Source organism: Mirounga leonina, unplaced genomic scaffold, assembly GCF_011800145.1.
Source record: "Mirounga leonina isolate KUSES-001 unplaced genomic scaffold, KU_Mleo_1.0 Mir_94, whole genome shotgun sequence".
Lineage (NCBI taxonomy): Eukaryota > Metazoa > Chordata > Mammalia > Carnivora > Phocidae > Mirounga > Mirounga leonina.
Genome location: NW_023270855.1, coordinates 1637166 through 1707045, shown reverse-complemented (window position 1 = coordinate 1707045; position 69880 = coordinate 1637166). Strand labels below are relative to the sequence as shown.

Here is a 69880-nt window from a genome sequence, read left to right as displayed (position 1 = left end):
GGGTCCGTGGACCCGCCCCCTGCCCCATGTTTGCTGCTCACAGCTCTCCTCCCGCCACCAACTCTGAGAGAGGCAGGTTCCCGCAGGCAGCGGACAAGCCAGTAAGTCAGCAGGAGTCCCAGCTGCCAGCCAGACCCACGACCACAGCGTGCTCTCCCCGCCCTGTAGCTTCTCTCCCAAGTACCTTCATGTGATCCAAGAAGAAAGAAGCTGCGCGCTTGGCTGGGTTCACATGGGAATACCACCTGGGCCAAGATCTTTCAAGACACCCTCCATCACCTCGAAGCCACCCGGGAGCTAAGATCTGGACCCCCATTTTCGTGAGGATTGGATGCAGCTGACTTGCTAAGCCTTGGCATAAATGGCCCAGCCAGACACAAGCCCCAAACAGCAGACTCTGCCCACAGGGGTCTCCCTGCCCCAAGCCTACCCAAGGGATGTTTGGCTCCCACTGGCAAACCTGAAAACTGGGAGTGTAGGGAAAGGAGCTTTCTCCATCAGCTTTAATTATGGAAAATTTCAAATCTACAGAAAAGTCACTGTGGTAGTACAATGCCCTCCCCTATACTCTTTCCTGAGATGCACCAATTGGAAATATTCTGCCATGCTTGTTCAATCCGTGCTTAAATATGAAAATATCAATATGGATATCTATTTTATCTCTTTCAAACTTTATTGTGGTAATATACACAGAACATAAAATTTAGCGTCTTAACCATTTTTAAATGTATAGTTCAGGGTCGTGAAGTACATTCACAGGGTTGTTCAGCCATATGCACCATCCGTCTCCAGAACTTTCTCATCTTCCCAAATGGAAACTCTGTCCTGAGTAAATAGTAACTCTCTGCTCCCCATCCTCTCCAGCCCCTGCCAGCCACCATCCTACTTTATGTCACTATGAATTGGACTATTCTAGGGCCCTCATATGAGTGTGATCATATAGTATGTGTCCTTTTGTGACTGGCTCGTTTCACTTGGCACCATGTCCTCAAGGCTCATCCATGTCGTAGCATGTGTCAGAACTGCCTTTGTAAGGGCCGTTGAGCTGAGCATGTCCGATGGACACCTACATTGCTTCCACCTCTTGGCTACTGTGAATAATGATGCTGTGAACATGGGTATGCAAATATCTCTTCGAGACCCTGCTTTTGATACTTTTGGGTTTATGCCCCAAAGGGATTTGCATTTCTCTAATGACTAATGATGCTGAGCATCTTTTCATGGGTTTATCAGCTATTTGTGTATCTTCCCTGGAGAAGTGTTTATTCAAGCCCTTTTTCTTTTTTTAATTAGGCTTTTTGTGTTTTGTTGTTGTTGAGTTATTGGAGCTCTTTATATATTCTAGATACTAACCCTTTATCAGTATATGGTTTGCAAGTATTTTCTCCCATTCTGTGGCTTGCCTTTCTACTATGTTAGTAGTGTTCTTTGATGCACAGAAGGTTTTCATTTTGATGTAGTCCAGCTTACCTCCCTTTTTCTTATGTTGCCTATGCTTCTGATATCATGTTCAAGAAATCATTGCCCAATCCAATGTCATGAAGTGGATACACTGTTTTGGCTGAACCTTTTGAAAATAAAGTTGCAGACACCAGGATCTTAAACTCCTGAATACTTCAGCGTGTATTGCCCAAGAGGAAGGACCCCGGAGGAGGATATGTACATGTAACCCCATGCCATTATCACACTTTGGACAAGTGACAATAATTCCCTACCCCATTCTCTATCTAGACCATATTCTGATTTCCTTAGTTGCCACCAATTTTTGATTTTAAGACTTGCGATCATGTGATCTTGCTGTTTTGTGACCAGCAGTTAGGGAGGTGGTCCTGTAAGATCCCTGTAATGCCTTCCTGTTCCCCTTACTGTTTATTCAGTTCCCAGGCCTCTGAAGAGGTGGCTGTGGTGTGACCAGGTGGAGAATATGGTGGCTGCTTTTCCCCTTCTCTTGGTGACCACTCAGGAGCTGTGTGTGAGTTCAAGGTCACAATTCAGGGAATGCCACTCCAAAGGAGCAAGCAGGGTCCGCATCACTCGTGGTTGTGAAGACCCTCAGCCCTCCAGAAAGAAGCCCCAGAAACTTGTGGTGGGTTTGTGCAAACCACCTGCGCCCACGTGCCCAGGGTCATGACCTGCCAGCCCAGCTCAGGGCTCCAAAAGGCAGAGACCAGAATGTCCAGGAGTTTAAGCTTTAATAGAAAAAGTAATTCTTGGGAAAGAATGTTCAGTAATTCACATGCTCTTGGTTAAGTGGTAACTCATACACGTAGGCTGATCCCGATTAATCCTTTTTATATCCAGAAGGGAACTGCAGTGTCCTTATTTCTGACGGTTCTTGTCTAGCTCAAGAATTTCAAGCACCAAGGTTGGGCACCTACTCCGGTAGTCATAGCCTTGGGCCTCCTGCTGAACAGGGCTTTTGCCTTCAGTCGACCAACTTGGGGAGACTTTGGGCCAAGTTAGGCAAGACCCTCATTTCCCCTCTGCCATCCTGCAGGCGGCACGTCAGGTCAGCAAACTTTCGTGGAACCCCTGCTTCGGGCCAGGCCCTGAGCCAGAGGCTGGGAATAGCTGATGAGCCACCCTGTCTTCCAGGGTCATAGGGACAGAAAGAGACACCAGTGGTTCTGGTAGACGACAAAGAGGTAGGCTGCATGCTCGGTGGGGGGAGCACAAGCTTTGCAGCAACGAGGCCTAAGTCCAGACCCAGCTCCCCGACTCTGTCTCTTTCTTTGTGCCCCAGCATGACCTTGGAAACCACACTCAGTGTCACTGGTCCTCAGGTGCCTTGGGGTCCAGGCTGCAGCCTGGTGCAGTGTAGACGCCACAGAGATGGGGGCTGTCATTACCACATCTGTCCTTACAGATACTGGAGCCTTAGGGACAGAAGTGCCAGCTTCCCCAGTGGTGTCTGGGCATGGGTCAATGGGAGAAAACACTTGAACTGGCCCCCAGGAGGGAGCAGGGCTCCCCAGCAGACAGGAGGAAGGACACGGAAAGGGGGATTCTGGAAACTGGAAATGTCAGGGGCAGCCCCAGTCTGTAGGTACAGAAGATGGGCACAGGAAGGAAGGACAGGAGCAGCGATGGCTCACGGTGCCCCAGGGGAGGGAGGCTTTCCGGAGGAAGGGGCAGTTGAGCTGAGCGTGGAAAGAGAAGAGAAACTCTACAGGCAGCCAGGCTGAGGAGACAGGTGGACGAGGCCCAGAAGTACTTGGGGAGCGGTGGGGGGGGGTGTTGCAGGAGGCCATGGAGCAGTGGCTGGAGCCCATTGCTTGTGGCCTCCCAGGCCACGGCAGGAGTTTGGACTTGGCCCTAAAGCTGGCAGGAAGTGGTGTTCTCTGGGGCAGGGTTCTCTGGGCGCTGCAAGCCAGCTGGGGTGCGGGGGGAGGGTGGAATTGCTGAGGCCCAACAGGAGAGGACACATGGACAGGCAAGCTTGTGCTGGCGGCCCCAGGTAAGGCTGTCTTCCACGTTCAGTATGTTCCGTATTCAGGCCAATTTCAATGGTAAATTCTTATTTGCGTTTAGAATATTTCCGTAAGCCTGGCAGTCATGAGAACACAGCCCCACGAACCACAGGGAAAGCAACCGCAAGCAGCTCCAGAGAGCTGACCTTTTGTGGACGGGTGGGTTCCTCTGTCATGCCCAGCCGTTCTTCCTGAGATGAAGTAAAGAGGGACCTTTTCCTCTAGGCCTCCTGGTGTCATTCCAGCTGTGATCAGCCCCTCCGCCAGCTGTGGGCCAGCGAGCCCCCTATGGAGGTTCCCAGCTGCCACCCAGGGCCCAGAGGGCGGCTTCTCGGGCGGGTGGAGGAAGGTCGGCTTGCTCATCCGTTCATCTGCCCAGTGTCTGCCCTGGGCGGGCGGGGGTGGGCAGGTGGGGTGGGATGTTGGGTGAGGCTTGAGTGCAAGGCGTGCAAACACCTGACCGCCGTCGGGGGGCACATGCGGGACTGGTAGGGGGCCAGGAGCCTGAGAGCCTGGGGAGGAAGGCCTCCCTGAAGGGGTGAAGTCGGCCCGGAGGCCTGAAAGCAGAGTAGACATCAGTGAGGCGAGGAGCGTCAGGCCGGAGAAGCACTGGAGACAGGCGAGGGAAGCCAGTGCATGGAGGATGGGATTTTCCCCACTACAGATTGCCCGCCTCTCCCACCATTCAACACAAAGATGGAGCATGAATGGATTGCCTCTGCAAAGACCTGCCAGTCCATTTTAGGCTCTCCCAGGGTTTCCCAAAGATCATTTGGATAGAGTTGCCATGCCCTCTCTCTCTCCTTCAGGCCAGAGAAAGTGATCTGATTTTTCCTGTGAAGAAAACAGATGGATTAACAGAGACCTAAACAATGGAGGAAGGAGGTGGGGATCCCAGGATGGATGGGCTCTAAAGCACAGGAGGAAGTGTGAGGCTTCCAGAGGAACAGGGAGAGATTCGAGGGAAGAAGGGTCAAAAAGCCCCAGCCGTAGACACATCTGTGGGTACCTCAGGGGAAATCACAGGAGATTAGGCCTGCGGGGCTACCTTTCTCTGTGAAGTGGGAGACCGTGTCCTGTGGGTCTGGGCCCTGAGGGTGCCCTCCATCCCCTTCAGCAGTCTGTGAAGGAAAGCAACCTCTGGGACCCACCAGGTCACTTCATTATCTGTCAGGCCCAGATGTTTCTGGTCCTCACCAGGGACCCACCTCTTTCTTTCCTGGCGAGGGCCACCTCCACAGCTCCTGGCCATCTGAGTGCACAAGACCCACCTTTACTTTCTCTTCTTTGGACAGGGAGCATAGCCTGGTGAGTGGTTAAGAAGGCTAACATGGAGCCCAACGGCCTGTGTTCTTATCCTGGCTCTGCCCCTTACTTGCTGTGTGACTTTGAGTGAGTCGCGTTGCCCCTCTGAGCTTTGGGCTCCTCACGTATAGAACAGTGGTAACAATACTAGTCCCTGCATAGGGTTCCGGAGAAGTTTCAATGAGCAAATACAAGTAAAGCACTTAATATAGCACCTGGGACAGAGTTAAGGGCTCAGTATGTGAGTTATTTTTAATATAATTTGAATCAAAAATTAATTTTGCTTTTCATCACAGACTGATTTTCTAAAAATAGGTCAAGAGAGTTGACTGTAGGGGTGGGGCCTATATTTTGCTCAACCAAAAGTTTAAGAAAACTCCCTGCTGTGGGTTGCAGCTATATTTACTGTGCTTTAGGGCAAAGTTTTCTTCCCAGAGAGAGACCATGGGCAGAAGTCAGAAGTCCCAGTTGGCACATCCCTCGCTGTCAAGTTCAACTTTGCTGACAGCCCTCAGAGCCTCAGAAAACAGCGAGGTACTAGAGGATCGCTAAACACACACAGGAGGCCAGGAAAACACTCACAGCTTATGAGATTATAGCCCAAGGAGAATCTTTGAGGTCCCTTCCACGGGGAAACTGAGGCCCAGGAAGGAGAAGGGCCTTACCCGAGGCCATGTGGGTTGGGGTCTCTGAAGCAGACTCCGCTCTACTTCTAGCAAAGAGTGGCTCTCCTCCCCTTGCTTCCCAGTGTCAGACTCAGATGCAACGCCCACATCATTACCACCACTGTAGACCAGACCCTGGGCTTGGCACTGGGGCTTTATCATTTCACTGAATCTCCCGAGGCACTTCCACTATTACCCCATTTCACAGATTGGCAAATTGAATCTAGAAGAGAAGAGCCTTGCCCAGATCACACAGCTAGGAGGTGTCAGGGCTGGTGGTCCTCACTCCTCTGGTCTTCCTTATATTGTTCAGTCGACTACCCCAAGAAAAAGGACTTCAAGTCTCAGCCAGTGGAGGTGCCCCAGAAGTCATTCATCTGGAGCAAGAATTCAGTTGCTTGGACTCAGATCAGCCTCTGGCTGGTATGTCCCCAGCAGACACTGTTCTCAGCTGGAGGGACCAGCTGTGGTCCAAAAAATGGAGGGAACTGGGTGCGAGAGATAGTACCAAAGACTGGCTCTTTGGTATGTGTTTTTAATGAGACTTTTTATTTGGAGATAATTATGATTCATATGTACTTGTAAAAAAAAATAATACAGAGGGATCCCAGATGGTGACATCTTGAAATCCCTAGGACAGTATCACAACCAGGATACTGACATTGATACAGTCAAGCCCCAGAACATCCCCGACCACAGTATCCCTCATGTTGCCCTTTATGGCCACATCCACTTCCCTCCCATCTCACCCCTCCTGAGCCCTGACGACCACTAACCTGTTCTCTTATTTTGTCATTTCGAGAATGTCATGGAAATGGGATCATACAGTAAGCCATCTGTTGGGACTGATTCTTTGGTCTCTGGTTTTGAATGGGCTAGTTCTGCTGACCAGTGATCGGGGCTTGGACCTGGCTAGGAGGGAGAGCCCTGTCCATCTCCTTCCTGGGGGTGACAGGACACATCCCCTACCCTAAAAGGAGGACTTTGGGCAGATTTAGATCTTAAGCTCTCAAAAAACAAAGTCTGCCACGATTGGGCCAGAATGGTTACTTGGGGGGAGGGAGGGAGGTTTGGGCCCTCTGAGCCTCAGTTTTCCCACATGGTACAGCCCTCCCGTCCCTGCTGGTCCCAGTTTCCCTCTGCCCCTTGCCTTCCACCCAGGTTCACACCAGGGCCTGCCCTTTCCCCAACACATCTGCTGGTTCCTTCCCCGGGCCCATAATAGACCATTGTGTAAACAGGGCCTACGTGATCAAGACATGGAAAAAGGAAGCAGGAAGACATGGCAGGAAGCCACTTGGACTGTCAGAGCAATTAAACCCAGGAGCAGACTCCTGGAGGGCCCTCGCATGCCCGGGAAGGTCTGGGTCAGCAGGGCAAAGTGTTGGGCGGCTTCAGGCAGGACTTAATGGGCTCTGGCCCTGTGCGCTCATTAGCACACATTCCTGGCAAGCAGCGCTCTGCAGCTTCACATGGAGCGCTGTTAGCCCGGGCTCACCAGCCTGCTGGGACCAGACCACACAATGGGGGTTTAACAGGAGAGAGGCTTATTCCTCTGCACAGTGACCTCTCATGGCCAGTGGCACCCATCTTTTTTTTTTTTTTTTTTTTAAGATTTTATGTATTTATTTGACAGAGAGAGACACAGCGAGAGAGGGGGCACAAGCAGAAGGAGTGGGAGAGGGAGAAGCAGGCTTCCCACGAGCAGGGAGCCCGATGTGGGGCTTGATCCCGGGACCCTGGGATCATGACCTGAGCCGAAGGCAGATGCTTAACGACTGAGCCACCCAGGCACCCCGGCACCCATCTTTTTGCTCACTGTTTCCAGGGTGCAGCCCTCGTCTGTGTGGCCTCACCTCTCTCCCTGCTCCACCCGTGTTCCGCCCTCGCCGGTGGGACGAGGGAAAGGGGCAACAGGAGGACAAGCCTTGACCAGAGCGCCTGGCACTGCTGCTCACTTCCTATTGGCTGGGATTTGGTCACATGATGACACCACTGCAAGGGAGGCTGGGAAATGTAGTCCTTTCTTCTGAGTGGTAGTATTGCCAACTAAACACCCAGGGTTCTATAGGGGAGAACAAGACTTGGGAAACTAATGACAGGTTCTTCCTCTGCAAAACAGGGATCACGAGAGCCATTCCTCCTCATACAGCGTGCTTATGAAGGTTGTGAAGGTGAAACGGGTTGAGCACTTAGTGCCAAACTTGTAGGAGAGCTCAGAATAAATGTTAGCTATCCTTATTTCTTTTTACCAAATGAGATCCTGCATGTGACACCCTGGCCCCATGCTGAGCACAGAGTATGTGTCGGGTCATGGGTGCTGCAGTTGCCATTGTTCCTATTAGCGTCAGTTTACGACAGACTTCCAGTCCAGGGCTCTCTCGTGGACGCTATAGCCCTCTCCCCAAGCAGGTTTCCTCACAGACCCCGAATGATCTCCTGCTGCGGCCATGCGCTGCCCCCACACTGCCCTCTCCAGTCCCATCCTCTCAGCCCTCAGACAGATGGCCCGGCCCTGCAGGAGTCACACCAGCTCAGCTGCAGGGAGTGGCTAATCCCTCTCGTGTGGCTTTTCTCGAATGGTCTGGTTTGCCATGCTCAGTCCCCCAGCATGGGAGGAATCTGGGGATGGCACGGGCGACCCAGGACAGCCTGTCTCCTCAGGGCACGGATCTAGGATTCTGGCTCAGGCCCTGTAGGGGTTAGTGAAGAAGGGGAGATGGAGCTCCCGCGTTCGAAGAATCAGAGTCAGAACACAGTGGATACTCTGGCGGCCTCACGAGACAGCTGTTCCCATACGCCTTGTCCCCATGGCTTCTCTGCTCCCTCACCTGGTCCTGACACCACAGGGCACTTCTCCAACTAGCTAAGAAAGAACCCATTGGCAAGGAGGAGGAAAGTGGGTGAAGGGGCGTTGTGGTCTCACACCTGCCCACATGGGCCTCAGAGAGTTCTAGAAACTTGTTACCCAGATTCTGACAGATGCCCCATCTCAGGCCATAGTAAGCAGGCAGCTCACTGTCCCCTCAAAGGCAGGAGGAGTCAAGGCAGAAACTAATCTGGGCTAGAGAGAGCAGGACAGGGTGCCAGAGCAGCCTGGGTAGGCTTATGAGCCGTGAACAGGGACAGTGTCAGGGTCAGGTCCAGTGGGCTGATGGTTAGGAGGGAGGATGCGCCTCCAGGCACATCCCACGAGGGGGCAGACATGACTGAGGGTGGCAACAAGCTCCTTGTCAGGGTGGCAGGCAACCTCTGCAGCCCAGACCTGCCGTGAGCTTTGCTGCTCCTAAAGTTCATGGGGCAGGGCCCTGCTGTGTGCCTTCAGGACCCCTCCTGCCAGCCCCGGGCCTTCCAGCAGTTCGTGTGGGCTCCTTACCCACTCCAAACAGGCAGACACTAAGTCGAGGAAGAAAACAAAATCCACACAAACTAACACCAAAACATCTTTAGAGCTATTCCTGAGGGAAATCATCAAAGCAAACAATATGATGCTGCTCACATCTTTTAAATGACAAATGCCTGCTTTGGAACTGTCTGTGGGCACATGTATGAATGTGGAACGCAGTAGAGCCTGGAAGAAGAGGCACCGGAAGTAGTGCAGGTCCGGGTTCTGGAAGGGCCGGCCATGCTGCCCATTCTCGGCACCCACACCCCAGACCGAGCTCACTCGAATGGAATCAGCCGCTCAGGCTGGAGTGGAAGGAAGACTACCAGGGAATAGGTCTGTGCCTCTGGACAGGGAGCCCCCCCGCCCCCTAGCCACAAATTGATGGAACGCTCTCTCTCTTCTACCTGCAGGTGGACCTTTATAACTCGGACCCGCTCAACTGCCGGGCAGGTCTGAAGGTGTGCTTCGTCATCCAGCTGCTCAACGCCGTCGCGCGGGTGGAGCGGGCCCTCCCCAAGCTGACCTTGCCCTTCCTGCTGCTCCAGGGCTCTGCTGATGGCCTTTGTGACAGCAAAGGGGCCTACCTGCTCATGGAGTCCGCCAAGAGCCAGGACAAGACACTCAAGGTGAGCAGCCGCCCCCCCACTTCCCCAAGGCAGGGGGGAAGGTGGCACCCCATGGGGCCCCCCCGGGGAATAAGCACCAGGAATCCCAGGCATCTGTTAATTCTAAGGGAGTGCATGAGCCACTAGCTGACCGTTCTCATGACCGAGCTTGAAAGGAAGGAGGAGGGAACACTGAGAAGTTGTCAGGTCAGGAAGAGCACCCACAGCCGGGCATTGAGTAAAAGAGGCCTCCCGAGGGCACGTCTTCAGCTCTGTCATGACCAAGGGTCAAGGGCGTGTGTTCTGCCTGGCCTCCCTACTCGCTGGCCTTCTGCACCAGCAGCAACAGCTCCAGCCCAGCTGCCACCACCAGGGGCTCTGAGCACAAAGGGGCGGGGGCCCTGGTGGGATCTGGTCTGCGAGGGACTCAAGAGCATGTCCCGCAGAGGGGACAGCACCTGTGGCCGTGTCAGACGCAACAAACTGCAAGGGACCACCTCGGCGCACCTTTTGCGATGGCAGATGTAGTCATGGGGTTAAGATGTGCCCATTTTGTTTGCCTGGTGGAACTGGGAAGAGCCCCCGCTGGAGGAGCACCTGCTGTGTACCCGTCAAGCGACACAGCTGAAGGTGGCTCTGTGTGGCTGGCTGGGCAGACACAGCCCCGGGGTGCCCTCCCGAGCAGACATGTCTTTGACCGTGCTGCCACAGCCTGAGCAACCACACGTGGGGGCCCTGCGTCCAGGGCATTTCCTGCTCGGTTATAAGGAGAGCAGGCAAGTCGCACAGAGCCCACACCTACTCAGTGGTGGAGTCGGGATTCGAACTCAGGTCCTCTGCTCGAGCCCCCGGCCCTCTCCACCCTGCACCTCGCTGACCAGAGACGCTCGCATCCCTGCCAACCATCAAGTGCTCCCCTTGTACCATTAGGAAGTGCAGACCCCGGCCCGCACCAACCAGCAGATGCAGATTCGTGGATGAAGAGAAAGGAGAAAAGGGAAAGGAAAGCAGGCTGGTGGTAGTGGCGGAGGGCGTGAAAAGGCAGGCGGACCTGCAGCCGGAGTGGGATCCTCCCGCTGCCCACCTTGGCCTTGGCACCAGAAAGACCACTCAGTTCATCATTAATTCAGCTACTCATGGGCACCTACTCTGTGCCAGGCCAGGGGAACCGACAGGCCAAGTCCGACTCTCCCATGCGACCTGCGTCCCAGCAGGATGAGCAATAAACAGAAACCTGACCAGGATGATGATGCAGGGGGTCGGTGCCACGGGTGGGCTGGGTGATCAGAGGGAATGGTGAAGCTCTTACTTCAGATGGGGTGCACAGGGAGAATGGCAGACGGGCATTCCTGACCAAGGGAGAACGAGCCCAAAGACCCCAGGTTGGTGAGATCGCGGTGTGTTTAAGCAGCCAACAGGGGGCGCTGTGAGCCAATCAAGGGAGTGGTGGCCTGTGTCCCTGGAGAGTCAGGACATTTTCTCTCCGTTCCGTGGGGACCGCAGGAGCGTCTGGAGCTGGAGAGCGGCCTGTACTGACTTCAGTTCTCCAGGCGTCCTCACAGCTGCCATATGGAGACAGGTGTAGAGGGTGGAGGCCAGCTGGGAGGGACGGTGATAGAGGGACCAGGGTGAGCCCCGGGCGGTGGGCTTCGCAGCATGTGTTCTGAAATGGGGAACACTGGGAGAGAGAGCTAGGGAATATTGAGAATTCCATTTTGAGCTACCTATTAGAGAGTTCTATTAGAAATTTGAAAAAAGACCAGGGTGTCTGGGTGGCTCAGTCACTTAAGCATCTGACTCTTGATTTCAGCTCAGGTCATGATCTCAGGGTTGTAAGATCGAGCCCTGCATCAGGCTCCGCGCTGAGCGTGGAGTCTGCTTGAGATTCTCTCACTCTCCCTCTGCCCCTCCCCCGCCCCCCACGCTTTCTCTCTCTCCGGATGGAAGGACGGAACGAAGGAAGGAAGGAGGAGGGAGGAAGGAGAGAGAGAGAGAGAAGAAAGAAAGAAAGAAACAAACAAAGAAACGAACAAAGAAACAAAGAAACAAAGAAAAGAGATAAAATAAAAGAAAGAGAAAAGAAAGAAAAAAAAGAAAAGAAAGAGAAATTCAGAAAAAGAAAGGAAAGCAGGGTCTCTAAAAGATACTCACACACCCATGTTCATAGAGGCATTATTCACAGCAGCCAAGAGGTGGAAGCAGCCCAGGTGTCCATCGATGGTTGAGTGGATAAATCAAAAGGGGTCTAGACCAACAATGGAATAGTGTTCAGCCTTAAAAATGAATGAAATTCTGACTCACGTCATGACACGGATGAACCTTGGAGACATTATGCTCAGTACAATAAGCCAATTGCAAAAGAAAAAGTGCTGTATGATTCCATTTGTGTGAAATATCTAAAGTAGTCAAAAAACCATAGAAGTAGAAAGTAGAATGATGATTGCCCAGGGCAGTGGGGAGTGAGGAGAGGGAATTTAACGGGGCCAGAGTTTCAGTTTTGCAAGATGAAGAAGTTCTAGAGATTTATTGCACAACCACGTGAATATACTTAACACTACTGAACTGTACACTTAAAAATGATTAAGATGGCAAATTTTATGCTGCGTTTCTTACCACAGTATTAAAAAAAGGAAATTTGGAGGTGCCTATTAGCAGTCCCACTGGAAATGGCAAACAGTCAGTCAGATATACACATCTAGAGTTCAGAGAGAGGTCTGGCTGGAGAGAGAAATTCCTGAGTCACCAGCACATGGATGGTTTTCAAACCACGAGAACGGACGAGGTTACTCCAGGGAGGGAGAAGGAGGGCCACGGCCACGCCTGTGGGCCACGCCAGCCTACAGAGGTCAGCAAGGCCATGGGTAAGCCTAGACTGAGACGGGGCTGCTAGCGAGGCAGGTAGACAACCAGGAGGGTAGAAAGCCGCAGTGCAAACCACAGGGGAAGAGTGTTTCTAGAAGGTTAACTCTGGTCAACTTTTGAATGAAGCTGAGAAGTTAAATCATATGAAAGCAAACAGTGTTCCCTGACCCCTGCGACGTGAAGGTCACTGGAGCCCATGCCAAGAACGCTCGCTGAGGGCTGGTGGGAGTGAAAGGCAGGTTGGAATAAGCTGAGCACCAGATGGAAGGCGGGGCTGTGTAGACAGAGAGTAGAAATCACCCTTTAGAGATGGAGGCACAGACGGGTCTGTAGCTAGAGAGAGAAAGAGGGTCAAGGGAGGGTGTGAGTTGATTTAAGAAAGGGAGCGCCAGAACATGATGGGACATTTAAATGTGTTTGAACCATCATCTGATCAGAAGGCAATGACAGCGCACCTGGAGCACTGGCGTGCTGCCCCCGGCCCCCTGCCTGCACTGTCCCCTCCTGGGGCCCTGACTTCCTGTCTTTCCCGATTGCAGATTTACGAAGGTGCCTACCACGTTCTCCACAAAGAGCTTCCTGAAGTAACCAACTCCGTCTTCCATGAAATAAACCTGTGGGTCTCCCAAAGGACAGGGGCGGCGGGAACAGGGTCCCCCCCCTGAGCGCACCGGCTGCGTGGCCGGCCCACGGTCGGGGAAGTGGGCAGAGGACGGGCGGAGGCTGGCTTCTCACATGTGGCTTGCCAGGGGGAGGGGGGAGGAAATCACAAATTGGAGGAATCCCTAGCACAATTTTGTCCTATACCAGGCTGTCCGCTTCTGGGTCTACTCTGAGGGGTAGACACTTTGTGTAAAAACAGAGAAGGGCCACAGGTAGTTTCCCAGGGACAGAATGTGCTCCAGTGTCCTTAAAACCAAGCGACGAAGCCTCTGCCCTGCCCTCCCCCCCCCCCCCCCCCCAGGGTTCCCAGGAATTCCTGGTGTTCCTCGGACACCTGACTGCAATAATTGGAGGAGTCTCCTCTCCTGCCCTCCCCGCCAGCCCCCACCCCAGGACCCTCCCCAACTGGCCCCGCTCCATGGCTTTTCTCTGGCCGTGGGACGAGGTGGCAGGTATCAGCTCCCCCGGGGCAGACGCACGTGCCCTCCGAGGCCCAGAAAATGCCCGGGACTTCCTTGGCGTGAGGAGCCTCCCGTGACCCATGTCAGCTCCCGGTCAGCCTGGAGCTGGGCTTTGGGACAGGAGGAGGCTTGGCCCAGAAAGAGAACTGGGCAGGAACCCCCTCCTTGCTGCCAGGGAGCCTGAGGCTGCCCACCGAGTGCTTTACGTATATTCAGAGGCTGCCTTTCCTTGCGTGACTAACGGTACCTGACACTATGAGAGGGTAACGGTGTTGAAGATGAAGTGTCCAGTATGTAATGTATCTTCTAAAGCAGAGACTATTTAGGTGGGTGGGTGGGACCAAGGGGGGCCTTGAAGGCGTTGGAGCCTGATGCCCCTGCACAGGACGGGGACAGGCTGGCCGCAGGGCCCAAGGTCGAGGCGCTGGGCTGCAGCCCCGGGGAGTGGGGCCCCGAGCCTCTCCCTGCCTGGGCCCGTAGCCGCCCTGGGAGCCTCGGGGCCGGCAGCACAGCTACCTCTGGTGGCAGAAGAAGAGAGTCCCGCCGCGGGGGCCCTGCCCAGGGCCGCAGGCCCCGGAGGCCACGGCCGCATGGGCCCGCCTTTCCCAGCAGAGGGCCCCGCCGCGCCTGGCCTGCCTTTCTCAGGGGCCAACACCACCCTGCCCGCCCCGGGCCCTCACTTAGCGCCAGCAATAAATGGGGATCACTGCCCACTGCCGGAGGACTTTCACTTTCAAAAGGGACTGTTGTTACCTCAGGAGGCTCCTTAGTGCACATATGACCCTGGGAGGGGGTGGAACCACGAGGGGGCCCCTGCTCGGCCGCGGGGTGCAGTCCAGGGGCCTCGAGGCCCTGGACGAGGCGGCCGCTCCCCTGCCAGGCCCTCTGACTTTGGAGGCTGGGAGTTGGGGCTCCCACCCGTGTTCCTTCAGCGGTGCGAACTGCTGCCTTTCACCCACGCCCTGTTCTTCTGGGGCTTGCTCCGGGTCCTCAGAGAGGGGGTCCCCCCTGCTCTCCTTCCAGGGGCCCTGACCACACCATGGTGTAGCCAAGCGCTAGTCACCCTCCAGCTGGCACACCCCGGCCCCCAATGGAAAGTCCTGCCGGCCTGGGGGCTGAGATTTGTGCTCCCCTGCCCCTCTGGTGGGGGCGGGCAGGGCCCACGGCCACAGACAGAGACTTTCACTGCCCCATCTCACTTCTCTGGCTTCTCTTTGGATGAGAAAAATGTAAAAAATGCGCTGAGGGAGAAGGCCAGCCCCCGCCTATTCCAACTGCGCCACTGTGTGAATGTTTCTGCTCCTCAGCTGAGGAAAAGCAGAAATGCCACCCACAAACCCACAAAGCCCCCAAACCTCGAGACGTCCCTGAACCCAGAATTCTCCCTCAGAGCTGTGATAGCGTGGGTCACACAAAGTCGCCGCGCTTCCCGCCCCCGCCGCCTCTCCCAGAGCATGTGCCGGCTCGGTCATTTCTCAAATTAAATATCAGGCACATGGTTTGACCGGGAATCATTTGGATTCATGGATTTATTTATATGAAAGCTCTGACAGAGACAAATTCAGTCACCTTTACATATCTGGTTAAAGGTTAAAAAATTGCCTATACTGAAAAGAAAAAAGAATTATTTGGAAGCAGGACTGTCTCCTAATATATGAGGGGACAGGGACGTGGCCACACCAGCCGCTGAATGGGAGCAGGTGTGGGAGGCAGACACCAGCTGTGTGTGAAGTCCCACCTGGGGCCACACCAGGGCCATGGGCCCGCCTGTCCTGGGGGAGCTGTGCGAGTCTCGAGTTCATTCTTAGTGGGGACGGCTCCATGCTGACACTGGGAGCTTCAGAGTCAGGCCTTCACCCCGATGAGGAGCTGAGTTTGGAAGGGAAGCAAGGTCATACCTGGCCCGGCCTCGAGAAGGTGAGAGGAAGGACCCAGGAGACGCGCACCTATCGGGACCCTAGGCCCCAGCACTGACGTGGGTGCATCACCTTCCTCTGGAGTCATGCTGGTCCATACAGAAACCATGGGGTTCATGCCTGACAGTCTCTCTAGGAAAAGATGCCCCCTGCAGCGGGAATGGGGGGGGTTGCTCCTTTGCAGGGATGGGGGTGGTCACGGGGCCCCTGTCCAGCTTCTGGGGGGCACCAGGGCACGCCTTGAGAGCACCGAAGGATGCCAGGAAAACCTGCCTGCTCTGCTCTGCACCCGTGTCAAGGTCCCACGCTACCTTTTCTCTCTCTCACCAATCACTAACATACACCCGTTCGGGTCACCGTGATCTTCTAAGCAGTTTGCCAGTTACTGTCTCTGCAGCTCAGTCGCATCCCTCCGTGTGTATGGTTACTGGGGACTCACGATCAGTTCAGAACTATCAAAGGAACCATGTATGCCACAGCTAATCCTAATAAACCGGGTGTTTTCTGCACGGTGGTGTCGTCCGTCTGTCCGATCCGAGACCACAGCGCTCCCTGGACAGAGAACAGCAGGCCCTCTTGCAGGCCACTATTGCTGTCTGGGCTGAGCCAGTCATCTGACCCAAGCCAGGGGGTAGGGACTGGATTTTCCCTCTGCCGTTCTTGGGGACTTGTGCCCGGAGAAGACTGCACGCGTGCTTTCTCCTCCCGACTTGGCCGGGGCCGCCCCCAGCTCTAGACTCCATGGTTGCTGCCCCCCCTTGTGGCCCCACCCGGGCGGCTCCACTCGGCCACGCGCCCGTCTCAGCTCTCCTGCTGTGGGGCCCGGGGCTCTGCACGTCCTCCTCCACTTCTGTGTCCGCGGTCGGTCGGCTCTGCCTCCACCTCCGCCTCCAGGGTAGGGCTACAGGCCACTTCCCTCCGGCCCTACTGCTGCCGCCTTCCCCTCCCACCAGAGGGCGACAGCGCCCTCCTCAGGGGCTGTCCTTGCTGCCTTCCCCACACGGCCACAGGAGGGCGTGTTGAGTCCGAGGTGGCCCTTCTCGCTCACAACCCGCCCGTGGCCCCCCTGCCTTCACCCTCTTCCTCCCGTGTCCACCAGCCCACACACACCAGCCTCCCTGCTGGCCACCCTGGAGGCCTTTCCTAACCACCTAGTCTAAAGCCAGCACACCCACCCTGGCTCCTTCCCCACCTGCTGTATCTGACAGGGTCTGTGCTCTGCTTGACCACACAGTAGCTCTGTCCCTCCATCAGAACTGAGCTGCAGGAGGGTGTGTGTGGGCTTGCATTAGGCCTCCGGTCTCCAAACTTGTCCAATGAGGGAGGGAGAGGCTGAGGGAGGGAAGGCCTGCTGCACCAGGCACGATGCAGGCCCTGGGGCTGCCCCCCAAAATGAGGAGAGAGGGACACAAACCTGCCACTCCAGTGCCCAACAGTTGGGGCAGGAAGAAGGGCGATGGGAGCACAGGGGACCAGCCCAGAGGCGGCCCTGCGGGAGAGCAGAAAGATGAACGCAGTGGGGTGCACAGGTCCTGCGGCAAGAGGGCTCAGGACAGGACTCGAGGGTGGAGGGAGCTCAGGTTGGCACCCACAGCAGCACCCAAGGACAGTGCAGTGAAGGTGTCCACTGAGGCTGGTGCGGCGTCAGGACCAGCCACAGGGAGCCCACAGCCCTGACTGGAGGGGCTGTCGGTGGAACATAGTGCTGCCCCTGTGAAAGGGGGGCCACCTGTCAGGCTGTGGCCTCAGGTAGAGGGCACAGCCATGAACAAAATGGAGGCTTGCGGGGAGGGGCAGCCTGGCCTTTCTCCTCCCACCTTCCCCTCTGGCTGCAGGGAAGTCTTAAGCACATGGTCCAAGATGGCTACTCCAGCTCCTGCCACTGCGCCCTCGTTCCAGCCCATAGGAGGGGAAGAAAGGAAAGCGGCAGGCATGTACCTTTCATGGAATAAGCCAGAGACCGCACTTAGTATCTCAGCTCACATCTAGAACCCAGTGGCACAGCCACAGCGAAACGCATGGGAGGCCGGGAGGTGGTGGGCCAGGTGCCCACAGAACAGGACAGGCTCCGGTGTCAGGGGACACAGCAGGCTGTGCCTGAGAACAAGTGCCTGCACTGAGGCTTTCAGGGACAGGAGGCCCAGGGTCAGTATCTGCCTGGAAGATGCCAACAGGGAGCGAGAATGAGCTGGAGGTGAGGCCCGGTCCTGGGGCCAGGACAGGGGACAAAGAAGGGAATCGGTGGCTACTGAAGAGGTAAAATCAACAAGGTTTGGTGACCCTTGAGGGCCAAGGGATCTGGAGGAAACATAAGGAACACATGCAGATCTCCAACATGCTACAAAGAAGAAAAGCTTACAAAGTATGCCCCAAATTGTCACTGTTCTATCTTCCAGGAAAGAATGGAAATTCACAGTGAAATTCACATTGGTTGAGCTGCCACTCCTGGTGGGAACTTCCTCCGAGGCGCCCCATGGAATTTCTACATGAGCTTTGGGTGGCTGGTAGTGTTGCTCTCATTCAGACCGGTCAGCAAACTGCGGCTCTGAGGGATTCGGTGATTGGCTCAAAGCCAGTGCAGATTCGGGGCCCCAGCCCGGTGTCCTAGACCCTGGTGCAGGATCCCCCTCCCTCCCCAGAGGAGGAAGGCGGGCGACGAAGCCCCGGTTGCAGTGCACGCAGATGCAATGCTCAGATCTTAAACCACCAGGAGGACCTGGTACAGCCTGAGGGTGGCTTCCTGGCTCAGAAGTAGAAACTCCCAGAAGCCTGAGGGCCCCAGCCCTCCGTCTGAGGCCTGCCGGGTGAGACTTTTCCCAAGTGAGAAATTTTTATGCCTTCAAAATGTCTGCTCAGGGACGAAGGCTGCTCTTAGTGCTAGCAAGAGCACCCCTAACCATGTGACGCCAGGGCCCAGATGGCAGCCTCCCCGCCGCAAGCAGTGGCTCTTGGGTCCTGGCAGTGAGACAGGGCATGGAAGGCTGTGTGGTTTTCCAGGTGGACGAAAGAACATATGCAGAGCCATCACTCTTTTTTTAAATTTTTATTTCTTTGCAAGTGGGGAAGATCTTAATCGATGGTTGAAAAAATGTGTTATATATTCATCACAGACCTGCCTCATGTAATGACTGCTTGGGTCAGGACCAGGACCAGGGTGAGGCCAAGTAAGACACTTGCCTGGGACACAATGTAAAAGGGGCACCAAGAATCTTTATAAGCAAGATAAGTAATACTTTCATGTGATTTAAATTAAAAGTAACATAAAAAATGCATGATGAACCCAATAGCAGCATTTTAAATAAAGACAGGGCCAGGACTCCTGATGTTTCTCCGAGCTCCAGCACGACTCAGCACACAGCACCTGAGAACAAAGTGCCTCGCCTGCCCCGCACAGCCCGCCATGGCTCCTTTTCTCTCCCTGGGGGTGCGACAAGCTGCCCCCACATTACGTCTTACGTACAAGCTGTGCTTGTTGCGTCTTTGGTCAGCACTCAGCTGATCTATTCTTCCTTCTGTGAAAAATGTGCGAGTATCTCGAGCTGGGATAGAATGCTTAGCTTTCCCAATAAATCTCACAGACATATGTTTCCACTCGGCAGGAATGAATTAAAGTTGCTACCTGAAGGACAGACGTGCTTTTTAATTCTAAAGGCAACACAGCCACACCATGAAAACAACACAGAAATCAGATGAAACCCTCAACTCTCGCTCTGGCAGCCGGCCCTGTGTTTCTGAGCCTGGGCTTGCAGGGAGCCCCGCCAGGCAGGCGGACGGCCCCCGCACCCCCGTGTGTACACAGGCCGCACCGAGCATCCTCAGGACCACCGGAAGCTTGGCCACACCGCCTTACTACCATTTCCTTCCCCGCCGGGCTCACGGAGGCTGTTCTCATTGTTTCCTGTTTGCAACACCGCACTGAACACCTTCCCCACCGTAGGCCACAAGTAGCCCAGAAAAGGAGGAAGGTGTGATGAGGTAGCTGGTGGATGCCCCTGCGGCCCAGGGGCTGAGGGGACCGGCTGCGGTCCCCGGCACACGGACTCCCCTGGCCCCCCCACCTCCCTGGCCAGCACAGCTCCCCAGACCCGCTCTCTCGGTGACCTGCAAAGTACCACATCCAGAACATTTCCCCTGAAACCTCCTCACTTAGGTTTTTACTTACAATCTGTTATAAAACAAATACGCTTTCAAATAATAGCTGTAAAAAAGATGTGTTCACTATACCAGTTCTTTTGTCCCTAGTATCTATTTTTAAAAAAATGCATTGTAATCGGGGTACCTGGGTGGCGCAGTCGGTTAAGCATCAGAGTCTTGGTTTTGGCTCAGGTCATGATCTTGGGGTCGTGGGATCGAGCCCCACATCGGGCTCTGCCCTCAGCACGGAATCTGCTTGAGATTCTCTCTCTCCCTCTCCTTCTGCCCCTCCCCCCACTCGTGCTCGCTTTCCAATAAATAAAATCTTTTTTAAAAAAAGGCATCGTAATTAAAAAAAATTTTTTTTCATGTTGAAACTTCTTACTACATACCTTGGCACACATGGAGTTAGTGTGCGGTCTAAGGTGGGACCTGTGGCTCTTAGGCCACCAGCCTGGGCTCCACCCTTCCTGCCTGGGTACCCAGAGCAAGCGGAATGACCTTGCAAAACTGAAGTCAGCCCCTGCTGCACCCTCCTTGTCCCTCCCTCCACACCTTGGGTGGAGCCCAGCATTTCACAAATACACAACAAGCTCACCCCCTGCGCCGGTGTGGTCCCCTCCACAAGTAGCAGGAACTCACTTTTGATGCCCCCAGCGAGGGAGGCAGCTGGGCAAACTGAGGCATGGAGCTGTGACCAGGCAGTAAGAAGTAGAGCCAGGGTGAGAACTCTGGCCATGCTGACCTCCTCCAGTCTCATCTTGGGCCTCTTCAGGCTCCCAGGCCCATGTCCAAGCCCTGCCTTCCACCGAGCAGGCTCCGCTGTCCACTTGGCAACTTCCCCTCCCCCATGGTGATCACCCTCTTGCCTACTGGGTACCTTGTTCAACTGACCCCTCCGATCTTACAGCTGACCCCATGTGAGCAACATGCCAGACCAATATGGATGAAAAGCACGGAGGGGCTTAAGGAAAAGATCCCAGAAGTTCTGGAACTGACAAAACAAGAGTAAAAAGGCACAAAGGACAGAACAATAACTGCAGGGAGGGCCAGGACACCCACTGCTGTTCCCAGGGCAGAAGGGGGCAGGCCTCAGGGTGCTTGCTGCCTGGGCCTCAGGACCCAAGGGACTGTGGTGGGGGGCAGCCTACAGGGTATCCTGAGAAAGCCGCCTCTGACATCCCTGATAATGTCATGGCCCCTGTCGCAGGGGCCAGGAGGCCGCCCCAAGAAGGAGGCTGGCCCTGGGCTGGGGGCAGATAGAGGTTAGTCCCCACAGCCAGCGGCCAGTGGGCTGGGGAGTGGAGGGAGCCAGGCTGGGGCTAGCTGGGGTCCCTGGGCCTCCTCCTACCCCTTCCAGCTCCACCCCTCCTCCCTGGCCCTCCTCCTGGGACTGCAGGGCTCGGAAGCCGGAAGCGGGTCCTTGCCTGAGGGGGAAGCGGCCTCCGTGGTCGCTCAGTCAGCCCTCCCACTAAACCTCCCCCAGGACCACTGAGGGCAGGGGTGGGGGGGTCGGACTTCACCAAGAGGAGCCCAAGGCAAAAGCTGGGCCTGAGGGGAGTCCCACCACTGGAAAGGCTGGGCCCAGCTGGGGAATCTCAGGGCCCCTGCGGAGACGGCCTGCCTCCTCAGACCCACAGACACACCCCGCCAGTCCCCAAGAAGCCCCTGTTGGGCACCGAGGCCTCCCCGGCTTGGATGAGGGCCTCCAAATCCAGAGCTTCCTCCCTGGCCCTCCCCAACTCCTGCTCCTGTGCCCGCCCCAGACACGGGCTCAGGCTCCCACAGCAAATGAAGCTTTATTGCCACACACAGACTTTCCTGCTCCCTGTGGGCCAACTCTGCTCCTCAGAGAAGCCTGCTCGCCGGCTTGGCTTGGAAGCAGACAAGCCAGGGCCAGGAGAGCGGGGGTGTGGAGGGGCCCGGGGGAGGGAGGCCCAAAGAGACCCCCCACCCCAGGTTTCCCTGAGCGGTGCCCAGCCCCAGGGCCTTGGGGGCTGGCTTGTGTTGGGGGAGGGGGCTCATCCTGACCCCCCCTCGGGGCCCCCAGGCACGGAGGGGGAGGCGAACCCCACGGAGCCCCCTCAGCCCACCACGATGCCCTCACCGGAGCAAGAACAGAAAGACGAGCCGTACATGCGCACGCGCGCACACACACGCAGGGCCCACACGTGCCACAAGCTGACGGTCAGCAGTCCAGGCCGATGGACACCAGCAGGTCCTCCAGGGCCCGCAGCCGCTGCTGTGCCTCCTCGATGGCGCTGTAGGTCTGCACCGTGCTGGCCACGTGGAAGCGGATGTCGTCCACCAGCGGGATGGAGTCCGTCTCCTGTCGGGCAGCCACGGCCGCCGCCTCCTCCCGCACGGCCTCCACGAAGTCCTCCCGCTCCACCAGCTGCGGACAGGCCAGCTCAGAGCACGCCTGCCGCCCGCCCTCAGCCTGCCCCGCCCACCCCGGCTCCCGCGGGCCCACCTTCTCGATGACCTTGGCCATGTACTCAGTGCACTGGTCCTCGAGGCGTGCCAAGCGGAAGAGCTTGGCCACGCGCCACACGCCCACCACGCTGTCCTCGTCCAGCAGCTGGGCCAGGCTGCGGCCACACAGCCGCTTCAGGCCCGGCAACAGGTACATGTCGGCCACGCTCAGCACATCATAGGCCGCCTCGGGGGGCAGCTGCAGTGAAAGAAGGGGTGAGGGAGGGTGTGCCCCGAGGTCACCAAGGCCACTCAGGGCCCCGGCCGCAAGGCTGGGTGGAGGCTGCAGGCAGGGCAGGAGCTCCCACCCAGGCCTCGGGGGGACCCAGATTGCTGCAGGCATTGTGGGACCAGAGAGGCTGGAGGAGACTGGGGTTCCCGGGCCTCAGGCAGGCTTGCAGGCCTGGTGCAGGCAGGGCCTTAGCAGGGGAAAGCAGCTGAGCTGTGAATCACACAGACCCGTGTTCTGAAATTCTGTTGGGACCCTAGGCAAGTCATTTCACCTGTGTGTGCCTGTTTCCTCCTCTCTGGGAGGTGCAACCATGCCTGTCTCAAAAGGCTGTCAGAAACTGAAGATGTGAATGGGGGCGCTACATGAACCAAGCACAGGGCTGACATCACAGCCCAGCTTGTCCCCTGTGCCTTCTCCCTAACCAGAGGCCACATGTCCCAGCCTGCGTTGCTGACAAGTACGGCCACTAAGTGAGTTCTCTCCAGAGCCACAGGAGAACTGGTGTGTGTGGCCTCCACCTGGCCGAGGACAAAGGAAACTGCTTGCCTCGTCTTCCTCAGCCTCCTAACGCGTGAGTCGGCCTGTACCCCGATCTCCAGGTGCAAAGGAGAATACCACCTCAGGTGCTGTGGACCAGGTCCGGGCCGCTCTGTATCTCGTCAGGAAGTGCGAGTGGAACAGACCTACAGCCGCTCACTTCTACCCGGCTATGGTGCTTCTGCATGACGGCAGCGCTGGACGGCCGGGACAAAGATGCTCGGGCACACGACACTTATGCCTAGTCCTCAGAGAAGGTCTGCAGACCCCTGCCCTAGGCCATGTCACAGTGACAAGATGGAGGGGACAGCCTGGGTCCCAGTAAGCCATCTGCCCTGGTGCACATACCTCAGACATGAAGGAGAAACAAACTTCTCTCTGCTTTACCACAGTAGCCTTTTACACACACACACACACACACACACGCCTTCGGCACTAGCCCCAGCTGCCCTGTCACCCACACGTTAGGGATGCTTTGGGGCAGCTGAAGACCCAGGGAGGCAACAAGAGAACAGGAGACAGAAATCCAGGACCCTGGGCATGGGCTGCTATCCAGAGGTAGGAAGCTCAGGGCTCCCCACTGTTGTGGTAATTCAGGGTTACTCTCCCTACCCACCCTCCAACTGGAGAACTCGGGGACCCCAGGTGGCATGTGCTCATGATGTGGCTCCTGCCATTCATCCCTGCTCTGGAACCGACTGAGGTCCCCTCTGCCTGAAAGACAAATCCAAATGTGTCCCACACTTCTCCAGCTTCCTAGAAAACCAGCCCCATGGAGCAAAGCAGGACCTAGGTCCTCCCTTTAAACCCCGTGAAGACCCGGGCTGTGGCCCTGTCCCGACGGTCATGCCCCCCAGCCCAGTGCACATGGCCTGCCTGAGCCCCGCACCTCTGTGTGGTCGCTATAGATGTAGTAGAGCACGTGCGTGAAGATGTCAGGCGAGATGCCATGGAGGGTGATGGCCGGGAGGCCGCCTGAGGCCTCCAGCTCCTCGTTTTCTCTGAAGTGGTCGTTCAGCAGGGCCTGGAAGTAGTCGCTGCGGCCGCAGAAGAAGGCCTGGGGGAGGCTGGGCTCAGGAAGGGCGAGGGCCAGGGCCCAGGCCCAGACAGCTGGCCAGGGACTTAAGGCAAGGGGGTGGTGGCGTGGGGGGGAAGGGACGGCACCTTGTGGCAGAGAAAGCTGCAACCTTCCACCCGAAAGCAGACATCAGGACAGCTGTTGAAGCCATCAGGACAAGGGAAGGGCAGCTCCCCGAGATCACCCTGCGGGACAGGAAAAAAGATACCCTCAGAGCAAGTGGGACAAGGGAGAGTGGCCAGCCCCAGTCTAAAGCCTATTCTAGCTCGATAGGGTGGACTGCTGCCCCATTTGAAGATCTGAGTACAACACCAACAACAAAAGTAAAGTGGGCTCAGAAAAGGGAAGTGAGAGGTGCCTGGGTGGCTCAGTCGTTAAGCATCTGCCTTCGGCTCAGGTCATGATCCCAGGGTCCTGGGATCGAGCCCCGCATCGGGCTCCCTGCTCCGTGGGAAGCCTGCTTCTTCCTCTCCCTCTGCCTGCTGCTTCCCCTGTTTGTACACTCTCTATCAAAAATAAATAAAATCTTTTAAAAAAAAAAAAAAAAGAAAGAAAAGGGAAGTGACCGAGGCGCCTGGGTGGCTCAGTTGGTTTAGCATCTGCCTGCAGCTTGGGTCATGGTCTCAGGTCCTGGGATCGAGCCCCACATGGGGCTCCCTGCTCAGCAGGGGAACCTGCTTTTTCCTCTCCCTCTGTCCCTCCCACTGCTCCTGTGCTTACGCTCTCTCTCAAATAAATAAAATCTTAAAAAAAAAAAAAGAAAGAAAGAAAGAAAAGAAAAGGGAAGTAACTGGCTCCAGGTCACACAAGGGTTGAACCCAAGAGTGGGACTTGTCTACCACAGCTATGTCCACACTGGGCCCCATCCCAGAACGCCATGTGCTTACACGGAGCTCAGGGGGCAGGGCACAGTCGGCCAGCAGGGCCATGTCCTCCCGAAGCCGGGGGTCTGCTGTGGGGGGCTCAATAGTCAGCACCTTCACGCACGTGCCTGGCTTGGATGCCACTGTGGAGGGGAGAGTACAGCTTCAGGGAGCCAAGTGGGCCCTGCCAGTTCCCGCCCGATGCCCCGGACCCTAAGTCTGGACGCACCAAACTCGGACACCTTCTCGCACTTGGCCTCGAGGTCACTGAGCAGGTCCCACAGCTGGCACTGCTTGGCCAGCCGCTCGCAGTCGCTAACATGTTCCACACCGATGTCCAGGCGGCCTGGGTGCGGCATGGGAGGCTCAGGGCCGGAGAGGAGCCCTCTGCTGTCCCTAGCACTGGGACTCCTAGGTCTACTTGCTGCCTTGGTTTTCCCATCAGGAGCCACTGCCTGAGTTCTACAGGCCCCAGGACAGGAGAGGGCTCAGTTTGCAGATGGGACAAGTTCTTCCTGAGCAGACATACCAGCTCATTGTCTCCCAGCCCACCCAGGAAGGAGTTGGAACCGGCCCACACTGCAGGGGATAAGTACCAGGAGGTAAAAGGAGGGCCCAAGGCCACAGCTGGGCCTGCTGCTGGACAAAAACGCCCTCCCTGCCTGCCCAGCCTGGGCCCAGAGATTTACCTGTGTACAGGTACTGCAGCAGGGCCCCAAAGGCCACGGGGTTGATCTGCAAGCAGAGATAGCCAGGCGGGGAGGTCAGAGGCGGCCACGCAGCACAAGCCCCTGCTGTCCCTCTGCCCCTGGGAGGGACGCACCAGTGGGTGCCTCAGGACCACGACGTTCTTGCCCTTCCATTTGGTGTCCAGCATGTTGGCAAAGTAGGCACTGCGCACGCCCAGGACGCAGCGATGTGCCCGGAAGGGCTTCCCGTGCACCACAAAAACCACGTCGCTATGGATGCCCTGCTCCAGAAGCCTGGGGAGGGGTAGGCGGAGGGGGTGTTCAGCATGCACCTCCCCCCAGTCTTACCACAGCGGCTCCCACCCCACCCTGCCAGACATCCCTCAGCTCCACATCACCGCCCCCCTCCACACACACCCAGGCCTGCACCCCATCTCACCGCTGCAGGAAGTCGTCGTAGTAGTCCCGCCTCCTGCAGGAGGCTGTCACCTGCTTGTAATCGCGCAGGGCCCGGCGGATAGGGTCGCTAAGTGCCCCATAGAGGCAGCGTTCCCCATCAAAGGTGTTGGCCTCACAGCGGGCTCCTGGGGGCAGCAGGGCTCACCAGTCAGCAGGGTCAGGAACATGCACACTGCGGCTGGGAGAGGGTCTGGGGGAAATCCTCATCTCTCCCCCTGCAACCTTCCCACATGTAGGGCCCAGCCCTGGAATTTGGAGCCCCTTCCAAATTACCCTGGGCCCACTATGACACTAGCATCTTATCTGCCAGGGCCTAGGCACACAGGCACATCTGGGTACCACAGACTACAAACAAAGCAGGCTCAGAGACTGCCCTGTTCTATGCCCTGGAGACACAGCCATAAACAGACAAATCCCTGTCCTGACTAAACTGATTCTCTAGTGGGGCAGTGGCCAATAAACAGGTTAATAAATGTCAGGTGCTATGAAGCAAAAGAAAGCAAGACAAATGGTAACAGTGGTTGTGACTGCCATGTAGAGGCCATGGAAGGTCACTGTGTCCGTGACAACATGCAGAGACCTGAATGGAATGAGGAAGTCGGCCATACAAAGATCTGAGAAAGGGCAATCTAAATAGAAAGAAGATCAAGTGCAAAGGTCCTGAGGTAGAAGAACACTTGGGAGTGCCCAAGTGCCCGAGCACCGGAGAAGCCAGTGTGGCTGAAGAGTGAGCACATGGGGGAGCCAAAGGAGGTGAGGCCAGAGGGGGAAGAGCAGGTCACTTAGAAGCACAAAGACTGGCAAGGCATTCTAGTTTTATGCTAAATGCAACGGGAAGTCTTTGGAGTACTTTAAGCCTATCAGACTTGGGAGACCCACTGGGCTGTATTATGGAGAACAGATTGTAGGTGGGGCAAAAGGGGCAGTCAGGAGACCAGAGGAGGCTGGCTTTGGGGCCAGGGAGAGATGCTGTAATTGGGCTGGGTGGTGGCAGTAGAGACGGGGAAGTGAACAAGGCAGAAAATAGGTTCTAAAAGCAGAACCACCAGGACTTGCCGATTGGGTGTGTGTAGGGGTGACACAAAGACAGGACTCGAGGGCATCTGCAAATGCAAACCACACACACACACACACACACAGAGCCCCAGCCCCTTCTCTCACCGTTGGCCAGAAGATAGAGTACTAGCTCCTCGTGCCCACACAGGCAGGCATAGTACCTGAGGGAGGGAAACAAAGAGTACAGGAGGCAGTTACCAGGACTGAAAGCACCCCCCCCGCACCTGCCGTGACCACCCACCCACCTCGCACTCACAAGGGGGTGCTGTCCCACTTGTCCCGCACATTCACCTCCACGTCCCGTTGCTCCAGCAGGTACCTAGGCGGGGAGGAGGTTAGAGCCTGAGTCAGGACAGGTTCACTGTCTGTGAGAGGAAACCCACAGAATGGGGAAAGAAAGAAAACATCCCCTTTGGCTGAGGGAAGTCTCCCCTCAGGTGAAGACAGATGACAGACCAAAGCAGGAAAGGCATTCGAAGCAAAGGGACCAACATAGGTAGATAAGGTGTAGAGATGGGAACTCATAAGGCAAACACTGAGCCTCAGAAGCAGGACCCCAGAGCTGAGGAGGACAAGATTCTGGCCTGAAGGCATTTGGGAGAGAGGAGGTGGTGATGCGCATCTGTTCTGCTAGAGCCCCCTGGCTGCTTGGGCCAGCAGATTGGATAGGGGAGACTGGAGGGAGGGAGACCAAGGACAAGGCTGCTGCAGGTGTCCTGGTGGTGTGAAAGCATGAAGAAAAGTGAACAGATTCTAGAAGGCAAAAGTCAGGAGACATGGTAGCTGATGGCATGTGGGAGGCAAGGGGAGTGGTCATCATGGATGGTGATGAAGCCATCACTGAGGGCAGGAAGCCTGGGAGAGATGTCCAAGTTGGGCCAGGAGTGCTCTTGAGCTGCCCTCAGCTTCTGGGGTTATCAGCTAACTCCTAGGTGACACTTGATGCTGGGGAGGGATGAGGGACTCCGTGGGAGTCAGGAAGCCTGGGACCAGCCCGAGGGAGCTAGTAGTGGGTCAGATACAGGTAATAGGGAGGGAAGGGCCCACGAAGTAAGATGCCCCACATCCCAAATAGGCACCCCGTCACTCCCTGTTCTATGGCGATTTCAACGCCAGATTTGCTTTAACTGCATTTAGGAGTTTCCAAATCCCGGGGGGTCAGAGGTTGTTTCTGGGTCCTAGGTGTTTCGAGCGTGCCAGGCCCGGTGCGTATCAGTGCGATGAGCCACGTATGGAGTCCCAGGCCCGCCCCGGGGTCTGACCTCCCGGTCCTGAGCGCTCGGAGGGCGACCCTCCTCTCCGCCCACTTCTCCGCGGCTCCGCGTAGCAGTCCTCTCCTCTGAGAAGCCCTCCGGGACCCCAGGGAGCAAAACACCCCCAGCACTCCATCCTGGCGCACCCCGGCTGGGAAAGCTGCCTCGGTCCCCTGCTTGGGCGCCCAGGCGCTCTCGGGGGACGGTCTGTGGTGGGTCCGGCGCCAGGGCTGCGGCGGCGCAGAGGCGTGCGCCTGCCCGGAGCCGGTCCACCGCATGCGCCGGGGCCGGCGGCGCCCCGAGGGCGCCCCTCCTACCCCGCCCCCTCCCCGGGGGCTGCGGGGTCCTCACCGCACTCGGCCCACATCCCCTTTTCTGCAGCTGGCGAAGAGGTCGCTGGTGTCCATGGTGCGAGCGGCTCGGACCCCTGGCCGAACGATCCCAGGCGGCAGTGGCGGCGGCGGCGCGCCCCGGCCGGATGTAAACACACGCGGCCCCGCCCCGCTCCGCAGCGGCGCCTGGCGCCCGGAGGACCTACCCGGGCCGCGCCGCCCCGCCCCCTGCGCGCCCGTGCCCGCCCCCGCCCCGCCCCGTCCCGCCCCGGAGCAAGAACGAGTCGGGCAGGCAAATGAGCTGGGCCCGGCGTGGTCTCCGGGCGGCTTTAATGGGGGTCCCGGGGCGCGGCCGGGGAAGCGGGGCAGTTCCGGGACAAGCCCCTCGGGGCGTCAGGTGGAAATGGGGAGGGCTGTGCCGAGACTGTTCCGTGAGTCGGTGGGGAGCGGGAAGACCCCGCACCGAGGGCCGGGCTGCGGGAGAGCGGCCGGGGCCGGGAGGGGAGGGGAGGCGCGGCTGTCCGCTCCGGGTCCGCCCCGCTCGTCCCGGCGCAGCCCCAACGGGGCGAGGGCACGGTCGCGGGGTCACAGTGGACCAGAGCTGCCGGCGGGCGGGCGCCCTCACAGGTGCGTGTCCTCCTCGAACACGTCCGAGTCCTCGGGGTCCCGCTTGCCCCCCATGAGCGCGCTCCAGCCCCCCGGGCCGTTGACGGCCCCGCCGCCGTTCAGGCTGGGCTGCTTCTCCTGCATCTCCGACTGGCTGTCGCTGGCCACGTCCAGCGTGGGGTTGTCGTGGCAGCCGTTCTCTACGAAGCGCAGCTCCTCGCCGTGTGACTGCGGCGGTGGGATGGGAGAGGGCCGCTGGGCGAGTGCCCCGGCCCAGGCCCCCACCTGCCCGAACAGCTCCGGGCTCACGGCACCGGAACCATTCACTGTTCCTTCCCTGGTCTGTGAAACCCTACACAGGGAACCCCCAGCGGACCCTCGACAGATGCCCATTCCCTTCTGTTCCCATAACCAAACTCCTGAGGATCCTTTGCACTAAACAACCAGTGGCTTCCCTGACATCATCTGATCTCTCCCCACAGTCCCCCACTGCACCTCTAGCACCTATGATGGGGCTGGTGCCCTGCAGACAGGAGGGATAAACTGGGGGCTAGGCTCGGGACAAGCAGCTTCAGGCACAGACCCCCTCATCCCAGGACCATTAATGCCACCCCACCTGCAGTGAGGACAGTGAGTCTCCCTGCTGGGTACTCTGTCCTCCACAGGCACCAGCCCCAGCTCAAGTCCTCCTGCAGACGTGCCCCCATGCTCACCACGTGTTTGAGCTTGGGCAGCCGGCGCTGCCAGCAGTTATAGAGCAGGCCCAGCACGATGATGATGACACAGATGGCCCCGATGACCACCAGCACCACAAAGAGCGTCCCATAGTCGCTGCGCACCTGGCTGGCCCGTGCCTGGCAGCTGCTTGTAGTGGAGTAGTTCTGGATGCCAATCTGGGGGTGAGAGGGGCCAGTTTCCTCAGCTGAGGTCCTGGGTGTCAGGGCTCCCTGTGGGGCTGTGGGGTTGGGGCTCAGGGACAGGGGACAGGCTTTGAGAAGAGCTGGCATACTCCTGGCTACACTCTCTTAGAGGCCTGGACCTGTGCTCACCTGGGGCTCTATCCCTGTCTCTGCCCAATCCCTATCCGTTCACCAGAGGGCAGCCCCAAGCCTCTCGATCCCATGCCTCCATTCTCAGCCTCTGCTCACATCCCCCCATGGCTCTGCCCTGACCGTGTCCCTGCTGGGGCAGAAGTCTGGCTCCACTATTGATTCAGGTCCCTGGAACACAGCTTCCACCTTGGGCATGGAGGTGATCTGGCATCGTTCTGACCACTGTGGGCTATACAGGATGCTGGGGACAGCCCACATCCTGGGCCACCACCAGCCCTTTTCCCATAAGAGTGGGTGGTCACCAATGGCATTTGGCTGGCCGGTACCCCTGCCACAGTGCAAGCTGTCTTGGGTGGGCTGGTCTTCTCAAGCCTAGAGGCTGCTGTGCCCATACTGGGCCAGGCAGGTGCTCTCTCCACAAATCAGCATCTCAAGCAGAGAGCAGGGAAGGGGAGGTGCCATCCTCATCAGATGACAGGTGCCAGGGTGAGGGTGCTGTCTACTAGCTCCCAGTGCAGAGACCTGGGAGCCTCCCTTTCTGCCTTGGACTCCCCTGAGGCCAGGTTTCATCTCTTCTTGGGTGTCTATGAACAACCTATTTCCAGTACCTTTCTCTATTGACTTTTTAGTTACCAAAGATCAGTTTCTCTTGCTAGGTTCACCCACCAATGAAATTGCTAAATTTGCCAGACCAGGTCAGTCTGAATAGTGTCCAGCAAAGCTAGAACACCCAGGGGCCGAAAGAGGCAGGAAGTTTCTGTGGGAAAAAGATGAAGGCCAGCCCAAGTTTCCACCTGCCCCCCCGCCACCATCCCGTGTTCATGAACCCAGAATTTCACAACTGGAAAGGCCCTTGGTAGCCATCCAGGTAGTAAGGCCAGCATCATGCTTAAAGGCCTGGGCTCTTAAATCATTCAGGCCTGGTCCAAAGCCTGGCTCTGTTGCTTCCTGGCTGTGCGTTCTTGGGTGAATCACTTCCCTTCCCTGGGTTACAGCTCTCATCTTAAATAGGGCACCAATGGTACTCAACTGGGTACCTTATTTAATCCTCACAAGGCCCGGGCTGGCACTGAGGGCTGAGTGAGAGAACCCAGCGCAGTCTGGCACTTAGTAAGCATTCAGTGTGCTTATCAAAAAAACCCCAAACCACCAGCACAACCACCTTTCCGCCTTGCCCGTAATAGATAAGGAGGTGGGGTGCACGGTCACGCACAGCTCATCTTTCCCAGCTGTGAAACACTGCAGAGCCTTGGAGAAGGGAGAGGACTGATACCAGGTCACTGGGTTTCACAGTGAGGAGTTGGCATGGTGGCTGTCCTGAAGAAAGGAGGTGAGGAACCCAAGGTCCTCCCTTGCAGAGAAAGTAAAACAAGGAGCAGGAGGACCAAGGAGGAGGACCGAGTGGGGGGCCTTCCCCTCCCAGGCCCCGGCTCTGCTCAGCCCTACACAGGGGTGGCTGGCTGTGCAGGAGGACAGGTTGGCCAGCCTGCTCCTCAGCCCATGTCTCCAGGACCTGCCATGCAGCTGGCCAACTGCACTGAGTCACAGGTGCCCCTCGAGATGGCAGGGCCCTCCCCTGAGCCCGAGCCCCATCCCGCCAGATGGTGCCTGGTTGATGGCTTCCAGAGCATGCCCATGCCTGTCGTGCTTTCTCTTGTGGTTTCTGAAACTGCATCACGCTCTCCCACCCCACCAGGCCTCTGCCAATTCCTAGGGCAATTCCCACCTACCCACAAGACTCCCACTTACCTATCAGGCCCCCAAGGGACCTCGGAGGTCCCCTTCCCTCTGAGTCCTATCCTGACCACCACCCCCTCCGGGCCCTTTCGCAAACTGTGCGGTGGTGCATATACATTCCTATGCATTCGTGCACTCTGTCTCTCCCACGGGAACTGTGTCTTAGGAGGACTGAAAGGAGGAGCTGTGCAGAGCAAGATTCTGTCTTCTGCTCCTTTGCACCACCATGCAGTCTCCTACCCTCAGGGAAGGCAGCCCTGCTCCCAGAGCTCCCTGCCTTCTTACCTCCACCAGATTCCTTCGGATGTCACCCAGCATGGAAAGGACATCTTGAGTGGGCACCACCCCTGAGGGGAGACACTATCATCAGCACAGCCTTGGCCATTGGGGCGCCCCCAGCTCCCTGGGAGAGCCTCTGGCCTGAGCTTCCAGAGGCTTGCTTTCCCCCTCCTGACCACATGCAGACCCCATGGTGTGTGCACTCCCCCTTTCTCCTATGCGGCCTCATTGCAAACTAATGAGTGAATGCCTGCCATCTGACACATGGGACACCGGGCGGTCACCCCAAAGCCCCACACTGCTGCTTTTCTGAACTCGCCCCCTCTGCACCCCACCAGTCAGTGTGCAGGACTCATTGTCTCCTCTGGTGCTGAAACCACACCTCTTCCTCTCCTGGTCCCGACATTTACACCCTCCTCCTCTTCTCCAGAACTTCAGTTCAACTCCAGTTGAACCCTACACTACGGGCCCAACCACTACCTCTTCCTGCTATCCCAGGGTCCAAGGTCAAAGCCCTGTCTGTGTGCTTTCCTGTGGTTCTGCAGACCTCTCATGGCCCTCGGGAAACGGTGCTGGTTTAACACTGCCTCCCTGGGCCCCCCTTCCATGTGCTGCCCCTGCTCACCCTGCTCGCCCACCAAGGTCATTAGAAGGTGCTGCTCCTTCTCGCTGGGCTTGCTCAGGGAGATGTGCCAGTCCCCATGATGGCCACTGCCATGGCGGGGCAGCACCTCCTCCACCAGGGCCAGAAGCTGCAGCCCTCGGTGCTGCCGGAACACCTCCTACAAGGACGGAAAGAGAGCCCCCAAGCCAGTGATGGAGAGGGCTCTACTGACACCCTGCCTCCAGGTCTAGCCCCCGCTCCAACCTCCAACCTCCAACCTCCTAGTAGCCAAACACTGGGAAAGGCCATCCGGCTATTCCAGAGGGGACTGCTCTCGTAGCTCTGGAGACCATCGAGAGACTCTGAGCTTGGCCTTTGGGCGGAACTGTGGGAACACCAAGACACATATCCACTGGGCATCCAGGTGCTCCTTCCTGCCTGGGCCTCTCACATGAGGAGGGTGTGGGGCCTGCCTGGGGATACTCACTGTTGAGCTTGGGGACAGATACACTCATGTGCAACAAGTCTGGGAAGTGGGTGTGCAGTGTGTGAAGGCCTACGGAAGTCTGCTGGCCGGGCCTGAGTATTCAAGTGTCCAGTGCAAGGGATGAATATACTGGGAGGCCAGGCGTGCAACAGACCAAAGGTGCACACCAAACCCAGGAGCGGGGGTGGGGAGCAGTAACATGCTCACCTCTTGGCTGTCATTGCACAGATACTGCCCAAAGTTGGGGAGTCAAGAAAGCTATCTGAGTACTTTTATGGTGGCACTGGTGACCGGAGGAACTAAAACAGATATGGTTAAAATGGTAACCCCTGGAAGCAGGGCTGGGGCAGGAGGAGGGATATAAGCAGATTTTGTTCTCATCTGACACTCTCTTGTACTGTTTAGATTTTCCCGACCTTGTGTATATATGATTATGTAATTAAAAAAAACAAGAACAAGAGGCAGGTACTGGCCAGGAACTCAGTGAGTGGCAGAAACCCAGGCAGGCTACCGACCTAGTCCCATCAGGGACTGGCCCTGCGGCTGCTCTCCACCCCCAGGCTCCTCTCCAGCAGCCTTCTCCCTTCTGCAACCAGGAAATCACTGACCCCTGTTCCTGGTCTCCAAATCTTCCAGCAATGCACCTATCCCAGCTGTTGCGCTTTCTCTTGAGTGCCCTGCCTTAGAGCTTTGAGTCAGGGCTGCCTGCAAGGCCCAGGCATCTTATCAGACCGTGTGGGGCCCTGACATTCCTATCTCCTTTCTGGTAGAGCCCAAGTTAGCGAGGCTTCCTGGTCATCATCCCAACCTAAAGGCCACCAAGGGGGTTCAAGTTCCTTGATACCATGGCAAGTGTCAGGTGCAAGCTCAAGCCTTGGCATTCACTGGCTGAACAGAAAGCCAACTCGGTTCTGAATTTGGGAGAAAACTGGTACCTGGAGATAGCCACGCGCAGCTAGGAAAGCCCTATTCCCAAAATAGTTCTTACCGTCTTCATGTGCAAATGTGTGCATGTGTAGGGCTGGGGTGTGTAACCTGCATCTGCCTGAGCCACAGGCACTGTACCCAGCAGCCTCCCTGCTTACAAAAGAAGCGCATTCCCCCCACAGGCAATGCCTCCCCCCAAGCCACAGGCCTATGATCCCCCAGGTGTGCAGACCCCACATTCTCTGGGTCAAGATGTCTGCCCGGCTTAAGCCCACAGACCCACAATGTCCACTCTGGCAGCATCTGGTGACTACATATTTCATGCCATTTATTCTGTAGATGGGAACTGAGTGTCAGTGGCCTGGGGAGAAAGCCCTGAATTTGGAATCAAATAAATCTGGGTTCAAATTCCGGTTCTGTCATTCATCAGCTCTGCGACCTTTAGCACAATACTGCACCTCTCTGAGCCTCAGTTTCCCCCCCTGAAGAAGGGAACTACTCCAAGGCCCAGCAACATTAGAGTGGATACATAAGTGGAATACTAGACAGAAGCACAATGAACAAACTTCACTACGTGCAGCCATCTAGATGAATCTCAAAAACAGAACATTGAGGGCAAACAGCCAGACACAAAGTACTACCTACTAAATGATTATGTAAAGTTCAAAAGCATGCAAAATCAATGTATGGGGTTACAAATCAAGAAAATGGTTTCCCATGAGGGAACAGTGTCTGGAAAGGAGAATGAGAAGGGCTTTTGGCGGTGCTGATCATGTTCCGTGTCTTGATTTGGGGGCTGATTACGTCCTTTTGTGATGATCCATCAAGCTGCACACTTATGATCTATGCTTTTCTGGATGTATACTGTAAGTCATTAGAACTTTTCCTAAGTGCAATGCTATCTTCCCTGCTGACTCCTGGGTGGATGGTCCTTCCCTCACATCACACCATTTCTCCCACAGTCGGGGCTCCAGTTCTCCTGCTACTGTCCAAGCACCCATTTCCAACGCTGAAGTTATATGCAACTCCTCCAAGTGTCTGGAATGGTCCTTATGGTAAACAGGAAGGGACATATGACCGAGCCCATCATTTTGACTTGTGGCAATACAGCAGATAGAGCTGATGAAAGTCCTGCTCGTCCACCTTGCTACAAACACAGAGCAACGCTTGGGGAAAAAACATAGGCAGAAACAGAGGAACTCAAAGCCAGAAGAGTGAGCAGGTGCTAAAGCTGCAGCAATTCGTGGGGGTCCAGGGCCTAGAAATGGAACCCAGGAGCTGGAGACTTGGCTTTAAATGCTTACATGCTCTTGGCCCACGTGAGATGAAGAATTAGAGCAGAGTACCAGGATGGAGCCTGAAGCCCCAAAGAGCAGCCCTTTCAGTGAAATGGGGACTCAAAAACATTCCTGATCTCCTGGAGGAGCTGTAATGGGCTCTGCCATCTGCCGGGGTCCATGGGTAGGAGAAAAAGATTATCCAAGATCACTTGTGCTTCACCTGGGTTTGGAGTCCAAATGGCAGTCCTTCATGATATAAAAATTCAAGCCAAGAGATTAAGATGAAAGCTGACCTAGGACTCCTGGAACTCCCAAAGTTTCCCTGAAACCACTCTGTTGGAACTCTTTTACAACCCGGGGTTGAAGAGGAGATCACAATAATGAAGAATGATCCATACAAGGAAACAAGGTACAAAGCCACCAACAGGAGACCTGACATCCCAGGATGTTGTGTTACTAAAACAAAAGGTGAGAGATCATGAAATCAATATACTTAAAATAATTTAGAAAATGAAAGAATAGAAACCATAATGAAAGAAGGGAACAAAATAAAGAATAAAGGGAGGGATTTGGAACCAAGGAGAAATTCTAAAAATATAAAACAGTTATCTATACTAAAGATCCAATCGATGGATCAAACAAAAGATTAGACACTGCTGAAGAGAGTTATTAATTTGGAAGCTAAAGCTAGGAAATCACTCAGAATGCATCAGAGAGATTTATTTATTTATTTATATTTTGGAGAGAGAGAGAAAACATGAGCAGCGGAAGGGGTAGAGGGAGAGGGAGAGAGAGAATCCTCAAGCAGACTCCCTGCTGAGCATGGAGCCCCATGTGGGGCTCAATCCCAGGACCCCAAAGAGCTGAAACCAAGAGTTGGATGCTCAACCGACTGAGCCACCCAGGCACCCCTCATCAGAGAAATTTTAAAAAGAGAAAGCATAAAAGTGTTTTAAGAGACATTACAGATAGAAAAATAAGGCCCAATAAACTTCTAATGAGAATGAGAGAGAAATGGGAAATTGGTAATATCTAACAAACTGCATATGCAATCCCACTTCCAGGAATTTACTCTGAAGATACATCCCAACAGCACGAAAGTACATACGCACAAGGTTATTCGATGCAGCCTTGTAAGTAACTGCAGAATACTGGAAACCACCCAAATGCCCACACAAAGGAAATTTAATAAATAATCTATAATACATACACAAAATGATTGAGAATAATCTCCATGCACTAACATAAAGTGATTTCCAGCATATACTGTTAAGCAAGAAAAGCAAAATACAAAAGAATAATGTTATGGACTGAGTATGTGTCCCCCCAATAATTCATATGTTGAAGTCTAACCCCCAGTATCTCAGACTGTGACTGTATTTGGAGACAGGGTCTTTCAAGAGGTGACTGAGCTAAAATGAGGTTGTTAGGGTGACCCTATCCAATCTGATGGGATCCTTACAAGAGGAGGAGATGAAGGACACAGTCAAGCACAGAGGGACAATGATGTGAAAACACAGAGAGAAGATGGCCATCTGCAAACCAAGGAGAGAGGCTTCAGGAGAAACTAATCCTCCTGACACCTTGATCTTGGACTTCCAGTCTTCAAAACAGTGAGGGAATAAATTTGTTTTTAAGCTATCCAGTGTGGTATTTTGTTATGACAGCCCTAGCAAAGTGATAAAAATATAAATAATATGCTACACTTCCTGCAAAAAATTATATATCTATCTGCTTATTTCTATAAAAAGAAACCCAGAAGGATAACCAGAAACTAATGAGACTGGTTACCTAGAGGGAGTGGGTGGGAATGGAGGGCAAGAGGTGATGGGGGAGAGGAGTATTTCTTTAAGCATACATTTTTGTGTCATTTAGATATTTAGAACCATATTAATGTTTTACATGCTCAAGAATACAACTAAATCAACAAGGATGAGGGGGAAAAAATCCAAAACTGAATACAAACAGAAACAAAAAAAACCTAACTATATCTCAAATGTGTCTCAACTTACTCTCAAATGGTTTGGAAAATGCTAAGAGCTGGTGATTCTGGCTGAAATATACACAGGATTTCTTTGTAGCAGTTTTCTGAAATTATATCAAAATAAAAAGCTACAAAAAAAAGAACATGAGAAAATTAAAGACATTCTTTACACTAATAAGGGCTGATATAGATATATCCTTATAGAAAGAGCTACTAAGGGGTATATTTCAGGAAGAAGGCAATTAAATTCACAAGAAAGGAATGGGGATGTGAAAAGACGTGTAAGCAAAGAAACAAATATATTGATAAAGCAAAATAAGCACTGACTGTTAATAATAATGACTAATGCTCAACATCACTAATCATCAGAGAAATGAAAATCAAACCCATAATGAGATTCTGCCTCATACCCATTAGGATGACCACTATTAAAAAAAAACGAAAACGGGTGCCTGGGTGGCTGAGTCAGTTAAGCAGCCGCCTTCAGTTCAGATCATGATCCCAGGGTCTGCTCAGTGGGGAGCCTGCTTCTCCCTTCCCCACCACCGCCCCCCCACCCCACCACTCATACTCTCTCTCTCTCTCAAATAAATAAAATCTTTAAAAAACAAAACACACACACAATATAGAAAACAAGTGTTGGTGAGGATGTGGAGAAACTGGAACCTTTGTCCACTGCCGGTGGGAATGTGAAATGGTGTAGTCACTGTAGAAAACAATACGGATTTCTTTAAAAATCAGAAACAGAGGTACTATATGATCCAGCAATTCCACTTCTGGGTGTGTATGGGTTTTGAAATGGGGTCTCAAAGAGATATTGGTGGGCTCACGTTCATAGCAGCATTATTCACAATAGCCAAGATGGGGAAGCTACATAAATATCCATTGACAGACAAACAGATACACAAAATGTGGTCTATACATACCATGGAATATTATTCAGAATTAAAAAAGGAAGAAATTCTGACACACACTGCAACATGGATGGACCTTGAGAACATTCTACTAAATGAAATAAGACAGTCACAGAAGAACAAATACTGTATGATTCCACTTGTAAGACATACTTAAAGAAGCCAAATTCCTAGAGACAGAGAGTAGGATGGTGGTGGTTAGGGGCCTGGGAGAGTGATTAATGGTCACAGAGTGTAGTTTTGCAAGATGAAAAGTTCTGGAGATATGTTTCATAACAATGTTAACATACTCAACACCACTGTAATACCTTAAAAATGGTTAAAATGATCAATTTTTGTTAGATATTTTTACCACAATAAAAAAATCCATCATGAAAAAAATAATGATTAATTAGGCAGAGGTCAAATAGTAAATGAGAAAAACTAACAAGACAAAAACAGGGAAAGCAGTGGAGCGCCTGGGTGGCTCAGTTGTTAAGCGTCTGCCTTCCACTCAGGTCATAATCCCATAGTCCTGGGATCGAGCCCCGAGCTGGGCTCCCTGCTCAGCGGGAAGCCTGCTTCTCCTCTCCCCCTGCTTGTGTTCCCTCTCTCACTGTGTCTCTCTCTGTCAAATAAATAAAATCTTTAAAAAAAAAAGGGGGGGGGGAAGCAGAAGGAAAGCATTTTTATATATGTATGTGTTATTTGGAAAGAAGACAGACATTATCTTTAGACTTTATTGTTCAAATATGCATATACAAAATTTAAGAGTCTCAAGGACCCATACTGTGGTCTCCAAGTATCATTTCCCAATAAAAGGAATGAGGGCTTGGAGAAATGATGATTTCATGTGTGGGGGAAGGAAAGTATAAGATGAGCCCAAACACCTTATTACACCAGAAAGCAAGGAATCTATTAAACACTAACAGGTTGGTCAAAAAAACTTAGAAGCCAACTCAAAGAGGGTCTCACTGGCCAGAGATGGGGCATGTAAGCATCAATAAGAATAAAAAATCACTGCAACAGATTAAAATGTATCAATCATGTTAAAAAAAATCCACTTCTTTATTATTTATAATGGGAAAAAAGAAAACAATCTCCTGGGTCACTTTTGAATGAAACACACGCATGTACTTTCATTTTTCCCCAAATCCACTAAACGAAAGTAAAGAATTTTTTCAAGGCCTAAAACCACAAAGACAAAAACAAAACAAAACAGAAGAGGAAACAAGAGCAACAAAGTCTGGGCACTGGAGGCATATGGATGAGTTAGGATTTCCTAATCTAGCAAGCCCCAAAGAGCCAAATCCTAAGCCAAAATGGGACAAGCTGAGAAGCAATCACACTTACATTGTCAAACTCCCAACTAAAATGCTCTCAAATAAGCAGCACTGGTTACCTTTGGAAGGGACGATGAAAATGGTTCTAAAAATAGGAAAACTGTTTGAAAGGCTGTTTAAGAAGCAGCTGGATCCCTAATTCCTCTCCCCAGCACTGTAGAGCTGACAAATGTCCCTGTCCCCTGGCAGAAGACTGAAAATTGATTTTGCAAAGAGGGTAAAATAGAGGCCCTCTGACCCAGAGGACACGGGGCACAACTGTGGGAGGGGGCTCACACTCCAAGAGGGAGTAAATGAATTTATCCGTGCACGCCTTCTCTAACACTGAGGAGAACAGCCGTCTCCCCAGCCTGGCTCCCAGAACGCTGGCAACCAGCCCTTTATGCTCCCAGTAGGACAGACGTTCCTTTTTCAAAGAATCTAGTCGCCCAAGAGGAAGGACCTAAAAATGTTGACATTAAAAACTGTCAAATGGCCCAGCCAGTCCACCCTCCTGAGAAGCCACAGTTAACAAACCCCACTCCAAGCTCAAAGCTTCAACCAGCTTTTTGATGGCCCTCCTTAAATAGCTCTGAAAGAACCCACCAGACATCTGAGGAGCAAAGACATGTGAGAAAACCAAGGCCAAAACTAACAAATAAGGAAAGCAACTTTTTTAAAGACTGTTTCAATATCCTCCAGGAGATAAGACATTGCACACATGAACAAAACTATTCCTTGAAATTAAACACAGAGTGGGGCAAGAATAAAAGAGCCCTTAGGAATTTAAACATGGGTTTTAGACAAGGGTGGGGGCTGGCTCCTCCCCTAGGTTAGGCTAAGCCCCTCCCCATGCCCCGTGCGCTCCCTCTGCCCACACTCAGCCCGCCCACCCACTCCCATCCTTCCCTATGGTCCCCGCCTAGCTCAGCACTCACACAGTCTACGTTCTCCGTCATGTTCAGAATGATGTAGTTCTTCCCGGCCAGATTGCTCCAGTCTTTGCAGATCACCTGGACAGTGAAACAAAAAGAAGGGCGACAGTTACAAAGGCACAAGGAAAGGCATCCAGAGAAAGCACAGATGGAAACCCTTTGAGAAGCCGGAAGGGGAAGGCCAGCTGCAGGTTCGTGACAGCTAGGTGGGAGCTGACAGCCTCTGCAGGGTGGCATCCCCAGATGTCTCCAGGGACCACACAGATGATGTCTTCAATGAGAGGAGGGGCCTGACAGGGCTTGCCCCAGCCACAGGCCTTCAGTGGCAACCCTGCAGGGGTTTCATGTTCCGTAGGTCAAACAAAAACAGGCCTGCAGGCCAGATGCAGGGGCTGGCAATTTGGGCCTCCCTTCCCTTCTGTCCCTTCCCAGGTATGAGCACTGGCCTGGGCATGCGTGCTGGGCAGGCTTGAGGAGGAAAGAAGAGGGTGATGCACGTACAGGGGTGGGGGTGGAGATGGGGGTGGGGGCACAGGTCAGGCAGTGGGAAGGCCCCAGGTGGCAGCAGTAGCTGTGAACAAGGCCAGGCCAGGGAAGCCAAGCTCTTCCAGGAGCTTTGCGTGTTAAGTGTGGTGAGAACATCCAAGCAGGGCGAGGAGGTGTGCATCCCAAAAGTTCTGCTGGGGTTCTACATGCTATACAGGGGCCTCCCACCTCAGCCTGGCAGACCCTCTCAGCCCCACTGTGCAGCCAGGGGATGACCAGGCTCCTTAGAGAAAGCTGCAGCCAGATGGCCTTCATGTGCTGTTACTTTACCTGAGTAGAATCCCAGGGTATTCTGGACTGGGCTTCGGCAGCCTGTCCTTCCTGGGGCTGCTGGCTCAGGTCTTCTCGCCCCAAGGTAGCAGAGGAAGGTGTCAGCTCCACATCTCGGGGGGCCAGGGGGAAAGAGGCTGAGACTCCAAGGTAAAGGGGGTCTTCATCTGGGCTCTCAGCCCCACTGGGAGCTTCTGTTTGAGGGAATGACGCCAAGGACGGCATCTCCCCTTGCTTGCCAGCCAGCCCCACTGCTCCCACAGTGGCCTCCTCACTTACTTCCTGAGGGGCCTCAAACTCTACCCCATGCCCTGTGACTTGCAGCATTGTGCCCCCTGCCTCCTGGCTGATGAAGTCCTGACCCCCCAGGGTCACTGTACTTGGGGTGACTGCAGGTGGCGACAGGCTGGGCTCCATGCTGCTCCCCACCTCCACATCTGAGGAGGCCTGGTCCCCAGATTCTTCATGCCTGTGTTTGGCAGCCCCAGGCATCTGGCTGCTGCTGGTGGGAGAAAAGCTGTGGACCTGAGTTTGTGCTTCTTCTTGGGATCCGTTCACAGGCAGCAGCTCCTCTTCTTCCTCTTCCTCTTCCTTCTCTACCTCCTCCTTTTCCCTCTCCTCCTCCTCTTCCTCCTCTTCCTCTTCCTCCTCGCCAGGAGCCATATGCCATGGTGGCTCTACCAGGTTCATCTTGGGCAAGGGGGAGGGCAGACTCGGCACCTCTTGACCCTGGCTGGTGTCTTCTATTGGACCCGCCTTCTCAGTCAAGTCTGGAAAGACGTAGTCTAAGGACAGAGACAGAAACCTCATTCACTAGTTTCATCATCCATCACTGATCTGTTCAGTATTCACTGAGCAGATAATATAAAGCAACCATGAGACCCACAGGGGGACAGTGGGAGTCGGATTACCAGTCCTTTTGGAAAGGAGTAGGAAATAAGGCTGGACACGGTGGGGGAGTGGGGGGCAGACTGTGGGGTAGACAGGGGCCAGGCTAGTCCTTGTTTCCTTCATGATGACAAAAATGACACAAATCTGCCATAAAATTCTATGAATACAGGAATGTATAAAGTAGAAAGAAAGTATGTATGATTGCACCCCTTGGAGATAGTCCTCGTTAACAGTACATGACGAGAAGTTAACATCTCCATTGTTCTTATAATGCATTTGTGTTTCCTCATCTGGGGATTTCGCCAAGAAGACCCCAGACAACCCACAAGAAAAGGTTCCCTTTATCTCTTTCCCAATGGGTTGTAATAGGAGGCCTCTTAGCAAAACCCTCGAATGAGGTCTGAGAATCTTCTGATCACAGGGACAGATGAGACACAGAGATTATGACAATTGTTCCTAAACTGTGCTCTTTTGCTGAGATTTAAGCTCTGGCTGGGAAATAAAGAAAGATGTCAGGAGAGCTCAATAGCTGAGCCCAGAGCCTCCCAAAATGGCCAGGGTCACTGTTGGCAGTGACAGGGGGGAATTTTATCCTCCCTGCCATTCCTGGGAATCATATCTTGAAGTGCAGAATTTAGGAGGCCTCCTGGACAGCAGGACTTTTCTGGCTTTTCAGTGAAGCCCAGGCCTCTTCAGGGTAACAACATAGCAAAGTCATGGGCCTGTTCTGTTGGAGATTCATTCAAAACACAGAAGCTATTTCTAGGTAGCAACTTTAATCGGCTGCCATTTTGTTGCAAAATAAACATCAAAGACTGTTTCAAAATACTCTTTAGATGGGAGAGAGGCAGTTTAAGGGCCTCCCTCAAAATTTCTATCAAATGGTAGAATGGCTTTTCAACTGTCAAAGTTTTAAAGGTTTAAATAAATTTCTGGGAATGTGGATAGCAGAGGAAATCACAGGAACAAATAACAGCTCAGCCAAGACAAACACTAGAAAAGATGGTGGAGAAGGGAGGCTCTCTTCCTAACAGAATTAAGGAGAAAGAACAACTATGGGAGCAGTGAGGACACAGAACATAGAACATTCAGATAATTTTTAAATTCCAGTTAGTATCTCGGAGAGACCCAAAGATATTGCATCTCTAAAATAAGAACAGGCTATGGGGCGCCTGGGTGGCTCAGTTGGTTAAGCATCTGCCTTTGGCTCAAGTCATGATCCTGGAGTCCCGGGATCGAGCCCCACATTAGGCTCCCTGCTCAGCAGAGGGTCTGCTTCTCCCTCTGCCCCTCACCCTGCTCGTGTTCTCTCTCTCACACTCTCTCTGTCTCTCACAAATAAATAAATAAATACATCTTTAAAATAAGAACAGGCTAATAAGAGAATCAAGTAAAAAAGAAAAAGTTTGTGGAAACTGAAATTAAATTGTCAAAATATAAAAATTCAACAGAACAGCTGGAAGAAAAAAGTCAAGGAAAAGCCTCCAGAGCAAAAGTAAGAGGACAAGAGAGAAAAGTTAAAAGATACAGATGATCAGTGCAAGAGGTCTAATATCTAACTAACATGATTTCCAAAAAGATAAGAATGCTTAAAATGGAGAGAATAAAGAACCAACAAAGAAGAAAATCTCCCACGCCCAGCAGTGGGAATCTTCACATTGAAAGGGTATATAATTGAGGTAAATGATAAAAGACTCACACCTAGCCTCATTCTCATGATATTTCAGAATTCTAAGGAGCAAGATAAGATCCTAAAAGCTCTCAGAGAAAGAACAGGTTAACCTATAAAGTAATAATAAAGAGATAATCAAATCATCTCCAAGCTTCTAATTCATAACACTAGACTGCAGGAAGGAAATTGAAAATGTATTCAGAATTCTGAGGGAAGTGTACTTTGAAGCCGGTATTTTATACCCAACTAAACTATCATTCAAGTGTGATTACAAAATACAGACATTTTCATATATACAAAGACTTGAAGGTTTTTCAATCCACGGATTCTGAGAGAAGTACTCAAGGAAGTTCTCCAAGAAATCCAAAGAAGACATGGAATCAAGAAACATGAGAGGAAGTCATGAAAATAAATCTCTGGAGGGAAGCTGTGCAATGGGCCTAGAGAATAAGCATTCAAATTAGAACATGGATCCATATGGCTCTGAGAATTAGTACAAAAAGAAAAATTGACTCCCTATAAGAAAAAGTACAATTTTTAGAAGCTGAATGATCTTAGTGATAATTGAAAACCTACTATAATATTTAAATGAATAATTAAAATATTCTTTTGTTAAGCATACTATTTTTGAGTAGAAGTGACTGGTAACATCTTCCACTCCTCATCCCCTGCACACACTCTGTAGGGAAGCTCACCTATTCCCCATGCAAAGCAAAACAGCCATGGTGTTCAGGTATGCTTGTGGAACAGAGAACACAGAATACTGTGGAGGCCCACACCAGCCTCTAATACTGAGCAATCTAGTATCACCTTTATAAACATGAAAGAATGATCAAGATTCACAGGACATTAGGGGAAAGCCAGGCTCATGAAGAAGCATGAAGGAGAGAAAGCAAAGCAACCCGCCTCTGAGAGAAGAGTTAATCTAGTAAACAAAGAGAACTTAGAAACCTTTCTTATTAACACCTTCAGAGAGACTCGAGGAAATTACACCCATAAAACAAGTATATAAAAGAATAAAAATATTTTACTTCAATAGACGTAAAGCACTTTTAAATAGATTTGTTTAAAATTGAAATGCAATGCATAAAAACATAACTGAAATGGGCTGGATGGCCACTTGACAGGAAGATGATATAATAGCATGTCACATGGATGCTGGGGAAATGGACATATACAATCCCTTACAATCATGAGATTTTATGGTTAGAGGATTGTCCTGACAGCAATGTGCAAGAATTTGATGAGAGGGGATGAATGAAAGCAGAGAAAAGAGTTGGGGGCTTGCTGCAATTTCCGGGAGAGATAAACACAGGTGATGACATTGGCAATGATGAGAGAACAGGTTCAAGAGATGACCCCAAGGTAGACTTGATACCCTGTGTGCACTGGCTGACTAACAGGAAGAAGGGGGCACTCTGGCTGACTGTGGGGGCAGCCATGCCTGTAGCAGAAATGGTCAAGTCTAGAGGCAAAGTGCATGGGAAACCCTCAGGAAGTACTTGAACTAGCCAATAGGTTCAGTAAAGCCTAGAATGTGCCAGGAATATGGTGGATGGTGGTGCACTCCAGCAGAATCCCACTGAGGTAGGGGATTCTGCCCTCCCAAGAGGGCCAGCTGACTAAATAATCCCTCTACTCAATGTGATGCTGACTTTCCAAAAGTTGAGCTCTCTATCCCTCCAGAGACAGCCTGGCTCCCAACAGAATTCCCTCAACTAAGCTGGACAATAACAGGGGTCATGCTGTGGGTGGCGGGATCTGCACCCAGAAGACTTAGCCACCAACTTACTTGTCTAAGTGATGGTCAGTTCCTGGGTTTCTCTGGGCTTCCGTTTTTCATAGGACAAATGGATGCTGGTATATATGAGTTCTAAGGATCTTCCTAGCACTGATACTCTGCGTTTTGGAGATAGTTCTGACAAATGTGTCTCACACACCAATGGCATTAAAAACAACAACTCTTCTACTGTCCTAAATAAGAATAATATAGGATTTATGAGACCACAAACTGTGATTGCCGAGCAAGGTGACTTTATTCTCCCTATGTTCCCAGCACCTAAAACAGTGTCTGCTTGACCCAGTGCAGAAAAGAGAGCAATGTGTGTTTGGTGAACCCTTGACTGCCATCTTCTGCCTCCTGAACCCAGGACCTGTCCCTTTAGGGAGAGAAAAGAGCCTCCAATGGCACGGACTTCTCCCTCATTAGGCTCCCTACCTGTGGTCACTCCCAGATAGCCAGCCCCTGACTCATCGTTTCTGCACTCCTTTCTCAGCAAGTTCATGGATCCCAAAGACTATATCTACTGCCTCTCTGCTAAAGACTCCCAAATTTACATCTCCCACCAAGCCTTCACCCTATCCAGCCCTGTCATCTTCAGAGACTTGACAAATCACTAAATGCCACACCCTGGCGCTCAGACTCAGCAGGACTTTTTTTCCTACTTTTTTTTTTTAAAACCACCTCTCAGCATCCAAAGTTATTCCTTCCTTTCTGTGATTTTGGTTCCACTGCTTGGCCACTGTGTGGCCTTGGACATGCACTTGACCTCCATGTGTCTCCTTTTCTTTATCTGTAAAATAACAACAGTACCTAGCACCCAGGGCTGTGGTCAGGATGCACTGAGATAAAACCTGGGCACAGCCCACACTACATAGCAAATGCCTGATTGATTTTAAGTATTCCTCTACCTCCTCCTCCTTATTATCATTAAATTTTTATATTGTAAAATCATAATAGGAAAAATGGCACCATTTTGGGAGTCTGTCCACAGGCTGAGGAGCAGGATAAGCACCTGAGTGATAAATAAGTCAAAGTGAATCCAGGGAAGAGGGCAGGGCAGGGAAGGATGATGCTTTCCTGACAAGCCTAGGTATGATCTGAGTATCAGAAAGGTCTCTTACACAGGAACAAGAATTTAATGAGAGACCCAGTGGGGACACAGACTATGAACCAGGGGTGTGGTGGGAAGTAGAACCTGAACAGCTGGGGGACAGACCCAGGTGGGATGAAAATGGGGATGCCAGAAGAGTGGGTAGTGGGATTAGATCCAAATATGAGTGTAGACTAATAAGTAAAGAAACCATGCTCAGTCCAAGAGTAGAACCATGGTCTGATGAACTGTGAAAGATACAACAGCACTTCTGGTGATATTCCTGCCAAAAATGTAGAACCTGAATCTAATCATGGGGAAACACTAGACAAAATTGGGGGGTAGTCTACAAAATAACTAGCCTATCTCCTTCAAAAATGTTAAGGTCATGAAAGACAAAGAAAGACTGAAGAATTTTCCAGAATAAAAGTGGCAAATAAGGCATGAAAACAAACGTAATACATGATTGTGGACTGGACAGTGAACTGTAAAAAATAATTTTGTTTTCTTTTGCTACAATGGACACTGGGGGGTGGGAGTGTGGCAAGTCTGAATACAGTTTGTCATCAAACTCTGTTGTATCCATGTCAATTTCCTGATGGTCACTGTACTGTGATTCTGTAAGAGGATGTCTCTGTTCTTAAGAAATATACACTGAAGTATGCAGCGTAAGCAAAGGGACACTGTGTTTGTAACCTACTGTCAAATGGTTTAGAAAAAAAAAATTGTATGTCTCTAAGTATATACACTTATTTGGTAAAATGTTAACACTGGAGGAATCTGAGTGAAGGGTGTATGGGGATTATTCTTGCAAATCTTCTGTAAATTTGAAATTATTTTTTAAATAAGGAATTAGAGAGAGGGAGAGAGCATCACTTTAAGTACTGGCTAGTGAACATGCTAGGGCCACCAGAAGAGAAGTGAAACATGGCAGGGGACAGGGCAGGCCATCCTGGACTAGGAGCTTCCAAAGGCTCCAGGAGGAAGGAACACAGTTGCTGTGAGAGGTGAATGGTCTTAGTGGATGGGGAAAAACGTGCTTTTCCCACTAAGGTGTCCAAGGAAAGAAGACCAGGCTTCCAGAGACTTGCGACACTGGCCTGGGAGAGGAAACTGGAGCAGTCATTTTGGAGAGGCGATAAGCGGGTGAATTGGCAATGGAGGAAGAGAAGAAAAGCAGGGGGATGGAAAAGGAGAGGGATGCAGGAGAGGATGGCACCGCAGTGGGCAAGGCACAATGGGCCTGGCAAGGCAGGTGGCTGCCCCAGCCCCTGGTCTCCCAGTGCAGTGACAGTGGTATGTCCTGAGCCCTGTCCACTGCTGTCACCAACAGCTGTGACTCCACACGGGGAGAGCCTGTCCTGCTTAGTGCCCTAGGCTTTGCTTCCTATCCCATCTACTTCAGCATCTAGAGTCGGGACAGGAGGGTCCCACAAACCCCGAAACCTGTCTGGGACAAAGGCGTACCTGCAGAGCACTCCCTGCACACCCCATACCTGGACACAAGTGTGAACAAGCAGAGATGCCCAGGAGATACGTTCAAGACAGCAGGAAAGCCGGTCAAAGCCTGTCCCCTGGCCCCAGGAGGGTAGCAACAGCTGGGACACTGAAGAGAGGTGAAAGGTCCCCCACAGCTCAGACCCTCCAGAGGGGGCTCCAGCTTGGCCTCAGAGCATGGAAGGTCAGGGAGTGGCTATGCTGCAAGGACACTCAGGAGACAGGCAGCTCAGTCTCCTTGCTGTTGGTGAGACAGCAGAGGAATGCCTGGAACCTCTGCCAACCTCTCCCCCCTGCCTCCACAGCTTCCCTCCCTGAACACAGGGTGCCAGCTCTGTGAAGTTGCAGTACCCCCTGGTGGCCTTCATTGGAAACTACATCTTCCCCAGAGCCCGAGGGAAATCAGGCTTCCAAAGGACACAGCCTTCCTTTTACACATAAGGAAAAGAAAAGCTCACAGAGGGGAGGACACTTGCTCTAAATTGTGAAACTACACTTACCACAGCTGTAAAGTTGTAAAACTCAGGCTTGTGTATGATTAAAGCCAGTCTTTCAAGACACGCCTACTCAGTTAGGCCAACGCCCAGACTTGGCTTCAGACACCAGGGAGGAGCAAACTGACAGCAGGAGCATCACCTCTCCCCATCCATCTGCACTGCAGGCCATGGCCCATCTCTTGGAAGCTGGCTTGAATCACCAGACTAGTTGACAGGTAAGGACTCAAGGCTCAGCTTCTAGGTTCTGCAGCCAGGGGCTAGAATGCTGGCTGACCAGCCTCTAGGCCCTCCCACCACCCCTCTGGGACCTTGAGGCTGAGGTGAAATGACATGATGCATTCAAATCACCTCGCCCAGAAGACATGCTCTTCTCCCTGAGGCCATCTCTTAAAGTCCTGCTGCTGTCACACTCCATACCCCGAGCTCACTGCAGGTGAATCTGCAGGCAGGTGTTCCTGCAATGGGACTCCAAGGACCTAGGGGTTCTAGCTCAAGAAGGGACCTGGGAGGCCATCTGGACAGGAAATGGCTAAGTCTGGGTAAGATGGGCTGCCACCCTCTTCAAGAAGATGCCTCCTTAGAGAGGCTTTTCTATGTTGGTGGCTTTTTTTTTCTCCCCAAATTCCTTAAACCCAACTGCCGTGGTTCCCTTACAACTTAAGCCCATTTCTGTTTTATCTGCTTAAGTGAGAAACTTCTGGGAAGCATCTCCCTGGGGATAAAAACCTATATATTTTCTCAGTTGCTCCAATTTAGCCTCCTTTGCCTGGGGCTCAACAACTGGGATTATCCCTCATTCTCAACCCCCTCCCCCTGTCATTCTTCATCTCTTGTGGAAACTATGGATTCACCACAGTTTTAAGAGTGGTTACAAAATCAGCAGAGTAGGTACACAATAAATATTTGCTGAGTGAATTGCTGAAAAGCGAACAAGATTCACGAGCTAGAAGCTAGTTAATGCAAGCTGGAAAGTAAGGCTTCTTGACTCAGGCAGCACGGTCTGAATTTAACACAGCACTCACACTGCACTCTCTCCGCTGGACATGATTTGGCAGCTCGGAGGCAGCAGGGGGCCACTCTGATGAAGCTCCAGACCTCTGGACAACTTGGATTCTCCAGGCTTTTTCTTTTTCTTTTAATCTCACTCTGGGGGCTGGCTTTTGTCCCCTAAATAGATCATGTTGCATCTCCTCTCTCCTATGTTTCATCAGTTTTGTAAGTCTCTTTCCCCAGCTTATCAAGGTCACACTGGACTTCATTTCTGCCTTCCAGGGTAGCCATAATCTCATGGATGACCCTTGGTAGCCGCTGAAATATTAATGAACTGACTCCCCTGTTTAAGATGTGAAATTAAGATAGGCACCAAGCCAGTGGCCTTGGAAGATCACTTTAAATGTCCCTTTTGCTTAATGTCAAATCACTGAAAATTGCCCCCTGAGTGCAACACTCAAGCCAGTTATCCAACCGAGTGTTAATACAAAAACACTCACGAAATTCACAACAGACTTGTATAAAACAGAGGTGCAAGGGGAGAAGCTTTCAGTATAATTAAAAATGACTTTTTAATGGTCAACCTCAGTAGTCATCAAAGAAATGTAAATTAAACAAGATGATACAGTTTTGGGGCTGCCAACTTGACAATATACGTATTTATTTCAAGATAATACCGAGTATTGGATAAGTGCAGGAAACAGGCACTCAATCTGCTACTGACAGGAATGGAAATCAGGCCCCATTGGGGGTGGGGGGTTAACATGAATGAAAAGCTTTAAGAACAAACATTCTGAAGCTGTCATTTCACTCCTAGAAATGCACCCTAAGGAAACAATGAAGATGCTCATAATGACTCGGGTTTCAAGGATTCCCATCATGGCACAGCTCAGAGAACAAAAAACTGGAGGCCATCCAGCGCTCAGGCAGCAGGCCACCGACTGAAGGGGTGGTAGCCGGGCCAGGCTTGGGAGACTACTCCTGCCTTAAAACTGAGGGTGGACAGCTCCGTTAGCTGACTTGGAGAGATGCTGGTACATGAAACAGCAGGACCTGTACACTGTAATTCCATTTTTTATAAAAGCATATTTTACGTATTTCCCATATGGGAGAAATTTCCAGAAAGATATATGCCAAAATGTTAACATTCGCCAATTCTGGCTGACGGGATTAGGAGTGGTTTCTCCTTTCTTCTTTTCTGCATTTTCAAATTTTCACATAATGATACTTATTAGTAGTGTAAAACAAAAGTACAGGGATCTTTTTCTTTTTGGAATCTAGGTGCAAGTGCTTCTGTCAGCTGGCCTTCTTAGCAAACATGCCTGATTTGTGTGCAGTGACCCAGAAGGTCAAATCATTCAACAGCAGTTACGATATCAATGCATAAGAACCATTTCCAGGTCCCAGCAGACTGGCTTTGATGATCTGCTTTCTACAAAATTCATCACAGGCAATAGTAATTCAAGGGGTCTAATGAATGATTTCACATGGAGGGGTAGCAGATCTTAAAGAAGAAATCTCAAATTTGAGATTTCGCTCTGCCACTCGTTACCTGTGTGATTTAATGCCACATTTAAACCTCTCTGAGCCGGTTTCCTTAGTTATAAAACAGTGATCCTAACGATGCCTGCTTTTATGGATTTCACTGGGCTGCTGTGAGATTAAAAAAAATGATGTGAATATGATTTATATAATAATATAAGCACTCATGAATGTTCCTTTATGCCCAACCACCACTTGGCATGTACTCCCCTCCTCTTGGTCCAGTACTGTGGGGCACTACCCCCTGGCTTCCAGGGGTGCTTGAGAGCCAGTCTGGACCAGAGAACCCAGTCCCTTTGGCCTCAGGATTGGGTCGTAGATGGGTTCATGACCCAGGGCAAACAAACAAGCCTCCATCCTGAGATTTTTCCAAAAGTGCTGGGGAAGCAGAGTTCTCTCTCTGTTGGGGCTGCTGAGTGAAAGGAGATGACACTGGAGTGACTGGGGGCTCTCTGAGCCACCACACAGGGACAACGTGCCTGAGAAAGAAGCCAGCCAGGGAAGGTAAGGCATGATGGAGCAAGGCAGGTGCTGATGTCCCATTTCAACACCTGGATCCCACCTGCCTGGGTTCTGCAGTTACTGAGCCAATCAACACCCCCTTTTTCACACAGGCCTGTGAGCCTGTTTGAGTTGCGTTTCTAGAACTTGCCAACCCCAAAGAGTTATTGCTTTTCTTGTAGAACACTAATTAGTTTGTTCACTAGGAAAATTAAAATTGCATGCAGAGAATTTTATTAAGGATATTGGAGAATGAAAGGGTGGAGGGTGACAGGAGAGACAGCCTTGGGATGAGTGGGTAACCCAGGAAACTGTTCTTAATCATTAACAATCTTGCCTGAATTACTTATCAGGTCTTAAGTTGGCTTGATGCTAGCTGGTGGAGGGGCAATCTACATTCCATTTCTTTCTCCCTACTTGGCTGAGACCACTCTTTTCACCTGAAATGTCAGAAAACCATAATATTTTAAAGCTGGAGAAGGCTTCGATCTATCATTCCTCACTTACAGAGGAGAGACTGAAGCCAAGATTGGACAAGGAACCTGCTCAAGGTCACACCGCTCGTCACCAGCCGAGCAGAAAGACCAGTGACTATTTTTGCTGTGGGACCTCAGGATCGTCACTGTAGGAGAAGGAAGGCTCCAGCTCTGGCTCTTCTAGGTCCAACAAACTAGCAATGAGATGTATAGCAAAGTACTCGTGACAAATGGTTTCCTCTCTAACACATACCATCTCTGTGCTCCCACAGCAGGCCGCCAGGCCCAGGCGCTCAGGAGCCACTGACTCCAGACTCAGCTCCACTGTAAGCAAGCTGTGCAGCCTTGGTCAAAGCTCTTACCCTCTCTGGGCCTGGGTTTCAGCATCTGTGAAGCAGTGACAACTCCTGCCTGTGGACCCTACAGAGTGGTTGTGAAGTTCAAATAAGCTAATCAAAGAGCAAATTCTATGGAAAAAAATTGGTGATATTTACTACATAAGATATAAGACATTACTGCTAGTCTCTAGTAAAATCATTGAGCTGAGAGGCAACCTAATAGAAAGAGCCAAGGCTATGGAGTCTGAGAACTCGGGTTTGATTCCTGGTTCTTACACTTAGTAGCTAGACTGTTATGCAAACTCCTGGAGCCTCAGTTTGTTCACTGGTCAAATGGGAGTAACAATATATACTTGTTTCTGTTGAGATTAAATGAGATAATATATTGAAACACCTAATATGGCACCTGGCACACACTAGGTGTTCATATATGGGTCAATATCATAATTACTAGGAAGGTAATGGGTCTGAGATTAGGCCCATCCACAGCATGGCTTTCAACAGTCATTGCTCCTGGGCACGGATGTATCCATGTCCCCAAGGGCTGTGTTAGGACAGCACTTAGCATGGTCACTCTGACCTCTGGACAGACTCCTCCTCCAGGCAGACCCTTTGAAGGTTCCTTGAGTCTCCTCCAACCTGAGGAGCAATGCCCTCCTTCCTTCCGGAGAACCCTAGATGGAAGCCTCGGACTTGTAGGGTCAGGAGCAGAAGAGGGCAGAGGCAGAGGACACTGCCTTCCCGTACAAATGAGCCTCACACCTGGAACACTTCCTGTCTCTGTTATGGCCTCACACCGTATTATCAAGGTTCCATGAGGGCGCAGGAGCAGGAACAACTAGCTTCACGTCAGGGCCACTGCTAGCTCACAGAGATGCCCCTTTGGGCAGATGACTTAGAAAAAGGCACTCCTTCCGTCCAGCCCCTGACCCGGTGAGTAGTGTGCAGGCTGCACTGCAGCCCCAGCTCCCCTGCTCGGCAAGGTGCCCTTAGACAGGGCACCACCCGCACAACCATGTGCAGTCCTGCCCACTTGGTAGAGATGAAAAGGCCTCTCAGAGGCTGTGTCTTCTGAGCTGGGTGTTGCAGGATGATGACGACAAGTCTGCCAGGCAGCTGGGATGGAGAAGAGCGCTCCAGGCAGACAGGACAGGAGGAAGGGCACCACAGGCTCAGGGAACAGGCCTGAGAAGACACTGATTCTCAGTCCAGCTCTGTCACATACCAAGTGTGACCTTGTTAAAGCACTTAGCTTCCCTGTGCATCAGTCCCACATCTGCCAAGCGGGGATGATAATAGGCTAATGAACCGATGCAAGCGGGAGAAAGGAAGGAGATGAGGCCAAGGGGAAGGCTGGGCCAGAACATCAAGAGAATTTTCTGCAGTGCTAAGACGTTTCGCTTTTATCCTGTGGGTACTGTGTTTTCACAAATTGCCTTGGGGGTGTACAGAGAAAAGACTGACCCGAGGAAAGGCAAGGGCCCAGCGGGAAGGTGAGTGACGAGGGAGCCTGGCAAAAGCAGCTCTCCTTCCACCCCCTCCTCCGGGGCTCTTGCCCATTCTTCGTGCAGGGCACCTGAGTCCCCATCTCACAGTCATTCAGGGCATCTAGTAGAGATGAGGAGACAGACCACACCATAGAACTGGCACAAGGAGAGGAAATGGACGCGAAGTGCCCAAGAATACATATTCAATGAATGGCAGCTCTTTTCACTATTAAGAGGCCCAGAGAGGCTAATGGGAGAAGAGAGACGAAGTGAGAGGAAAAGGAGGGGAAGGGAAGGGAGAGGCAGAGAAAATTTGAGTTCATTAAAGCCTCAGGGCCATCCCATTGTGATCCTGAGGAAGGTCCTAGGCTCAGCGCCGTGGCTTTCTCGGCCGAGGCCCTCGGAATGGCTGCTTGTCTCAGACTAGAATCTCAAGAGTCTACACAAGAAGAAAAGCCCAGAGAAAGACCCAAGTACATCTAATTGCCGAGTGCTTCTTTTCCATGACGAGGGGATAGATTTATCAGCCTGTGCTGCTGTGGTAACAGGCTAGCTTTATGGGGGAAATGAACTAAATCCCTATCTTATACCACATACCAAAGTAAACTACTGCTAGAATAAAGGGTTGAATGCAAAAATTTAGGATGAAAAAAATAAAGGAAATAAAGATGCATATATCTCAGGGAGGGAAAGGATTTTCTAAACATAAAGCAAAGAATAACACATAAAAACATTTCATACATTTCAAAAGAAAGACTGTCCAAGTTTGTAAAAAATTAATGTTATGTCAAAAATTACTAAAATAAAAAAAGTGATAAACTGGAAAAATGTTTTCTATATATATCAGAGAATGTATCCTTTTTATATGAGGATTGGTACAGTGGTAAGAAAAAATTAAAGCCTCAATAGAAAAAAATGGAGAAGTAATAATAGATAATATCGAGTACTTATGATGTACCAAGTGCTGTGCTAGTGCATTAAATGAATTACTGCACTTAAACCTCACAACTCTATGATACTATTTCCTAGATGGGAAATCTGAGGCTCAGGTTGCTCCTTGCCAAAAATCACACAGCCGTTAACTGTCGGTGCTGAAACCTTGGAATCTGCCTGACACCAGAGCCTGCTCTTCATTATACATGCCTCCAATTGGAAAGGACTGTAAGTGGTCAGAATATGTATATATACACACATACACACATATACTAACATTCACTAGCAATCAAAGGCCATTTTAATTTACCTATCAAGTTGACCAAGATTTCTAAATGACAAAATGCAATGCGGGGAAGGGTCCAACAACCTGGCATTCATCCCACCTCTGGTGGGTATGGAAACTGGAAAGACCTTTCTAGAGGCCGATTTGGAAATATTTAACAAAAGCCTGTGGAAAGATTGCTATCCTTTGTGGCAGACATGCTCCATCCCCTCCAGATCCTCTCTACCCTTCTCTCCCCTGTCCTCTGCCCTGAGAGATGGACCCCAAGAGTCACCACAACAGGCCGTGTCCCTGCTCCCCGACCAGACTCCTCAACAGAGGCAGGGGAAGAGAGAAAGACAGGGATCCTGGCAGAAGATGGGAGGAGAGGGGATCAGGTATTTCCTCCCCTGCTTTCTCCCCTGCTGGGTCATTGCTCTTGCCAGATCACTTGCTTTCCACCACTCTCTGTCCCTCCTGGTTCCTTTCATCCCTCCCTCCCTCCATCCCTTTGGGTGTAGGGGCACTGAGTCCTCCGCTGCCACGGGCCCTGGACTCCTCTGTGGTTGGCCTATCACCTGCCCATACCTTTCTAAGTTCCTTGTTCTATAAATAAACCCTCCCTGGACTATCTCAGTTTGGTCACGTCTTCTTTTTCCGGGTGGGATGCTGACTGATACGTCTTTACACCTAGCAATTTTATTCTAGAAATCTATCACGAGGGGCACCTGGGTGGTTCAGTCGTTAAGCGTCTGCCTTTGGCTCAGGTCATGAACCCAGGGTCCTGGGATAGAGGCCCGCACATCAGGCTCCCTGCCCAGCGGGAAGCCTGCTTCTCCCTCTCCCTCTGCCCCTGCTTGTGTTCCCTTTCTCACTGTGTTTCTCTCCCTGTCAAATAAATGTATAAAATCTTTAAAAAAAAAAAAAAAAAGAAATTTATCACTAGGAAACAATCAGAGAAGTGCAAAAATACATAATGATAGTTTTAGCAGCGTTAAAACTGGAAACAACCTAAATATTCAACAACAATAGGGAGCTGGGTTGTTTTTTTTTTTTTAAGATTTTATTTATTTATTTGACACAGAGAGAGACAGCGAGAGCAAGAACACAAAGAGGGGGAGTGGGAGAGGGAGAAGCAGGCCTCCTGCCAAGCAGGGAGCCCAACGTGAGGCTTGATCCCAGGACCCCAGGATCATGACCCAAGCTGAAAGGAGACACCTAACAACTGAGCCACCCAGGTGCCCGGGAGCTGGTTTTATACATATGATGAGCCACATGACGAAATACTATGTAGCCATCAAAAATCAGGTTTAAAAAGAATATTTAACGATGTGGAAATACATTTATTAAATATTTTATGTGAGGGGCACCTGGGTGGCTCAGTCATTAAGCATCTGCCTTCGGCTCAGGTCATGATCCCGGGGTCCTGGGATTGAGCCCCACATCGGGCTCCCTGCTGAGAGGGAAGCCTGCTTCCCCCTCTCCCACTCCCCCTGCTTGTGTTCCCTCTCTCGCTGTGTCTCTCTCTGTCAAATAAATAAATAAAATCTTAAAAAAATATTTTAAGTGAAAACATTATGATTCCAATTTGGCACATAAGTGACTACAAGGATGTATCCCAAACTATTAATAGTAATTCTCTTTTAGTTGTGAGATTATGGGTGACTTTTGTTTCCTTCTTTGCATTTTTCATATTTTCTACAATTTCCAGGGATTATTTTCATAATTAGAGGACGTAAGTCCAAAATATTATATACCCTAAAGAGAAAAATTTGAACTACATTCTGTAACAGCCTGCCACCGTGTGCACAGGCGAGCACACACACCATGTGGCGGTCCAGCATTTACAAACAGGCTCCTGCTGGCCAAGAACGTGCACAGTTGCTGAAGCCAGGAGCATGGCGAGCGTGCTCCGCCATGTCTGCATCCAGCCCCTAACTGCATGCATTCCAGCGTGGCCCCAGGCCTTGGGTAGCTGGCCCCCACAGGTCCATCAGCCATGCTCTGGAAACCCACAAACCAGCTGTGGGGTGTGACTGAGAGAAGGGAGGTGCCTTGATCAGGGGTCAGAGAGACCTCAGGAGGGGCACAGGAACCTTTGACAGGGACAATATAGCACAGCAGGGAAACGGCACCCCTAGACCTTGGGAAGCCTTGGCTTGGATCATGGGCTGAGCATACGAGCGTCTGTATGAACTTAGGCAGGCTTTTAACTGCTCTGAGCAGCAGTTTTTGCATGTTTACACAGGGAGAAAGTTTTGCTCCCAGGCTGTCCCATTATATGGAGTTACATGAGCACAGAACATGGGCTCCCTAAACAGAAGCGAATGTTAAAGAGAAAAGAGCCTCTGGGACCAGTAAGACACTGGGGGTCCCAGAGACTCGCCTGTGGTGCACAGGCAGGCAGCAGCACGGTAAAAGCTGGTGGGAAGAGACAAGAGATGTGATCGGAGCAAGGAAATGGTCCTCTGGCCTTTTGCCTAGCCAGCCTCACTCCCGGCTACAATGAGCACCTACTCTTAGGTAAGAAGAGCTACCTGCAGTGGGTCCCAGGTCCAGACTGGAGTCATTCAGCTCCTCCTCCTCTTCCCAGAAGTACTGTGGTGGCTGCAGAATGCGCGACTCTTCACTCTCTTCACTGGGAAAACCCGAGCCAGGGGCTCCCAGGCCAGCTCCCAATCCCATGGCTTCACTGGGCTCCTCTGAGTCCAGTGGCTCCAGGCCCTTGGGTGGCAGGAGGTCCAGCAAGGAGGTGGAGGTGAGGCCCTCTGGGCCAGGCTCATCGGACCCAGCTGCACACATGCCCAGGGACGCTCCTGCACAGACACGAAAGCCAGATGGTTAGGAGAGGCCGGAAAGGCCAGACTGCCACAGGGTTAAGACACGTCTCCAGGGGCGCCTGGGTGGCTTCATCGGTTAAGTGTCTGCCTTCGGCCCAGGTCACGATCCCAGGGTCCTAGGATTGAGCCCCACATTGGGCTCCTTGCTCAGCAGGAAGCCTGTTTCTCCCTCTCCTCCCCACTATGCTCTCTCTCACTACCTCTGTCTCTCTCTCTCAAATAAATAAATAAAATCTTTAAAAAAAAAAAAAAAAAAGACATGTCTCCAACAGCAAAGAACCCAAGGGTGCTGGTGGGGACTTGCGGGGAGACACTCCTGACACCCAGGGGCTGCCAGGGGATTCTGAGATGCTGTTCTCACTCCACAAAGGCCAAGCTGTTTAGCCCTCCCCATGGCAGGGGCAAAGGGGAGACCAAGGGAGGTGGGCAGGAGAGAGTGAGGTTCATCTGACTCAGCTCCTGCTGGGCATTTGTTCACTCAGAAACGGCCACCAGTACCCATCTTCGCTACAATTGTGCTGGGTGCTCAGTGCACAAACACAGTGAAGAACAAGTCCCAGATTTGAAGGACCTTGTGTGCACTCTGTTCCCCAGGCTTCTGTCCTAAGCTGAACATTTTCCAAAACTGCATTAAGAATGACCATTGTTTGAAAAGTGTAGTCTAAGTTTTAAATGTGATACCAGCAAATACAACAGCCCTGTTTTGCAGAAGTGGTACCCCCAAGATTGGGGGAGCCAAATGCGATAAACTTACCTGGAAAAAACTCACACAGTTCACAAAGAAAAAAGTCAACTGATGAGAAATGTTTGTAATAATTATATAAACATTTTACAGATCTCCAGGTCACCTGAGCAGCCAATCTTTGAAAGGGCCATTGGGTGAAAACCTTTATCAACAGATACCAGCCTTTAGCGGGTATGTTTTATGTCAGCCTCTTTAGAAAAGCGCAAACTGGTTTTCTTTAGGAATTCTTGGGATTTTAGCCACTGGAGGCTCAAACTTGCATTGCCTCTTCAAAAACCTGAGAGCTGCCTCTCTCAGAGCTGAACTGGGGTATGGTGGGAGAGAAGTCAGTCCCTTCTGGGCCTCCACGTAGCGTGGATCTTGAGGAAACTATCTCGGCCTTCTCAAGGAAAGTCTGACCAGGAATTCTGTTGATTTCCCACCTCTGGAAATCAAATACTGTGTAGTCAGTGAAGCTCTCTGTGCAGAGGACTAAGTGAGATCTGGTGAGTTCGCTGGGACCACGCCCTACCATTTCCACAATAAGGTGAGTTTCTCCATTCTCTGAAGGTCTCTCCTCCACCTGTCAGGCAGAGAAGCCCCTGTCTCCTTCCACCTTCTCCCCCCTCCCTCCTTCTCTTCCTTTCCCAAGCAACCGATATGAATGAACAGAGATTTTGATAATCTTGCCGAAAAGCTGTGTGTGAAAAAAGGAATCTGGGTTTTCATTCCTTCTCCAGTAAATAGTTCCATTTTCTTGAAGTTCTTTTTCCCTGTGATGATTATTTTTTCTTTATATAGACCTTGATATTTTCAAAAGCCTTGGCAATGGGTAATTAGGTAATTTCGAGAGGTTGCTTATTTTCAAACTTGCCCACCAAAATAGTAGCTGAGCCCTAAGCATTCTGTGTATAATTGCTTTTGCACTTGATAATTAATCTGCCTTAATTGAGACTCCATCTGATTTAAAATTTCAGAATTACATTCTCTGTGACTGATTTTCTTTTTCTTCTTAAAGATTTATTTATTTTGAGAGAGAGTGTGCATGCACGTGCACACACACATGCGCGAGTCGGGGAGGGGGGCAGCAGGAGAGGGGAGAGAATCTCAAGTAGACCACGGGGCTCAATGTCACAACCCAGAATCATGACCTGAGCCGAAACCATGAGGTAGACGCTTAACCAACTGTGCCACCCAGGCGTCCCTGATTTTTTTTTTTCTCTAGCACCTATAATTTTCTGATACTTTGTCACTCCCAACAGAGAGAGGGAGAGAAAAAGAAGGCACATGAAAACGATTTGGGGACCAGCCTCAAAGAATTGAAAATCTGACCCAAACTCAGAAAAAGAGGTAAAGAAAGCAGGCTTATATCTCAGGGGGTGAAAAAAACAAGGCCTTAGTAATCTGCATGTTTTATCTCCCCTGCAATCTGCTCCTGATCCAAACATCCTTTTCTGATTTCCACCATCAGCTACACCCCCACCCTTCCCCTCATCAGCAGCTTTGAAGTACAGCTCTCCCTAAGCCCTTGCCAGACACCAATACGGGAGCTGCCCAGCAGCATCTGCCACACAGCCCCCACACCCTTAAGTGTCAGCTACAACAGAAATTGTCTAGAACAATCACCCTACCACACACACACTTACACTCATGTGTGTGTCTGGATGTGTCTGAGAAGCAATGCCCAAGGCTTCTTGAAGAGTTTCTACAGAAAGGTATATAAGAAAGAGACATACTAACAGACACATACATGTCACCAAGAGGAAGGTAATATGTACATCACGAAGTGTGTAGGGGAGGGAGGAGGTGGGAGGGAACGTAGAAGGAGTAAAGCTGCCCACAGTCATCCATGGCTAGCCACAGCTGGGCATGGGTCCTGACACACTTTGCTTGCCAGTTCTGGCGTGGCTGTTGCACAAAGAAAGAGCAGACTAATCAATATATAATTTATTTGTTGAATCTCACCTCTTCCAGAGGATTCAAGCTATGCAAACATAGACATAGGTGTATGTGAGTGCATGAGACAAATGCCAATGGACATATTTCTGTGCACACCACTTAGGTCCTTACCCATCTCTGGACTGATGGTGGCGAAAAAGTACCCTCACTGAACTGACCCTTCCCAGGGCATGCTCAGGAGCATGAGGTCCCTTTCCCCTCCCAGTCATCTTCCCTGGGATTCTGTCACTATGGGCCCATGGCAATGGCCCATCTCACTGCCACCATCAAGCAAAGACCACTCTCCCCCTTCGGGCAGAGACCCTTCAAAGGCCTCTTCTTCACTCACACAGATGCACACCTGTGCCTGTATCTTTGGGGGTTAACTTCACGGGAGATGACTAAGTAGCCAGTGTCCCAGGTCAACTCCCACGTACACACACACGTTATACTCCTGTGTCCATCAGAAGTGGAGTCACTCAAGGCCATCTGATAAGTGAACATGTACACAATACACACACATGGGCACACACACTCATTCCAGTGTGTCTTTCCACCAACACCAATTAGCAATCGCCCCTTAATATGTACTCATGGCATACTCTCCCCTCTGCTGTGTTGGCCACATGGAGAAGCTGTTCAGTCATGTCCTTATTTGACCCACCTCTGCAGACAGCACTTCTACCCATCCCCATTCAGTGGTGGTGGCCTATCTGGGAGGCTGCTACATACCCTGTGCCCACCTGCCAGGCACATACCTGAATCCCGTGTCTGCCGCTGGGAAGCTGCTCAGCAGGCTCTGTCACAGGCACATCTATTTCACACCTGCCCCCCACACCCAACCTGTCATCGCCCACACACACTGCCCTTGTGCACTGCTGAATGGAAACCACATCTGAGTGTCTCTCACACGCATCCCTGCGTGGCAGCTGCGCAGGCTATCCAGCAGTGTCACTGTCACAAGCAGAGACCTGGTTGCTGTCATACCTCTTCTTTTTGTGAGCTCCTAATAAAGTTGCCTAGCAGTCTAGACAGCCATTCACAATGACACACCCCCCCTCCTGTCCGGTAGCACCACACGCGCGTAAACACACCCCTCACTGTCGCAGCAGCTGTGTGTACGGCTCTTTGGCACTTTCCCCCTCGGGGCCGCAAGACACCCGCGCCCACGCTCGCTGTGGTGACCCCACGGGACCTGTAAATGCCGTCTCCCCATCCCTGTGTGGCTGTCGCGGAGGTGGCAACCCGGGTCCGCCCTCCTCTCGCCAGTGCTCCTGCCCTCCCCAAAGGCCCCCTGAGCAGAGCCCCCAGGGAGCGCGTGCAGGAGCGCCCGCCGCCACACTCCGCGCCTCCCCTGCGTGTGTGTGTATGTGTGTTTGTGTGGGCACACGCACGCCCCCGCGCCGGGGAGCCGCTCTCACACTAGGCACACGCGGTGTCCCCACGCCCCCCCCGGCCCTGGGAGCGCGCGTGTCGCGGACCGCGCAGCAGCCCAGCCGAGCCCCGCGCTCCCGCGCCTCGCGCGCCAGCCCCTTTGTTGGCGGCCGGGGAGCTGTCCAGCACCGCGGCCCGCCGTCACCGCTGCCACCCGCCTGTCCCGGCCCCGCTGCCGCCCGCCCGCGCGGCGCGCACTCACCCCCAGCCAGCAGCAGCAGCAGCGGTGGCAGCAGCGGCGGCAGCCCGGCGGCCCGAAGCAGCCAGCCCATGGTGCAGCCGTCGCCGCCCGCAGCCGCAGCGGCGCGGCGCCTCGGCCGGCGTCAGGGGCCGCGCGGGCGGCGGCGGCGGCGCGCGCCCGCCCCATTGGCCCGCCTGGCTGTCACTCACCCTCGGCCCCGCCCGGCCGCGTGCCGCGGGCGCGCCCCCGCGGAGACGAGGCGGGCGCGCGGGCGGCCGCCCCTCCGCTTCGTCCCTGGCGCCCAGCCGGCCAATCAGCACCGCAGAGGCCTGGAGGGGCGGGGCCGCGACCACGACCACCTGGAGGTCCGGGCCTCGCACCTCGCGGCTTCGGGAGCAGAGGCCACCTGCCCGAGGTGCAGCGAAGGAGGAGGGCACGCAGGAGCCATCTAGTCATCCATTCCACAGGAAACACTTCCTGAGCGCCCAAAAGGCCACGGGTGGTCACTTGCATGGAAGGACACTGATCAGAGAAAACAGGAGTGACCCCTGACTCTGTTGACACGAAGAGTGTCTTTAATCCTACATCAAGAGGTTGAATGGGGACTCTAGGAGGAATGGGGTCAGAGAAGGCTTCTCAAGGGCACTTGAGCTGGGCAAGCTCTCCTTTGCGCCTTGGTTGCCTCAACTGTTATATATGGGCTTTCCATTATCAGAGCACTGTTTCTTAACTTTTGTAAAGTGTCTGATCCCTTTTGGTGACGAAAGTTCATTCATGTGCCAGGCACCATGGTAGTGAACAAAACAGCCACAACCCTTATCCTCAGAGCTTAGTCTAGTGGAGAAGACAAACCTAAAGAAGACCAACACGAGGGGCGCCTGGGTGGCTCAGTTGGTTAAGCGACTGCTTTCTGCTCAGGTCGTGATCCTGGAGTCCCTGGATCGAGTCCCGCATCGGGTTCCCTGCTAGGCAGGGAGCCTGCTTCTCCCTCTGACTCTCCCCCCTCTCATGTGCTCTCTCTCGCTCATTCTCTCTGTCTCAAATAAATAAATAAAATCTTAAAAAAAAAAAAAAAAAAAAAAGAAGACCAACACGACATACATATGATTGCATGATTAAATTGTAGTAAGGTCTGTTAAGAAGTATAAAGGAATATGAGACAGTATAGAAGAGAACCTTTACACATGCCTTCCTGAAGAAACGACATTTAAGCTGGCACCTGGAAGGATGAATGAGTATTAGGTAGGAAGTCAGGTTAGGGAGAGAATCTTCCAAGCAGAGAGAAAATTGCATTAGTAATTGCTGAGTTAGGATGGAGCTCAGCCTCTTTAAGGAACAGAGAAAAGTCCTGACCCTTTGGGGATAAGTGAAATTTAAACATCTACAGCAGTGATAATTTCCTGGAGTTTTACTTTATATGTAGTATACTCGGAAAACATTGCTTTAAAATAAATTATTATATTGAACCTGCTTTTTCAAATTATATTCTCATCCCTCTGTCTAAGGGTATATCACTAGGTATTGTAGATGATCCCAAAGGACTCTCCTAAATACTTAGGAGAAATAAGAGTTGGGGAGGAGAGGGATAGGGCAGAAATGGATCCCAGGCAAAGGAAAGAACATGAAGAAAATGTAGCACAGTATGGTAATAGATAGCATATCATACTTAGGGGGATAATGAGTTTCATGATTAGCATGGGGTCAGGAGACAAGATTAGAAAGATGACTTACGAGCTAAATATCTTGATGAGTTCTTGATTAATCTGTACAAAGTAGTAAGCCCTCACGTTATAAATGAGGAAGTGAAACACAAGGAGAAAGTGACTGGTCTAAGAATATAATAAAAAGCAGTACCATAAAATTAGAAACTTTAGGTAAAGATATTCTCATTTAATTAACAGGACTACATCATTTTATTTAGCCCATGGTCAATTTAAACTCCATAGGCCATTTGAGTCAATGGACATGATGGGCTCTAGAAAAGTAGGTGAGGACCTGATAGTAAAAGATCTTGAACATCATAAGTTTGGGCTTCCATTTCTTCTGTAGGAACAGAAGGCATGTATTTTAGAGAATTCTGAGGGCAGCAGGGAGGAAGAGCAAAATGGCCAGTGGAGAGAATGCTGCAGTAGTCTCAGTGGCAGATGGTAGAAGTCTGACTTAGGGCTGGCATAGCAGATTTGAGAAAACACTCCAGAGGCAACCAACAGGACTTGGAGAATGACTGAATTGAGTCATGTTGACTGTGTTTTGGGGTGCTATTTTCTATGCAAGTACAAGTTAAAGGAGACCTAATTTATAACAGTTCATACAGGGGTGCCCGGGTGGCTCAGTCAAACATCTGCCTTTGGCTCAGGTCATGATCCCAGGGTCCTGGGATTGAGCCCCATGTCAGGCTCTCTACTCAGCAGGGGAGCCTGCTTCTCCCTTTCCCTCTCTCTCTCTCTCTGCCTGCCGCTCCCCCTGCTTGTGCGCGCTCTCTCTCTTTCCCCCTCTCTCACTCTGTCAAATAAATAAATAAAATATTTAAAAAAAAAGCAGCTCATACAAAAAGCCCACAAATAGGTAATGGTTGCAAAGTGTAAAGCAATTTTTGATTTAAAATGAGTACAGTATCCAGAACAAGGAAGTTAATAGTCCTATTATTCTGAACTGTTTGAACTTCATTAACATTATATTTCTATAATAACCTTTTCGTTTTTAGGAAGAACCAAGTAACAGAAGAGAAATCCAGAAAGATCCAGAAATCCAGAAAACCAACTGTTAAAACTAGGAGTATTTGACTTGGAAAAGAGAAAACTAGGGTGCATCTAGACCTGTCATCTATCTCCTTTCCTCTGTTACAATGAAGGAAACATCCCCGCTTTATCACTGGCCAGTCTCCTCTGTCATTGCATTCTTTATCTCCTCTTCAAGGACTTCCATATTAAGGTATCCCTTTTCTGACAGTGTCAGTTTTTCTTTCTCTGGATCATTTTCATTAGATACAAATGTGATCCAGAACCTCCACCTTAAAAAAAAAAAAGAAAAGAAAAAAGAAAAAAATTGAGGGATATGAAATCATGCTGCTGGTACACTGAATACATGTTCCTGCTTTCCCCTCTTGTTCTTGATTCCTAGAAATGATAGGAAAGATAAATATATACACCTAAGTCCAAAACAGCACTAGAAAACAAGATGGGATCAATTGGTGGTCTAAAATGAGGAAGAAACGCTTGGGAGATAAAAAGGAAGTGAGATTTAATTAATGGAGGGAACCACAACCCAAAATGCATACCTGTCTAAATAATCTTAGGTTAAAGAGTAAATCACAATATAAATTTTTAGTCTATTTAGAAATTAATGACGATGTGAGAACACTGCACATCAAAATCCATAGGATATAGCCAACAATTCACAGAGGTTTTATAGCTGTAAATGCATTTGTTAGGGGGAAAAAACACAGGTTAAATGTAAATGTACTAAATGTAAATGAACTAAGAATTCAATTTAAGAAGCTTTAAACTACACAAAACACACACCCCACAGGAATCAATAAATTTCTATTGTTGTTAAAATAACAACAAAAACCCAGCAGAACTGATTGCTAAAAGCCTATTATTTGAAAAGATAAATAAAACAGTCAAAGCTTTAGTATAAGATAAAAAAGAGAAGACATAAGTAAATAATATATAAGAGTAAATATATATAATATAATATAATATAAATATATGAGTAAATATATAAGTAAATAATATATACATAAGTAAATACCATTAGGAATGAAAAAGGGAACAAAACTAGAAATAAGATTTCAAAATTATAAGCAAAACTTGATATTTAACTTAAAGTATAATTGAATACTTTTAAGGAACAAATTACTGAAATTGATTCAAATAGTGGAAAAGCTAAACAAACAAATAACAGTGGAGAAAATTAAAAGACAGTAAAAAATCAACCCTTAAGAAAGACATAAGCCCCTTTTGGAATGAGTGTATTCTGTCAAACCTTCAATGTATAAACTCTTATAAAGCAAAGTTAGAAAGTGTCCCAGTTTACTTTATGAGGTTTGTGTAACCCCAATGCCAAAACCAACTAAGAATACAAATAGAAAAAACCCTAAGCCAACCTTCCTTAACACAGATGCAACTTGCATAAAGAAAATACAAGCAAGTTGATTGCAGCAATGTACTAAAAATATATTATGATTAAATAGGGCTTAACCCAGGGACATAAGATTGGTTGAGTATTAGCAAAAGTCACTAATATAGTTCTCTGCATTAAGAAAGTCAAGAAAAAAAAAATCTTAAGAGATTTTGTTGTGAATGGGATCTTTCCTCCTCCTATTTTTCTAACTGGTTATTGATGATACATATAAAGTTATTGATTTCTGTATGTATCTTGTATCCAGAAATCTTGCTGAACTCTTTTTTAAAAAATTATTTATTTGTTAGAGAGAGAGAGCAGGGGGAGGGCCAGAAGGAGAGAATCTCCAAGCAGACATGCTGCCAAGTGCAGAGCCTGACATGGGGCTCAAACCCATGAACCATGATATCATGACCTGAGCTGAAACCAAGAGTTGGACACTCAAACAACTGAGCCACCCCAAAAGGGGCATGTGATAAGACTTAAAACCTACTCCTTTTAAAAGGAACAAACAAAAACTTAAGAAGTAAACAAAAAATAGAAGGAAACTTCTTTCATTCAAAAAGCATATCTCCCAGAAACCTACAGCAATCACCAAACTTAATGAAGAAACATCAGAGGCATTCCCATTTAAGTGAGGAATAAGGAAAGGATAATCATTACTAACACAAATATTGAGTATTTGTAAGTAAGAGACAATGCAATAAGGCATGATAAAGGAAATGGATTAAAAATATTGGGGAAAATTTGGTAAAACGAATTATTTGCAAGTGTACTGAGAAAATGCAAGACAATCAACAGAAACACTAATTGAAAACATTTAATAAGAGTTCAGCATGGGTGCCTGGGTGGCTCAGTATGGGTTTTGGGGAGGTGATGAATATGTTCTAAAATTGATTGTGATGATGGTTGTACAACTCTAAATATGTTAACACCACTGGATTGTACATTTTAAATCATATGGTATATAAATTCTATCTCAATAAACCTGTTATGTAAAAAAACACAAGAACATAAGCATACACTTTGTATTATCTTTTTTTTTTTTTTTTTTTTTGAGAGAGCACGCGCGATCAGGGGAGAGGGGAGGGGCAGGGGGAGAGAATCTCAAACAGACTCCGTGCTGAGCATAGAGCCCAACATAGGTCTCGATCTCATGACTCTGAGATCATGATTTCGGCTCGGACACTTAACACAGTGAGCCACCCAGGAACCCCTGCTTTTTATTATCTTTAACACATGCACACACATTAACAGTATGTAGTATCAGTATACTTTTAAATTTTATGTATTTGGAATCACATCCTTTGACATCTTATTTTTTCACTCAGTTATCTTTCAGATTAATCCATTAGTAAACTCTTATTGCATGAATACAAGTTTTGATTATCCAGTTCTAAAATACATAAACTCCCTTAATCCTATACACCTTGACAGCTGCCCATTTCCCTGCTGCCCCTTCAAAGCCAAACTTTTCAAGACTTTTCTAGATATGCAACTTCTATTGCCTTACCACTTACCTTCCCCTTATTCTATGAACAGTGACCATCAAGGTCACCACCAGCCTCCATGTTACCACAAATACCCCATTTCCACTGAAGATGCGTATCTGAAACAATTCCCCAGCATCTCTAAGCTGGGATGTGTTATGGTTGATGGCATCTAATCATTCTAAATGTTAGCATTTTTGTCTTAGCAGCACATAAAATAATGGTGATTTTTATAGTAGATGGCATCTTAGAAGCAATGAAACTTAGTACGGTGGACAGGCTTGTCATTTTACCTGAACTTACAGCTGTTGGCCCCAACTGACCTCAACCTTCCTGAATTGTTTTCTTCTGGCTTCCATAAGCACCCCTCCCTTCATTTTCCTCCCGCCTTCTGCCCACTCCTAAGTGTCCTTTGCTGGTTCAGATAATGGGCCCTCAAGTCTCCTTCAGTGCTCATTTCTCATTGCGCTCTGCTGGATGATTACACCCAGCCCACTGTGACGGCTGTCAGATGATTATAGCTCATGCCCGAAACTCTATCAGCAGTCCAGGCTCAAATCTGCCTGCAAAGTTCACACTGCTACTTAATGTCTGCAAGGCATTTCTAGCCAATACACACACAGTGAAGCTCCTGATTCCCCCCACTAAACCTCAACCTGTTTCTCAAGCTAGAAACCTGGTTACCATTATCCAGTTTCTTCTTTTCTCCCACTCCCACTTCTTATCCATCACTGAATTTTGCTGAGATTGCAAAATCCATCTAAACTGCATCCACCTTCCCCTGCCCCCTAGTTCAGACCACTGCCATCTGCAGGCGGCACCAGAGCCTTCTACTCCCCTCTTCCTCCTTTCTTCCTGCAGTCGACAGGGGCCAGGAGCTCCTGTAATACACGCCGAACCCTGTTACTCCCCTGCTTACCACCCTTCAAGGGCTGGCTCCTGCAATCAGACTCAAGCCCTTATTAGGTCTATGTGATATTGTCGGGTAGCGTTGTAAAAATATACAGTACAGCATGGTGACTGTAGTTAACAGTGCTGGATGGTAGATTTTAATGTTGCTAAGGGTAAGAAAGTCTTTAAAATTTCTCATCACAAGAAAAATATCTGTAGCTATGTGGGGTGATGGATGTTAACTAGACTTACTGTGATCACTTTGCAACACGTACAAAGATCAAATCATTACGCTGTACATTTGAAACTAATAGAAGGTTATATGTCAATTATATCTTAATGAAAAAAAATTAGATCTCTCATCTTGGTTTCTAAAGAATAGGACAAACACTGTATAGTATATGTATTTTGTCTTCACCCCGGCTCCTGGTCAGAGCTCCTAATGTCTTTGTAATTTCCTAAGTGATAAGAGGATAGGAACATCTTTTGTTCTATTTTCTTGGTTTTATCTTGGCTCCTGAAGCTCCAAGTAACAAATGTGAAAAGAATGTCTTTACTTATTCCTAACAAGCCCTTTCAACTACACCAGAGCTTAAGGAGGTGACTTTTGGAAAACCCCTAAGGATGAGGGCTGGTTGCCATGGGAACCAACCCTGGAATTAAAGGATTGGAACTTTCAGCCCCAGCCCCTGACCTCTGGGGAGGGGAGTTCTAGAGGTTGAACTAATCACTAATGGCCAATGATTTAATCATCATGCCTATGTAATGAAGCCTCCAGAAAAACCCCTAACTGAAGGGGTTCAAGGATCTTCTGGGTTGGTGAACAAGAACACAGCTATGTGCCAGGAGGATGGCGCACCCCAAACTCCACAGGGACAGAAGCTCCTGCACACAGGACTCTTTGGGACCCACCCTATGTCTCTCTCCATC

At 51.1% G+C, this 69880-nt stretch overlaps 3 protein-coding genes across 6 annotated transcripts in view; 1 reads left to right on the top strand and 2 right to left on the bottom strand.

The window, feature by feature from the left end:
• Window positions 1–15844, top strand: part of MGLL (monoglyceride lipase) — a 113841-nt gene extending 97997 nt beyond the window's left edge. The window contains exons 7-8 of the mRNA XM_034998285.1: window positions 9239–9454; window positions 12835–15844. Coding sequence (XP_034854176.1) covers window positions 9239–9454; window positions 12835–12960 — 342 coding nt within the window. The 3' untranslated portion in view covers window positions 12961–15844. The remainder of the gene's footprint in view (window positions 1–9238; window positions 9455–12834) is intronic.
• A 3127-nt stretch (window positions 15845–18971) lies between these two features.
• ABTB1 (ankyrin repeat and BTB domain containing 1) lies at window positions 18972–28605 on the bottom strand. 4 transcript variants are annotated; one of them, XM_034998281.1, is made up of 12 exons: window positions 28463–28605; window positions 27115–27177; window positions 26964–27019; window positions 25783–25927; window positions 25478–25637; window positions 25344–25389; window positions 24884–25000; window positions 24679–24797; window positions 23878–23976; window positions 23603–23770; window positions 21943–22143; window positions 18972–21864 (listed from the first exon to the last, which is right to left on the bottom strand). In XM_034998281.1, the coding sequence occupies exons 1-12, from the start codon at window positions 28516–28518 to the stop codon at window positions 21658–21660; spliced, it is 1437 nt and encodes a 478-aa protein (XP_034854172.1). In that variant the 5' UTR covers window positions 28519–28605; the 3' UTR covers window positions 18972–21657. The 4 variants fall into 4 exon arrangements, with proteins under 4 accessions (XP_034854172.1, XP_034854173.1, XP_034854171.1 ...); XM_034998282.1 differs by having other exon boundaries at window positions 27150–27177; window positions 28463–28602; XM_034998280.1 differs by having other exon boundaries at window positions 27115–27223; window positions 28463–28576.
• A 135-nt stretch (window positions 28606–28740) lies between these two features.
• PODXL2 (podocalyxin like 2) lies at window positions 28741–62535 on the bottom strand. The gene is made up of 8 exons (XM_034998704.1): window positions 62466–62535; window positions 57865–58143; window positions 41366–42150; window positions 40553–40627; window positions 32743–32899; window positions 32124–32185; window positions 29763–29942; window positions 28741–29277 (listed from the first exon to the last, which is right to left on the bottom strand). The coding sequence occupies exons 1-8, from the start codon at window positions 62533–62535 to the stop codon at window positions 29065–29067; spliced, it is 1821 nt and encodes a 606-aa protein (XP_034854595.1). The 3' UTR covers window positions 28741–29064.
• Window positions 62536–69880: the final 7345 nt, after the last annotated feature.

What these genes read in the sequence shown, in the direction of transcription:
- ABTB1 (XM_034998280.1), bottom strand. An exon ending in AAGTGGGACAGCACCCCCTT is followed by an intron (nt 27,020 to 27,114) that starts GTGAGTGCGAGG and finishes TCCCTCCCTCAG; the next exon opens with GTACTATGCCTGCCTGTGTG. An exon ending in TACGACGACTTCCTGCAGCG is followed by an intron (nt 25,638 to 25,782) that starts GTGAGATGGGGT and finishes ACCCCTCCCCAG; the next exon opens with GCTTCTGGAGCAGGGCATCC.
- PODXL2 (XM_034998704.1), bottom strand. Translation starts at nt 62,535, where the DNA reads ATGGGCTGGCTGCTTCGGGCCGCCGGGCTGCCGCCGCTGCTGCCACCG. An exon ending in TGACGGAGAACGTAGACTGT is followed by an intron (nt 32,900 to 40,552) that starts GTGAGTGCTGAG and finishes CCGTCCTTGTAG; the next exon opens with GAGGTGTTCCGGCAGCACCG. An exon ending in GACCTTGGTGGGCGAGCAGG is followed by an intron (nt 32,186 to 32,742) that starts GTGAGCAGGGGC and finishes GTCTCCCCTCAG; the next exon opens with GGGTGGTGCCCACTCAAGAT.